The sequence below is a fragment of the Diadema antillarum genome, unplaced genomic scaffold, assembly GCF_040938485.1.
Source record: "Diadema antillarum isolate AM-2024a unplaced genomic scaffold, OU_Dant_1.0 scf00000071, whole genome shotgun sequence".
In the NCBI taxonomy this organism is placed as follows: Eukaryota; Metazoa; Echinodermata; class Echinoidea; order Diadematoida; family Diadematidae; genus Diadema; species Diadema antillarum.
The window spans coordinates 5162602-5230675 of record NW_027270960.1 but is presented as its reverse complement, the minus strand read 5'-3'; the positions used below and the strand labels follow the sequence as shown (position 1 = coordinate 5230675).

The following is a 68074-nucleotide window of genomic DNA, read 5'->3' as shown; positions in this document are numbered from 1 at the left end:
TCCAGCCTACGGTTAATGACTCTTGGTCTTCCGGGTTTTCCTGGAGAATTCAACTCAGTACGTTGTTCGATGCCACATAGCAATATTCCAATCCTGAGGCGACAACTCGATCGTCATTCCACATTATATACGAAGGTATGTGCAGCCAGGTTCTGTTCCATTTCTTTTTTTGTGTGTGTGACCCTCTATTAAAAGAGGGTAATGAAACAACTAGCACTTTCACAGTGTTTAAAGACAGCATGTTTCTGCATGAATATGTCAGTGCGTTTATTTTATCCCTGGTGCTGCAAACACCGATTTGGTTTAACTGCCATAAATTTGATTTTTTTTTTTGAAAGATAATAAAAAATATGCACGGGAATTTTAGTCCAGTACGACGACCCTTGTCCAATGACTTTAAGCCCACCAAGTTTCTCTAAGTTCATTAACCGTATTAAGTTGTATACTGTTAGCTCCTTTGGTTTCGTAATAGCTCACAATAATTTCAGTACTTCACACAAGGCTATTTACTGCTAAATTCCATTTTTTTTGTACCTCTCCAGAGCTGAGATTGTTATACCAGCTGGATTTTTTTTTTTTTAAATTTTGGTCAATACACCAATGTCACTGCTCCTGTCATCTTCTTGCTCAATCACTCTGGGTTCAATGAGACTCGTATGTATCGTGATTCTCTTCGCAATCACTTTGGGTTTTTTTTTCTCGTAAATATATAAAAAGTTATTATTTAGATAATATTTGCTGTATATAATTACCCATTTTGGTACCCCTGGCAGACTGCCAAATACTGTTGTAGGTTTTTTTTTTTACCCATTAATTCTTCCCGCATATTCCAGACATTGTATATTTTTCTAGTTCTGTATACGGTAACTCTAGTTTCAAGTAAATAATTTAGACGCTTCACTCTTTATCACATACACTCAAGATGAATGCACACGCACGCACGCTCAGCGCACATGCACACACAGACACCTGCACTTGCACTCAAACCTCTTCCCACAACCCTTCAATTTCTACTCATACCCCCACACCGACAATGATCCCTCATGGTATGATCTTCGATGATCAAAGTTTGAATGACTCCGAAAGTACTTATTACACAACTGCCGAGTTTAATGCACTCATAAAACAAAATAAATTTCAATCATTTTTGGATTTGTTTAGTCTTCTTCACATCAATGCCAGAAGTTTAAATAAGAATTTTGATTCCATAGAATCATTTCTTTCCTCTTTACAAAATTTTCAATTTAGTATAATTGGCATATCAGAAACTTGGCTTAATACAAATTCACCACCAATGTTTAATTTAGAGCATTATCGAATGTATCGTTCTGATCGTTACTTAGGCAAGGGAGGTGGGGTTGCTTTCTACATTAGAAATAACATTGATATAAAAGTCAGGCATGACTTACATATCGAGGGTACGGAAGATATTTTTGTTGAAATTGTGAACAGTAAAGCAAAAAATATAATAATAGGTAATATATATAGGTCCCCAAGAAATAACATTGATTGTTTTCTAGAAAGTTTTGATCAAATTCTGAGTATTATTTCTCAGGAAATGAAAGACACTTTTATAATGGGAGATTTTAATATTGATCTTTTAAATAATTCTGATAATCATACAATGCAGTTGCTAAGTTTATTAGCAACTTTCTCATTTCAACCACATATCAACAACCCAACAAGAATTTCTAGTACATCAAAAACTCTTATTGATAATATATTTTCAAATGTAATAAACACAGAATTCACAAATGGTATATTTTATTATGATATATCCGATCATTTACCTGTTTTTACCATCAACAATAGTTCTTTGAAAATAAAACAATATTTTGAAAATAAAAAATCTCAAATGTATTATAAGGAAACAGAAAGTAATATAAATTCTTTGATATTTGATTTAGCGCAGGAAGAATGGGACGATGTATTTGATGAAAGCAATGCTGATACTGCTTATGAAAAATTTATCAGCAGATTATTGTATTATTATCAGAGAAATATTCCTTTGGTTAAACGGAAACCTTTAAAGAAAAATAGACAACCCTGGATTACCAAAGGTATTATGCGGTCTATATCAACCCGTAATAAGTTATATAAGCAAGCAATAAAGAATCAAAGTAATAACTCATTTATGAAATACCGGAAATATAGAAATCAATTAACATCAGTAATAAGATTGTCCCGAAAATTGTATTATTCAACTAATATAGAAAAAAATAAGGATAATCTTTTTTCATTGTGGAAAACTGTCAATGCTCTTATGGGAAAGACGGTAAAAGAAACTACCAACTCTATCATCATTGACAATGAGGAAATTACTGATTTTACCACAATTGCCAATTCATTTAATGATTATTTTATAAATATTGGTCCTAGTTTAGCATCTAATATGAATTCATGTAATACACATTTTACTGATTATTTACCCAATCCTTGTGAAAATTCATTATTTCTCACGCCTACCAATGACCATGAAATAATCAATATTGTTCAGAATCTGAAAACAACTAAATCGAGTGGGCATGATGGTCTTAGTGTTCATTTATTGAAACAAATAATCTTTTACATTGCAAGCCCTCTAACTCACGTATTTAATATGTCTCTTTCAACAGGCATTTTTCCGAACTCATTCAAACTTGCAAAAGTTATTCCCATTCATAAAAAAGATGACTTTAAATTAATGAGTAATTATAGACCAATTTCATTATTACCAAGTATATCCAAAGTTCTTGAAAAAATTGTGTATAAAAGGTTATATCAGTTTTTACAAACCAATAATTTATTGATACCCAATCAATTTGGATTTAGAAGTGGATATTCTACTGACTATGCAATCGCTCACATGTGTGATAAAATGATTGAAGCTTTTGCTGATAAAAAGCATGTTATAGGTATATACATGGATTTGTCGAAAGCATTCGACACCATCGACCATGAAGTATTGATACATAAACTTAATACGTATGGTATACGAGGTCACGCTCTGCTCTGGTTTATAAATTATTTGCAAAACCGTCAACAGTATGTTAGTTTTCAGTCTTATGAATCACACAAACTTGATATTAAATGTGGGGTACCTCAAGGCTCCATTTTAGGGCCTCTGTTGTTTAACATTTATATAAATGATATTATAGGTTCTTCTCCATCTTTGAATTTTATACTTTTTGCTGATGATACATCCATTATTACATCAGATTATGATATAGGGACACTTGTTAATCGTTTGAACACTGAATTATTGAATATATTGAATTGGTTTAAATCAAACAAGTTATCTTTGAATGTTAATAAGACAAATTTCGTTTATTTTAGAAAACCCTACTCACAGGATCTTAATGTCAACATATCAATTGATGGGTTTTCTCTTTGCGAGAAACAGGTTATTAGATTTTTAGGCATTACAATCGATTCTCATTTAACATGGAACGAACATATATCCTGTTTACAAAGGACCCTATCAAGAAATATTGGTGTACTCTGGAAGTTGAAAGATCTCTTATCAGAACGATCCCTGATTATTTTATATAATTCTTTAATTTTGCCTCATATATTGTATTCAAATATTGTATGGGGAAATTGTAGTATTACTAAACTGAATTCATTGTATTTACTCCAAAAGCGTGCTATTCGTATTATTACTAATTCCACATATTTATCTCATACAGATCCTTTATTTCATCGTTTGCATACTTTGAAGCTTCAGGACATCCACATTTTACAAACAGGTATATTTATGTACAAGTATGCAACAAATCAACTTCCCTCTTTATTTCATAATATTTTTCACTTAAATTCGAATATACACACATATCCAACTCGCCGTTCGACAGATTTTCACCTTGTAAACCCCAAAACTGTTTTAGCTCAGAAATCAATTAGACATTACGGTCCCGATGTCTGGAATAACCTACCTGATCAATTAAAGCAGTGTACTTCACTGTTTTCCTTTAAAGCTCATTTAAAAAAGTATTTATTATTGAAATATGTCTCCAGTTAGTAGTTTTTGATCAATGTACTTTTTCTTCTTTTTTTCTGAAGTCTCAGTAAGCCCTGATCCATGCAAAGTGTTTTTTTTTTTTCATTCCCTCCCGTTCCTTTCCTTTCTTTGATAATGATATTACATACATTCATTAAAGCGTATACCTTACCCCCAAAATAGGCATGCTACAGCCTTTATTCTCTCTTGCACTGTCACCTGCACACACGACGCACTGTCACTCGCACACACCTACACTTTTATTGTCTACTATACCATGCAGCAGTCAATGGTGCTGCGTGCTGTTTTTTTTTTTCTTGTTCTAAAGCGCCAAGTCACTATTTTTCTTTTCTGTTTTTTTTTCTGTAGCAAAATGTGTTTTGTGTATTAAGATTAAGAGTTTTATGAGTACATATATAATTGGTGTTGTATTACATTGGTATCACATATTCAGATAGGGCCTCATCCACGTCAAGCTCTGCTTATGATGACGGTCCCCTGTATTGATTTCTCCTTTGTTATTAGATACAGTAAGCCTTAATATGTTATTTTGATTCATAATTATGCCACTTCAGACTGAATGTTGTTACGCAAATGATTTTTTTTTTGTATTGATTTGTATGTATCTGTATCATTTTGTTTTCATTTGCAATTGTATTCGGAGAAAGAAAATGCAGAAATAAACCAAACAAACAAACAAACAAACAAATAATCATACGAAGATTTCGAAGACGTAGACGTCGAAAGAGTGAAGGAGATGTAGAAGGAAAAAATGATGTGTATCATTGTGATGACCTTGATGGTGGCGATATTAAATGAGAAAAATCATACCAGTGAAGATGGTGGTGGTGGTGATGATGATGATGATGATGATAATGAAGATGATGATGGTGATGTCAGCGCCTTTAAAGAAAATTTCTGTATCTCTTGATAAAAGAAAAAAAGGCCTTTTTTTTTTTCAAGAGATACAGATTTTTTTTTCTGGGAAAAGATCATTGCAAATCCACTTCAAAGTGAAGTGCCCCTTTGAGAGTCATCTGTGATTTTCAAGCTTTGCGGAAACTTGCAAGGCCAGACATGAGTGGTGGATACAATGGATATCTCATCTTGTATAATATATCCATTTTCGTCTGTTCTATTTCCTGCATTTTGCCTGTCCAAATGTCCAAATTATGAACGCAGTCATAATTACATAACGCGATAAGCACTGCGAATATTGTCTCTGAAATAACATATTTTTATTCCAATCGACCCTTAACCATAATCCCTTGACCTTCATCAACTTCTTAAAGACAGAAAGAACGACTTAATTTTATTTCAGACCAACATCAAGAATTGAATTTGCTGTTATCAGTAAAATCTGATGACTTTGGCATTCCAAGTTTGATGATGAAATGACCATGAGAGACATTATCTGAAATCAACAATCATCATAAACCACTCACTGAACAAACCACCAAGCAAACATTTTCCTCGTATTCCTTCATGAAAACAACAACAACAACAACAACAACAACAACAACAACAACAACAACAACAACGGCAACAACAACAGCAGCAGCAGCAGCAGTAGCAGCAGCAGCAACAACAACAACGGAAAAAACGACAGAGAAACACATAACATGCGTATACAAATGCACACGCATTAAACCAAGTAACAATAATATATAATCATTCTGTATCTCACAATCACCTTATCTTTGAAAGTAAGAGTGGGCCTCCGAGCGTGATGCGAAATCGAACCTTCCTCTTTAAGTGAGCCTCAAATCAAAACAACAACAACAAACAAATAAACAAGAAAGAAAAGAGGAAGAGAGGGAGAGAGAGAGAGAGAGAGAGAGAGAGGGGGGGGGTGAGGGGTAGGGGATATGAAAAAATAAAGAAAGAAAGAAGAGATATTGGTATCAAGATCCATGCATGCGTGCCCCGAATACGATGACACTCTTATTACACCCGACAGGAAACTATCAATAAACATTGCGCCTCCGAAGATTCTATAGATAGAAATGACTTTGGGCCGATCCCGAGAAACTCGAGGCACTGTTTTTAGTTTCCTGATTGGACGCATACCCCGAGCACAAGTTGAATACACGTGACTGTCAATAAGCAAATGACAAAGTATATTGATAACTTGCAAATGAGTTTAATCCAGCTAATAGTCTTACTCTGAACAGAAGACAACGGGCTGTAGAAAGATTGATGAACAACAGGTAGATGGATGTTAGATGAGTGTAATGTGAGTGTGCGTGTGTGTGTGTGTGTGTGTGTGGGTGTGTGTGTGTGTTTTCAGCTGGAGTGTGCGATGAAACGAAATATTTCTCAGTGGGGGGGGGGGGGGGGTGTCCTTGACACCCCGCTCCGGTCCCTCAGCCCCCCCCCCCCCCGAAAAACGTTCCGCACCCCCTGTTTTTAAGTTGCACATCGTATAATGAAAACGAGTGAATAGAGCATCATAATTCATTGAAGCTGTGTGTAACTGAATGACAGTTGTCAACTTGACTACCGCCCTCTAGTGTCTACTATTCAATTCAATTCAATTCATTTACATATTTCATTCTCAGTTTTCTTCCAGCAAAACATAACACAGAGTATTAAAAATCAAGAATTACATCATAACCATATACATTAGAAAGTGCATAACATACATTAGAAAGTACTACACATCAGAAAAGCTCCAATTTCCTCAGAACAAGCCTGATTTTCTTATAACCACACCGAGTACATGTATTTTAACTCGGCAAACTAAAAACAACAAAACCAACAAACAAAACAAAAGCAAATAGACAAACGACAACAACAAGAACAACTTTTATTATCATTTTCATCTATTCATCTATTTCTATGAGGAACATTTTTTTTTCTACCTGCCATGATTAAAAACATGGACAAAATAAATCCGAGTTGTTGGCTGATCACTACCTCCTCTCTTGTAGAAATGTTCAGACGTCTATATACTTACATGAGGAAAACATCTATACATGAAGTTAAAAGTACAAATTTTCTGTGAAAGTGTGTGTATGTTAAGAATTGTTGCAGTGTCATTTTTAAACAATGAACAGCATTATTTGGGATGCCATGGTTTACTGGTTTACATCAAGATCGAGATCGAGAGAAGTTCCTTACTCTGCCACAATCTGAATGAAATGACAGAACGTTCACTGCTTCTTCCATGTTATGAAACTGACTGATTCAAACGGCTACAAATACCAACATGTCTTCATTGTTTTTTAAACAACAGAAATAAAGCAAACTGAAATAATTATCTTGCACTTCTCCTTAAAGAAAGATACAACACAACAAAGGAGCGGATCCAGGAATTCCGTAAAGGGGTGGGGGTGGGGGAGAGGGTGCAAAATGATATGTTTCTGGGGCCACTTTCAGGTTTAATCAGCTAACAAGCAAAAAAAAAAAAAAAAAGAAAAAAAAAAAGGTTCCCGTGCAATTCTTTTGGTTCTCACGCCCCTTCGGGGTTTCATCGGCTAACAACCACACACACACACACACACACACACACACACACACACACACACACACACACACACACACACATACACACACACACACACACACATACACACACAAAGAAAAAAAGATGACAAAGATGGTTTCTCTAAAGTGGGCGCATACGCCCTATTTCATTTTTCTTTTAAATAAAGGGGCATGTGCCCAGTGCACCCTCCCCGAATCCGCATAACCCCTGCAACCCACATAACTCTCCAAGTCCTACAATATACTGCAGTGTTTTTCTAGCCTGTCATATCAAAACAGACTAATGAATACAAAACAATTGCTTTAAATGTGCAGTCATTCTTTCTATTAAAAAACAACAACAACAACTACAAATGTTGCTATGGCGACTGATATGCCTCCACCATAATGCATGGTTCTCCCAGTAGGTCCATAGTACACGTCTTGACAATGTGTGATATCAGTTTCACATAACTTGCAAAAATTAAAAAGACATGTTTGTTACAAATGTGTGGAATGTTTTCTTTCCTTGAAAATACATTGTAGGTTTAATTGAATGAATATCTACATTGTTTAAGAGAGCAGGTATTTGGGGATTTGATGATTTTTACTTGACATCTGGCCCTTTTATAAGTTTATGCATTGAGTAATCTCCAAGGTATGGAGGGAAAATGTAAGTTCAGCATTAAAAAAAAAATACTTTTTTATCATCTTAACCGGGCCTTTGATCCTTGACCTCTGACCCCATGACGTTTAGATTCCCAAGATAATCACTGTCAGGCAGTACATGCCTAAATGTATACAAGTTTCATGAAGATACCTTGAGTCACTTCAGAGATACTGAGGCAGAACTGAAATTTAGCATTTTCATTTCACCTTTGACCTTTTGACATTTCGGCCAAAAACTTTCCCAGCGAATCTCTGTTGGGTAATACTCTTTTACACTAAGTTTGAAGAAAATACCTTCAGGCAGTTCGTTGGCCCAGCTTCGGCAGAACGGTGCGCACCTGCCTGTCGCTGATTCCTACGGCCATGAAGGTTCCCCTGCAAACTTGAACTTGTTGGCTCTCATCACTTGAACACGACAGACGGTACAGAATCCTCCTCCTGCCCGTTCAGGTTACCTTCCAGGAAATATGGCGAGCAATCCACTCCCTCTACAATGACAACTCACCGAGGTTGTAGAAGTCGTTTCGGATCCTGTTTAGAGCCCTTTGTTGCTGAATCTGGAGCACTCCAAGTTATTTTGTGCGCACAGGCCAGAATTACACTTCGGCATCACCAGGTATCGTTTTCCTTGGACAAGCCTTCCAGATTTCTTTGGGAAGTAGGATTCAACACTGTTTCTAAGCATTTTCACCAGCTTAGCGCTAGGGTTAGGGTTAGGGTTAGAGTTAGGGTTAGCGCTCTTTACTGGGACTTGAAAGCTAACCATCTTGAACTCGGTCCTGAGTTTCTTGAGATTCTGAAAGGCATTATTCTTTCTCGTATTGGAAGCAGGAGGGTCTTTTTCTTTTTATTAGGGCATGCGTCCTTTTACTTTAATTGGAAAGAGAGCAAAATCGAGAAGTGGCAATTATGACATGGCACTTCGGGAATTTCACAAAGGGTTTATTTATTTTTATCACTATCCTTCTTTTGAAGTTTTTTACTTTTCACCATGCTTTCAGAGTCTGACTTCCGAGGTTGATGTGGCTTTGTGTTCAAAGATTTGTTCGTAATGTCCATTCACTCAATCCTGTTGCAGCTAGAAAAGTTGCCCTGCACACCCTCATCGAAAGTCACACAAGCCTGCATCAAGACAGATTCACAAATTTATTTAAACATTATAAAATGAAGCATAGAGATTGCAACCAAGCAAGGCTCATATGGAAATACATTTAATGCCTTCACCACTCATCTATTTGGTGATACCCTAGATCGCAACGGAACACGACACACTTTTCAGAAAGTGCAAGCCTGAAAGTCATGACCAGAAAAAAAAAATAGAAACAAATAGACAAAATTCCACCTGCCCATACCTTCCCAAAGTACAGTGAAAACGACAGTAAAGATGTGCCAAAGAACTGCTGTTCTCTTACTTTTCTTGTTCTGTTTTGCTTTAAAAAACTAATTATGAATTGTGAAAATTTAGTGAATTTCATACCTTCCTTAGTTCCTCTCTAACTAATAATCAAATTGTCACTTTTTACGCAATACAATTTGACCCGTTCTTATCGAACTATACTTTTTAACTGGTAGGCTGGGAATGCCTCTTTAGATAGATCCGGCTAAGGAAGAAGGAGAAGAAGAAGAAGATAAAAAAAAAAATAAGAAGAACAATGGTGAAATTGTGACGTAACGACGCGACGTCATCTTCTCATTCGATTTTCAGATGTGTTTGTGACTGTTTCAAGAAAGTATGCACAATCTGAAAACCCAAATTTTTAATTTTCCATTCATTTCTAATTTGAGATTAAACTTCTGCCACACATATTTGAATTTATTTTGACATTAAAATTAATTCATATAAATTGTCTTTGAGTGGAACTGAGTCTTTGAGTGGAACTTAAAGAAAATCAGTGACTTCAGGTGTTCTTCTCATGAGATGAACAAAACGAATGGCATGAAAAGATGTTAAAATATATAGTGTGCCTCGGACCAGGGAGGTGGGAAGCTCCACCTCCCTGCTCAGACCTACAAATGTGATTTATACCATGTATTTCTTTCTGATGGTATGTGGTGCCTGCGACTATCTAAAATATAATTATGGATGAATAACATTGGCGATAATTTATTATGGTACAATGTATATTGATTTGATGGATGACAACAATGCTAATAATCGCGTATACTATAAGAAGAGGAATATATGCAAAGTCGGATCTCACGATTTCAGTGGATCTGTCACCATGCCACATCTATCTTATATGATTTGGACGCTATATTAAATCCCCCACCCCTATGCCCCCGATGTCACATTTGACTCTATTGCCCATCTAATTCCTCAACTTGATACCAGCAAGTTTGTTGTTGATCTCGGTGATATTGGTTCTACGTGTGACTGCTTCTCGCATAGTGACCGAACAAACTTGTGTGATCATTGGTCAAGTTTATCCAACATCTGTGCCTCGTTATTTCACTGACATCTCTATAGGGCAGACAGAAGAGCTACTACTCTCCGTCCAAACGACCATGTCAAAATAAATGAGAAACAGGTTTCGGAATAACATATTAGAACAAGCCATGCGACGAGGCCTACTCTATAAACCATTTCAATCACCCTCTTTTTATTTTGGCAGAAAAAAAAAACTTTTGAACTTCATCATGGTCTAATTCTTGTGTTAGAAAAGTCTAGAATATTGTGGGGTCAGTTATTCCTTTTCAGATTTTACAATCACAATATATCTTTTATCCTCGTTGTAATAGCTGATTGCTGGTATGCAGCAAGTGTCGGTAAACGTCCTTTAACCCGTTTTAAATGTGTTAGATCCTATTGGATCACTCCGTTGGTATCAAACTCTGTCTTCTGAAGACAAACTTTTTGTTTAGTACCACAGGTATACACATAGCTACAAATCATCAGGCGTATTATGATATGTCAGTTGAAACCAACACACCGAGATGACATTCTTTCATTTGTGTGAACCAAAACGTGACGTCAAATCGACAAGCTCAGTTCGCTGCTTCCCATGGAGAACAAGCAGTCATCCAGAACTTCTGTGATGGATGTGTGTACAAGCAGAGTGGTGATGGTGTGAGCGAAACCCGAGCAGGGCAAAGAATTATGGCGTACGGGGAGGACCGACGAGACGATAACTGCGGGACGCGATGCAAAAGTTCACGCAGGGCGCTCAGTTCGAGCCACTCAAAATTAGGTGACAAGTGCACGGAGTGAAGTCATTTTTCGTCAGTGAGATTACTGCAGCGTATCCAAGCATCAAGCCTTCGATCCCAGACCACAGACAGAGGTAAATATGATTGTACCATTCGCATGTTTCTGACAGAAATTCACATTTCGTTACACTTGACAATATAAAATATCGGGATCGGGAGGAAATATCACTGTATATCAAAGCGACTGTAACCACGCACAAAGCGTCTGCTAGTGCTATTGACTGTGGTGCTCTTGTACCCGTAGAAACGAAGAAATGTTTCACCGGCCACTATTATAAGTGTCAAGTTCTCAACACGCCCATCTTTATGTGGTATGCATGTGCCAAGCAGCCCCGTTTCATCAAAGTCTGTTTATTACGACTGACTTCCAAAAGTTGTGGTCGAGGGGTTTTACAACAATTAGTATTCGTTTAGATTTTGAGAGATGGTGAGTACATCTTAAATGGCGCCCATTCTCTGATTTGTCGGGTGAGATGAGTTAGTCATAACAATTGGCAATTGTTCATCGTATCAATCACATACCATGTTTAGGCTTGCGTAAAAAGGACTCATGAGACAGAAAATAATGTTCAAATTATTATTTTATTTACGTAGAATACAAAACAACGACAACAACTACTACTTCTACTTCCAATCACATCTGTAACTGGGCGCTAACTGGGCCTATGCTGTGGTCTGCGCATACGATCATGAAGGTGGGAGCCCTACCTTCCTGAATCTTGGTGTATTTCATGAAGAAATTCTTTAAGATTTTAACTCGTGAAAGCTTGCTACTCTCACATCAGGAAATTGAACGATCTAATTCTTATTGATTATCTCAAAGCCTGGTATTACCACAAATATAATCAGTTGAAATGGAAGTAGAAAAATGACAACATGCCATATAGAGAAAGATGATTTTGACCAGTCGTACTGAACATTATTATAAGATTATAAGGTTTTCATGCAGATGCGAGATCAACTATCTTGCCGTATCACTGAATGATGTCAAGATTTTTCTTTGTTTACAAAAAGAGAAAATGACCTACACCATTATACCAATGTCCTCAATTCGAATGATTGCCCACATCACACAACCAGGAGTCTACCAAATGCACTAGATTAAGCGTTATTCTTTCTTTTTTTTTACACGCACGAACAATACTTTGAGAGAAATGCCATTTGTATTACATCTGTATAGAGCTCATTATGCATTTGCTCGCTTCCTGACCTATGCTTTTGAGGCTGTGTGTCAGATTAAAACTCATTCATGTATTTCATAGCTCCTTTAGTTTTGTGGGTTTTGAGTCGATGGGCGACAACAATGTAGCAATGTACTGATGCATGATATTGTTGTGTAGTGGCTTCCTATACATCATTCTGTACACGGTTGTCCCAGGTCACGACCTTATTCTCACAATGCACTATATTTGAATGATCAGTTCGAGGTTGTTTGACGCAAGTCCCAAGCTTTCAGAATATCGGCGACTCAAAATACCATCACACAAAAACTTGGAATGCCATGATTTTGTCGAGTGATGACTGAGTGGTTTGTTGAGTAATGACTGAGTGGTTTATCAATTCGTTGCACGATGGGCTTGAAGGTGACTCCATTCTAATGTTTAGCGGTCCATTTCTATACCGCAACCAAATCGTTCAGAGGGTCAAGTCAAGATGTTCCGACTCACTTCCCATGCAAGCAAAACAACGAGGCATATATCGAATGGAAAGTAGAAACTACCAACACATGATGATTTGAGACATCAACATATTACCTTATGGTATTGTGTTGTGACGAACGAGCTGATGTTTTCCTCTACATAGGCCTACATGTAATTATGATCAAATAATGTATAGACGTATATACAAATGGTACATGATAAGCATGTGTGTATATACCCATTGTAACCATTTTACTACGAGAAATTGCAGATCTTCGAAAACGGCAAATCATGGTAATTTTGCGCAAAATTAAACATCTAATGTTTTCACCAAACGAGCAACTTTGAAATTTTAACTACACATGTCATGTATGGATGTTTGTGTTGTCTGTATATTTGGAACACATTAATGTAGAGTTGTGAAACGACTGAAAATAATCAAAAGTCTAATCTCCTGCCTGCACGCCTGAACGATCATTATTGTTCAAAGCCTATCTTCTGCAAACCATGCATGTTTATCTCGCTGCCGGCATTCATAATGCATGTTTTAATGGTCGGTTTCTATAAACGCAACGGGACATATATTGATCAAGAGCTTACAGTCAGGAGAGCTAAAGAAATGAAATTTAGGGAGTCGTTGCTCGAAGACTTTATCAAACATTATCCATTAAGTAAAGTGTAAACAAACAAACAAAAAAACAAACAAACAAACAAAAAACAGTTGTTATGAATCTAAACTTAATGGACGAATGATTTGTCTGTAATAAGTATCGACCTATAGCGACAAACAAAATGACTCACACTCTTAAAAAGAAAAGGGTAAATCAGCGTGACCTATAGCGACAAACAAAATGACTTACACTCTTCAAAAGAAAAGGGTAAATCAGCGTAATAAAAATGTTGTATTCACCCCCTTTCTTACTGTATCTAGCACATCTAACTGTTGGATTCAGCTGGATAAAAGGGTGAATACAACATTAAAAAAAATAAAACGCTGTCACTCCTCGCCCCTTTTAAATGTTGATTTACCCTTTTCTTTTTAAGAGTGTAGAAAGTGCCCAAACTTGTTGCTAAGTCGGACAAGTCCACATGCCGAAAACTTCTGACTGTCAGGAACAACAATCTGTCATCGTTCAAAAGTTTACTTTTCTTTCGTTTATGAATTTCCAATCCCCGTGAGTAGCTGTCGATTGACTGAGCATATCAAAGTCTTGAAAATGAGACTATGCAGGTAGTACCACCATCCAATCTCCATGGTGAACACACCCTTCTCTCAGCGTGAGGGGACTGACTGACCTACAAATTTTCATTCATAATGCTCCGGAATCATATATGACCTTGTCACTGTTTGTAAACATGAGTTCACGCTGCACTTTGCGTGACCGAGACATCGCTGGTGTGGTATGGGCGTGGTCAATTTGATGTTTCCACATACCACACTGCAGGGTATTCGCGCGCAAGACGTCATGCATTTTCAATGAATGACGAAACAGGATGTAACATATTGCAACCTACATTCACCTATTATCATTACGGTATTACTCTTTATGTGAGATATAATTTTGTTCTCCGAGATATGGAAGGATTCAAATCTATCAGCCGAGCACATTTCTGACATTCCTAACACTTCTCAGTATGTTTCGGAGGATAGATACCACCAGTAGCGTGGGGACAAGTGATAAAGAAAATTCAGTCTATTCTATTATGTAAACATGATGCCTTGTAATCAACAAATGTATAATTTAGTAAACAGTGAGACAGTCTTGTCAAAGCGAAGTGACGGAGCTCCTCAATGTATTACAAGAGATTTTTTAAGCCCTATGTTGGACATGTCATCACCGATATGAACCTTTTGATATTAATTTTTAAAGAAGTCAACACACTTTAATGTTAAATTTTGTTAAATCACATTCTGTAATTATTACAAATATCCTGTACATATGCAATGTATATAATTTTCTTTGTTTACTTGATGGAAGTGAAAATGAATTTGAATCTTGAATCTTGAATGTTTGAAATATTTTTCTTTAAACGTTCATGTTTGGGATATTGTTGCTATATAGATTATTAACAACGATTTTGTGTTATTTGTTGGAGACGTGTATAAAGGCGATTTGAAAAAAACAACAACAACTATTCACGCAGAACTTTGAACTCCACATTCTCTGTGTTCCTTTTCCAAGCAAGTCAGGCACTTTTCTGCTTGTGTTTTCTGCCATTCATCACCAGAATCCACTTGAACGTGGAATTCTCTTTTGATATGAATTGATTACACACAATATATCTTATCACGCACTCATATTCATAAACACACGCTTAAAATACAGGGGAACATTTTGGAGAGTTATCTGCTGTGGTACTCAAGCTTGGGAATGAGTTGTTTGGAATAACGTTGGCGCGATATCAGCTCCCGGAAAACCGATCGTCATGATGGTCCTATGAACCAAGGAGGTTATACCTCCTGGGTATAAACAGGGAAGTGGACCTCCCTGGTATGAACATAGTGAAAGAGATATTGCACGCACTCTTCATATAATAAAAGAGAGAAAAATACTGCTTGTAATATACCAGGGAGGTGGGAAGAGACACCTCCCTGAATATACCCTCCACGGTGACCTCCCGATGTGAGATTACTCGGCAACGAACTGACAACAGACCCCTGAGGCGTGGGTGAGAGGTTGCAGCAGGGCGGTGGAAAACACCTTCCTAGTTGCAGATTAAACAGCACAGGCTTGTGAACTGCGTCCACGGAAACCTAAAAACCTATCCTCCTTTTTCCTGTGACTATCTTATTTGTAAATATTAATCGTAAATATGAATACGATTTTTTTTAAATGATTAGTAGTAGTGTAGGTTTTTGTAGTTGAATTCAAATAATTATCAATTAACTAAATATATATTTTGGAGCAAATTGCCCATCCGGCAGAGAACTCAATAAATTTTAGAAGAAGAAGAAGAAGAACAACAACAACAACAACAATTGCGTTCGTAATAGCGTTTACTATAATTGCCAGCCGTCCAGTTGAGTCTGTATGTACTTATATACATGTAAGTTTATGTGGCCGCCAAGGCGAAAAGGGATGTTATTTTTAGACCATAGAGGTGATGGAAGAAGAGAAAACCAAGCTAATCGCTATACCTTCTCACCCACGTGAGAGAGGTTTCATAAATCTTAAAAATTGTAAATGCTCCGACTCGAGCAAAAGATTGAATGGCATCCTTACATCACCAAAATTACTAGTAATATTGGCGGCAAACACAAAGTGTAAGATGTGACGATGTCATGTCGTACGCACCCGTACACATGCACACACACACACACACACACACACACACACACACACACACACACACACACACACACACACACACACAGTCACACACACACACACACACACACACACACACACACGCATGTAAATTGGTGAAATATTGTGTTGTACTGCATGGTCAATTAATGATTATGCAAAATAATTTGCAACCTCTGTCCGCGACAGTTCATGAATATTGACAGAACCGAAGACGGAGTTTGCGTGAAGAATTGTCTCTTATTGATTCCCGTCAAAACTTGAGATTTAAGAGAAGTGCAAAGGTAAATACAATGTAGGAAATTTGTAAGGGTGCTATCCCATCACCTTTGCCAAGTCTGAATACTGTCAGTAATTTGTGGTGGCAACTTCCGTCACAGATTCACGAAAACATCAAAATTATTGCAATTTCACCTGACTTTAGGGACGAATTTGACGAAACAAGCACAATTCAGATCTGTCCCTGAATTTTGTGAGTCGGATTTTACCCCAGACATTGGATCAATCCCGCCTCCCTGATTGGATCCAATTCAAACATGGTGTCGAATTGCCCTTTAATGGTGGATACCGGACGACAGGTGTAATGGAGAGGTTCCACCCTGAGTTGTATTTTCCCAAACTTTTTGAATTCAGTCATTTTACAACAATAAGGTCAGACAGTTCACTCCTTTCCTGCTGTCCCCCCCCCCCCCCCATTGATTTTCTTCTCGCAGACATGATATCTTCCGACACTTCCTTCTATAGTGAGAGATTTTCGAATCTATCTTTTATCTCTTCTCCCATTTCCCTTCTGAATGTTATGTTTTTGTTCCTCGTTTCCTACTTTAATTGTTCCGTCTTCTTTTCTTTCTTGTCGTCTTTTCTTCTCCTTTGCCATTCTTTCCCTTTTCTTCCGATGTTCTTCCTTGCCTTCTGCTTCTTAATCTCCGTTATACTTTCATCATCATTCCATACCTGATTTGAAACTTTTTCACCCACTTCCTCTTCTTTGCTTCTGCTTTTTCGACATTTTCCCCATAAATTCTACAATTCTGTGCTTGAGACGTAAACAGATTCGTCATTTTCCTCATCTTGCAATTATGCTTAACGCGTAAACATTCATCATTGTTCGTTTTTTTTTTCTTTGGGGGTGGAGTAGGGGTCTTTTTCTTTTGAAAACACATAGCTTCCAACTCATTGCTTGTAGATGTTTTTCGTCGCTTTTTTTCAAATTGTTCTTTCTTCGTGTGCGTGACGGAATGTTTGAATTGTACATGGCTGCTGTCTATCTTCTTGGTTTGACAGGATCCGTTTCTTGCTCGTGATTTGTCAGCTCCAACTTCCTCGACGCTCGCTTGATTTAAAACTTTCACCTGCGCCCTTGACTTTCCCGGTGTAAAAGTCGAGGGATCCAAGTTGTAACGTGTGTCATTTCATTTCCTTCTTGTTTTCTTTCCACTTTTTATTTGCGTGTCATGAATGATTAATGATATCGACATATTTATATTGCATTATTTCTACTTGGTGGAGGTGAGGTGGTGAAATCACGGAGGCAGACAACTAGAAAGCACAAAAATGGTTACTATAGTAACCAAATGTGCATGTCCCTCACAAGGGAGTGGGAGATGGGAGACCTTTAGATACGCCATGATGTTTTGAAGGCAAGTGAACGCCAAATATGTACTTGGATCTAGTGAATGTATAGATGTATTGGCAGAACACATCAGTGAAGGAAATCAGGAAATCCGTTCACCTAGCATTGAAAAGAAATGTTAAATCTTTGTATATCGCATAATAAAAAACACTTGGCTTATCTCTTTCAGAAGACGAGGGGAATGATATTACCTTCCACATTCTATCAATAATAAGGGGAAAGAATCCGTGCTTTTTGAAACCCCCAAAAATTGTGTAATTTGTGTAATTTTTTTTTTATATTGCTGCCCTACAGTGATATCGAAAACTGTTGTAGTTTTCTGTATCAGTGATCCCGACACCGAAACTTAAAGCAATCAATAACTTTTGCTGATTGTCCAATGTTCGACGTCACTGACGTGCTCTATCAGTATTTCTACACGCACTTCATTGACACACAAAGAATATATTGACTTCCATTACCCTGTAGTAGGTCATTGTGTTTTTGAGAAGGGATTAAAATTCACCTTAATCTGTATGCACTAATCGTCACGGTGGAAATAATCCTAGATCTTACGTCCGATGGATAAGTAACCAAGAAATTGTAATCCCTGCTTTTATGTCAGTATGTGACAGGGGATATCTCTGTGTATACTCTTTGCAGGTCCCATGTCTCTATTATTGTCTTACACATCTGGGTATGGGTTATGGGTTAAAAAAGGACACTGATTCAATACCAACTGCAATGTGATCTTCTTCTTTCTTCTTCTTCTTCTTCTTTTTTTTTTTGGGTGGGGGGGGGGGGGGGGGGGAGGTGGGATCCGGAAAGAAGAGGGAAAGAAAACCAACTCGGGTCACATTCCTGAAGTCAACCAAAATGTCAAAGGGTACGGGCAGTGGCCTCCCGGAGGAGCGAGTGCCATTTACCTATAGCAAATACCGGTAGATGAAATCGCAAAGGGTTCTGTCTCTATTAGCCTGATTTGTACCATTGGTCTGTCACGACAGAAAATGAATGTTACTAGTGCAGTGCGGATCAGGTCAACATTACTAAAGTGAACATAGTGCAGTAACTACGAGTATCTGCAAGACATTGGTCACGCAAAAGCAACAAACAATAAATGCAACTGTAAACGTGTTTGCTCCTATCTATCTATCTATCTATCTATCAATCTATCTATCTATCTATCTATCTATCTATCAATCTATCTATCTATCTATCTATCTATCAATCAATCTATCTATCTATCTATCCATCTATCTATCTATCTATCTATCTATCAATCTATCTATCTATCTATCTATCTATCTATACTTAATCTTTGTATGTTATATCTCTCTCACACTCTCTTTCCAAATATGTAAATCTCTATAATGTTTGCATGTTGTATATAATCATATATCGTATAATATATTATGATAGCATTATGATATTACATATCATCATGTATTTGTGTGATTGTCTGTGTATGTCATGTATTGGTGTAATAAAGTAGATTTGAAGAATTTAGCGCTTCATACTGTAAGTCTCGTTAGTCAGAGCCAATGTCACTGAACCCGAGAGTACCACATGTTTAAACTTAGACGTTCCTTCAAAGGATAACCAACGGAGATATTTCGTTGCCATGGTTACTGATGCCTGAATTGAAGGAGATAGGCTAGGTCAAGTCCATCTCACAAACGATGCCGTAAGCGAGAGTACTCTTCCATTCTGCGAGCTGAAAGGGGTCGTGTTTCTCTGGGAGAAAAGAAAATAAGCAGACAAAATTCCTGGCATAAGATGTGTGAGAACTCTTGTATCAGGTTCGAGGAGATTCGATCAAGTTGTCACTCCAGCAAGGATCGTATGTCCAAATGTCTTTCAACAATGAAAATGCGGTCAACAAGTTGAACGACATGATTTCGTTTGATTTCGTCTCGTGTTGGTTCCGAGGAACATTGAACATTTCTCTTAAAAAAGCAAGCCGTAAAAAAAAAAAGGGGGGGGGGCAGACGTAAATTAGATGAGTGAGTAAACAGACTGAGTTATCATCGATCATTTCTTGTCATTCAAAACGTCATTCAACTTTTTTTGTGCATTTCGAAATCAATGTCTTCGCATGACTGTCACTTTGGAACTTGGCGTGGCCGTGTATAATATAATGAAGGCCGATGATTAGGAGTTCGTAGCTATTGGGGAAAGAAACATTATTGCTACCACTACAAGCCAGTCCGGATTCAGCTCATTGGCACATTTTTTCTCAGTCGGTTAGGGGCACTTGTTCGTGTTAATAATGCATAAGCTTTACGTAACAGTTCATGGGATTCATCAATCCTGTTCAAACAAAGAATGAACTTGCGTAGATCAGATGACCAGAATGATCCGTCAATTAACACTATGGAAAGCATTATTTTACCATTCTGCATTGAATGTATTAATCTCTATCGATATTGTCAAATACTTCTTTTGTTGTCAGGTGGATGCGCTGGCAAGCAACATTTGCAAAGAATGAAAACTCATTATATCACATAATACCATCCTTATGCCATAGAATTTAAAAACCAACACGCCTACTATTACGACTGACCTCTTTTCAGCTCATGCGCATAGTGGAACGTCGAATTGGCTTATTATTATTAACTTATAGTGTTATACCCATTTATTGCTATTCTTACCACGTCATCATTATCATCATTATTATCATCATTATCATCATTATTAATTTTAACATATTTTATTGTTATTTCTGTTATCATGGTAATCGTTATTTCGAATTACAGGCGAAATGTAGTGTCTCTGCCTAGTCAGGATTTGATATGATGTGATTCGACATAACCATGCAATTTCGCTTCAACTCTACGATAGGTACATACAAAGAGAACGAGTTGCAAAATATGGGGATGCGACAAAGTCATATCGTAGTGTCCATAAAGAAGATTCCAGCAAGAAACATATAAACTGAAGTTATGGTTACCTTATTTAAACAACGTTCTTTAAGCCGAAAATATAAAGACTGTGCATACTAACGACGCTTCGGAGTAACGAACCTCATATCATTTTCTGATTTTACCGAAGATTCGGTTTGATGAACCTTATTTCATTTTCGGATTAATGGACTTTCGGAATTACAAACCTCCGGAAAACGGACTGTAACCAAAAGCGTACCATTCCTTACTAATGCATGAATAGCTCTAATGTTTTTAACATGTCCAAACCTGCGGTTGATGAGTGTTACCATCCTGCTGCCAACCACTTACGATAGTGAGGTCACGGTGACGGCATTGATTGCGTTTGTTTATTTTCTTTCTTTTCCCGATATGGCTCCAGAATCAAGCATGCATTATACATGAAAGATATGGAAAATATGCTAGGGCAATTTTTGACAAGAATGAACATATAGGCCCGAATTCACCAAGGTGATGGTACAAGTTTTGTCCATCGTTTAAACCATGGACAAAGACCTTAGTTTTCTATGGGGCGCCAAGTGTCGCATGGCCTATTTCGTTACGAAATCAGTCATTTCGTCGACGAAATGTAATTTTGTTGACGAAATAACTGATTTCGTAACGAAATAGACCTTGCGACACTTACGAAATGACTGATTTCATAACGAAATAGGTCATGCGACACTTGGTGCTCCATACAAACCTATACGGTCTTTGCCCGTGGTTTAAACCATGGACAAAAATTGCAGCACCTTCGTGAATTCTGGCCGAAAGGATTTTTAGTTCATTAGAGCATGATCTCTTGTGCTCATGGCACGAATATTTGTTTTATGTTTTATAGTTTAATCGCTTTTACAGCAGTCCTGTATATGATCACCATACAGTATCACGCATTTGATACATCAGGGCCCTGTTGCATAAAAGTTGAGATCAAATATAAATCAGAAAATCAAACGTAAGTCTCTGAATTCTAAATTTTGATTGTCTGATACCGGACATGATATGTTTGATTGAATCGTTGTCATTTCAATTTCAAAATCAGAATACGTTTTGCTCAGCATTTTGCATAGGTACTTGTGAATGCTGATAAATCTAGTGTTATTTCTAACCACAATGAAATTCAAGACTGCAGTAACATTAGTGTTATCAATACTGATTTTGACTTGGGCAAATATCGACTGGTCTACCCGCACAAAACACTCATGATATTCATTAACAGCTGCAACGTCATCAGTTCGGCATAATTATATTGTTCTTAATCATAGCTATGGGCATTTTAATACACACTATTCAACGTTGTAATGAAATATACTTTTGAATATGTCTCTCCTTCTGCCGAACTCTTCCAGAGTAAGTATCTTGTCGTCCACTCTGCGTGAGGTTGTCGCAAGTAGGACTGGTCAGAACCAAAGAGAACGTCGATTTTGTTCGGTAGCAGTCAGAGGGCGTCGTCATCATCATCATGCGAGTCAGGCACGCAAACCAACCTTTTCAGCTTCTGCTCTATTTCACTGTCTGCGTGACCACCTGGCCTTTCATAGATGCCCTGTTTGGTAAGACAAGATGCATTTACAGCTGCATTACATTTATCTGCAAAGCCCTTTCCTACATTTTCCGTAGTGAATTCAACCGTAGACTATGTCTTTGCTTCTTCTCTCTATTTTATCTGGAGATAAGTAAACAAGAGACCTTAATATGAACCTGTCAATAATCATGCAATAGCAAAGTTTAGCCTCTTGCAATAAAACTACGTATTGCGTTGAAGTTATCTTCATTCTGTATTTTTTTCCTGGTTGTGTGTATTCCTTTGCCACTTGCGACTTGGTAATCACATTCTTCTTTAAAATATATACCTTATTATGTCAGGTTTTCTTTTTGAGTAAATATACCCACAAGGTTCCTGACCGTTTTAACCGATGAACAAGAGACAGGCCAGTCTGACTTGAAGAGAACTAAAAATTAACACAAATTATTTTTGCTAGTATTACCAATCTCCATGTGAGTGTGTGTAATTCGTCATTCGTTTATAATCCTTTTTTATTTCAGTGAAGCGAATACAACTCGAACATGAAACAAAGATAAACATCACATCTCTGAATTATCCATCACATTATCCGAACAATGAAGACTATGCCTGGCACGTGACTGCACCAGCCGGATTTCGGATATTCGCCAAACTCGGATCATTTAGTTTAGAACGTAACAAAGACTTTTTGAAATTCGGAGATGCCCACGGTAGACAACTCATCGAGCTAACGGGAAAATACTCCCCACCGACGATTTTGTCCCCTGCAAACGTGATGTGGATCAACTTCACCAGCGACTCGAGTAGCGCAGATACCGGATTCCGATTCGAGCTTTCTACATCAAACCACACAGGTAGAATAATAAATTGTTATCATGAGCGAGATTGCGCGGTCTATTTCTCTTTTTGTCATGACTGTAATCCCTTGAAAAGATCAATAAAACAATAGAATTTCTCAAAAAGTTCAAGAAATATTCTAGAGCTTCCAGAGCTAAAACACAGGTTAAATTTGATGACGCAAATTCATGTATGTTACTAATGCTGGGGTAGATGGAACAACGTCAGTAAGGAACTATAGGCCCACGTGGTGAGTTGTCTTTCCTGCTCACACCCCCAACCAGTGGAGGACGGATTGATTTTGCTACAACATGCATTTCCCATATACACCAGCCCGAGTATACTAGTCCTCAACGGATTTTAAAACCCACCAAAATACGAAACACATGACATGGGGCACATGGATTTCCACCATCCTTAATTAAATGACAGGTCCACCGTCATAGACACGTGGACTGAAAGAATGCAGCAATATTAGTAGAACACAACAGTGAGAGTTTTGGGAAAAATTGGAGAACCCGTTCAAAAGTTACACATTTTTGAAGTTTCTCCTCAGTCACTGCTGAATGAGAAGACTACTATTATACAGCTTGTGATGTCACATGTGTACAGCCATATAAAGAAAACATAAAGAAAATTCAACATTTTTTTTTCACTTTTCTCGCATAATAAAAGAACGCTTGACTTGCCTCTTTCAGAAAGCAGGGGGAATAATATTACCCTTAACATACATCAGTGACAGGTTGAGGATATTATGTGCACTTTTTTTTTCCAAAAAAAATTAAATTTTGTCAGATTCTCTTTATTTTCACTTTATCGTTGTACGCATGTGGCATCATGCACTGTAGTGGTCTTCTCATCCAGCAGTGACAGCACAGATAATCTAAAAATTCATAACTTTTGAACGGATTGTCCTATTTTCCACAAAGTAATATTCACTTAATCCACATGTATATGAAGGTGAACTTGTCCTTTATTAACGTCGCAGTTTGACTTATTTTTTTCCCTCTCGGAATAAGGCAAATATATCACTTTAGAATGCGCCAGATCGTACCAAATACATTTTGAAAATGGGAAAAAAGCCTAATTCCATGTGAATAGAAAAATCTTTATGCTGACCCATTTGAGTAATATTATGGATCTGAAGGAATGCAATCATTATGCAAAAACAAGCTCACACTGAGCTCAATTAGTATAGTACAAAAAAAAAAATGTGTGAATGAATTTAAAGTGTATCTTTGGCCAAAAAATTATTTTGGATATGTGAAAGAGACACATTTCAGTAATCCATTGCACCATCTTTGAGAGAAAATGGGTCATTAATTAGTGAAATAATGCATCTCAAAGTTTCCAAACACACTGTGTCTGGGAGATTCAGGAACCGCTGTGGTTCCGTAACCCACTGCAAACAATAGGGTTTGCTGTAGTCTTGCCTCCCAGACCCATTGTGTTTAGAAACTTTCAGATGCATTATTTCACTAATCAATGACCCATTTTTTTCTGAAGGTTGGTGCAATGGACTACTGAAATGTGTCTCTTTCACATATCAAAAATAATTTTTTTGGGCAAAGAAACACTTTAAGATAAAATCACTGACAAAAAAAAGGTGACACTCTACTACTACTACTACTACTACAATAAACTCTACTTCTGCTACTACCACTATTTAATTACTGGCGCTACCATTATCTCCAGGAGTTCGTCTGGTTGGCGGCACCACACCATTCAGTGGCACGGTAGAGGTGTTATCACCTGTCTACGGTTGGGGCACCGTCTCTGACGGCGAATGGAATTATAAGGACGCCGCCACCGTCTGCAAAGAAATAGGTTTTCCCGGCGCAATAGCGGAGGTCAGGAACGCGCACTTCGGAGCCGGGAGCGGAAGGATTTTGATGACCGATGTCGATTGCAGTAATGGTATGAATGGAGAAGGCATTTAGTAAACTTGTGCGTTAGTCCTGCCTGTAGCCTTTTTTTGTCTTTATTAAACAAATATTGTTCAGCAAAGTATAACAAAACACAGAGGGTATACATAGAATGAATCCTTTACAGTGATAGCTTTCAGTTACATAATTATGTAAGACAAACACAACTGTATGTCAAGATGAAAGATTTAACCAAGTACAGTATAACAAAACACAACACACAACAGACAAAGAGGGTACTTAGAATGAATCTTGCTATGAAAACTTTCAGATACACTTGTGGACATACTAAATCGAGAAGTGAAAATTCTGTCTTACCGCATGTTTAAGTTGATCAGAAAACAATCTGCCATTTCTTAGGGTCAGTGTGAAGCTTACCCTTCCCTTCAGCAATTTCCTGCCTGTAGTCTTGATTATATTTCTGCTAGCTTCTCGTCACGAAAGCACCAACGGAAGTCAAAGAAATTTAGATTGAAGCAACGTAAGTATAAGTCAAAAAATAGTAGGCCTATGCAACGCGGAAGAATCTAGCACAATGTGGGAAGTCTTTAGTGATTATTACAAAGTGTTTTGCAGAAATTGACATGCGTTTGTTTCTTGGCTCTTTAATACAACTAAATTGAATAATCATTTCTTTGATGCAGATCTCTTTTGTATTCAGGACTGTGCATCCGAACCTATGTGCCCCGGATGCTCACATGCACAAGATGCTGGTGTCGTATGTCACGGTGAGTTCTCACTGTGACGTCATAGTTGGAGTCAACTGGAAAGTACTTCCGACCAACAGTAAAAAGTTGAAGCTTCTTTTCTTTCTGTTTTTTATTTTATTTTTTGGTGGAAGGTAACAAAAAGGCATCACAACACCGACATCGTATGCACGAAAAGTACTGGCAAAGAATACTTGAATAGGCCTATACGCGTAGCCCAGCCCATAGGCTGTTTCTTAAAATTTCTGTGTCAGGGATTTCATAGAAAGTGTATATCGCTACGGGCTTTACGGAATCTGTGCCAATCGATCCATGACGTGTTTGTAATTGCACACATCCCACAAGCATCATGCTTACACACTAGTGTCGGAGTTATAATTGCTAAATCAAAATTTCATGTAATCTAATGCATTTGAGGTTGCGACCAATGTTACACATTCACGATCAAAAACAAGGGAATCGCCGAAATGCCATTCTGTTTATTTTTTTTTTCCGATTTGACTGAAATTAGTAGTGTTTTTTCCTTTAATTTTACGTTGGTTCAACTTTGTGTGACTTTTTGCTTTCGCTACTTCAGGACCAAACTACCTTGGGTGTCTTTACCTGCCTGAGATCACCGGGTCATTTACATCTAGTTCGACTGTTGAGAACTGTTTGACAAAATGTGAGCATGCAAGTATGCAGTATGCTATCCTCAACGGCAACCGATGTTACTGCCGAAGGACGATTACGTTTCCGGAAATTGTCGAAGACGATGAGAGTTGTAGTCGGGTCTGCTCCGGTGAGCTTTCGGACTCTTGCAACAGTGTGTCAGAATCGTCCTTTTTTACCGTCTATGATAGTAAGTGTGAAAATTGTACTGCGTGTGTATGTGTGTTCTCGGAATGAACCATACATGCATTCGACACTAGAAATAATTGACAATGTCTGCTTGTATTAAAAGCTGTATGTTTCAGATGTTAGTTATTGATCATGACTGACTTTAACTTGAAGGTGTACCTACTACTTGCAATAAATAATTGATTATGTTGTACCTGAACACTGTACTTATGAAAGATGCGCACGTATCATACACGCCATTTCAAGAGTTTGCAACGTCTGGTTGTGTATTTCGATACAGTTATCCATAATTGTTGCACGTTGTCATCATCTTGTGCCTATTTTCACTCAATAACCAAAGTCTGTACCGGTAAATGCTGAAAGAAAGCCGTTCAAACTGGATGGATATACAGAATAATGTCCATGGATACCCTTTAAATGACCACAACGATGAGTGAAGATTTTAACAATAACCATGAATGTTATCCTAACTATTATGCTCTAAGAATACATATCCTGAAGCTAAGCATTTTGAACAGTCATGGAATACGACCCATCACATCAAAAAGCTAATAAAGTACGATTCGTGTCCAAAGACACACCAAACGTTACTTATTTTTGACTGTTCAATATAGTTCCTGTTGGTTTTCACGCCATATGTTTATGTACCTCATGTGTGGCGACTGGAGGTAACACCAATACGAGACAGATTGAAATGGTCCTACACAAACTGCTACAACCCTCCCCACCTCCACCCACCAAATAACCCTAAACTACATTTACTTCTTGCTAGGATTCGAATTTTAGCTGAGTCAACACAAAATGGCCCAATGTGTAATCAGCTCATGCGATCATGGCATATTATATCAGATGTATCATACAAACATGTATATCTATAAAGAGTTATTACCATGGATGTGATGCTGACACACGTGTGTGTGTGTGTGTGTGTGTGTGTGTGTGTTTGTTATGACATCTTTGTAATGTTCATGAATTCACTTGGAAAAAAAAATGCTGATCGGCAGTATTTTCTACCCCTGATTGGTATTAATCTGCTTGTATGCTCCTGACCAGCTTAACCAGACACTGTAATTGTCCAAATTGCGCCAAGTGGGAATCATTAGACGATCTTTTTAATGATTATTGAATTTCATAAATATGTTCCCAATGCTGTAGTGATACACACTCGAAGATGTAGAATATACAACTTAGGCCTAACATGCTGTTAAAGGCAAAAGATCACTACCCTTTCATTGTCATCGTGGTCTAAATAAAAATGAAGAAGGTAATAATTCTTTGAAGTCCAATAGACATCCCATAATACTTTTCTTTTTTTCCCCAGCTTCTTTATGGCTTCATCATAAACAAATCTGTTTTTTGTACTTTCTACATGATCATTTTTTCAAAACCTTTCCAGCGGAGTTTGCCGCGTGTCATGACCCCGGCACCCCTCACAATGCTTCAAGGACAGGACACGGTTTCATGTTGGGGTCAGAGGTGACATTCAACTGCTCACATGGATTTGACTTGATTGGTCACTGGAAAATACATTGCGTCGTAGGTGATAATATTCAAGAACCGGTGTGGGATCACGGAACTCCATTTTGCTTGGGTAAACCTTTCAATTGCTTTTATGTCTTATTTTACATTCACTGCGGTGTTAATGTTAATAACGTAGCAACGTCATTGTATCATAATTTCTCTCTCACAATAGAATGTTAAATCACACCATGGCCCGAATTCACGAAGGTGGTACAAATGAAACCATGGTTTAAACCATGGACAAAAACTAAGGAGCGCCAAGTGTCGCACGGAATATTGGTCATTTCGTCGACAAAATGACCGTTTCGTTAACGAAATTATCATTTCATGGACGAAATGTTCATTTAGTTACAAAATGTTGTCATTTCGTTACAAAATAATCATTTCATCGACGAAATGACTGATTTCGTAACGAAATATTCCATGCGACACTGGGCGCTCCATGGTTTTTGTCCATGGTTTAAACCATGGTTTCATTTGTACCAACTTCGTGAATTCGGGCCCATGTGTTTATATCAAGCTAATCGTTTATATAACTTTATGGACCATTCATCACTGAAATTTAATCGTTACTTACAGAACACATGCGAGCAAGAAATCACGGACCAAGTGAGATGTATTTTACGTGAACCTTTTGTTACGAAAATGAAAATACCTAAATGAATTAATAAGAGAAGTATGACATAAAATAATATGACATGATATTACCTTAAGCACACGAAGATTTCTATCCGTTTCATCCCGGCCATTTCATATAAACTTCCTACCCCCTTATCCATATTTTACACCTCATATAGGTGTGTACGGTGCAATATCGAAGACAAATACTACAACTTGAAATATTTGCTACACGAGCGATTCTGGGTAATAATGAGTTCAAAAAATGATAATAAAATTTAATAACCTTCTATAAGTAAAATTCTGTCAGCTGCGTGAAAAAAAGAAAAGAAAAGTGGTGGGAACAGTTCTTACCATTATAAAACCAAAGAAGAAGAGTACTTTAATGTGATGAAAACACACGATGAACATAAAATGTGGCGAGAAAAGGGAATACAAATATGCAACAGTCATAACATTTAATCTTACCAAAACTAAGAGTTATAATATCAGAACAATCACATTCTTTAAATGATCTTAAGTAGATGATATGCCAATATGTTTATAAATGGCAACATGATATGAACTTGAATAAACGTAGTTTATTTCTTTTTCATTCCTTTGACAGAAATTGTTGATAATACAACACATCCAGCTAATGCCACTGTGGTACCATACATACAACCGACTATAAACAGTAAGTTCACCTGTTGCGTGTTGTCACCGCACAACAAGTGCAATTTGGCATAAGAACACATGGACTATATTAATTCTGTCTAATTCGGTGATTTCAGCACTACCGTTTCAAATGACATAAATATTATATAATAACAGTGATGCCAAAGAGGAATGTATGAATGAAATAGATTTCACCTTGTGTATCTATGAAATCATTCATGTATGATTGGTGCATTCTTGTAAATCACGTTTATTGTCGATATCATCAAACTGCGCTTCAGAAAGATCTCCATGGTTTCTGGAAATTATTTAAGAACATTACAAGACGTCTGACGCAATATATGGATTAGTTAGGATGAATTCTACATACAGCTGTTTTCCTGTTTGGTTATTTGATTCTTTTCAAGTGCTTAGTAGATTGTTTTGCAGTTACGTTTGGTTTATGGTTTGCGTATACTACTACGTTGAGTCACTATTCTCTCGTTCATTAACCAATGGCTTATTCATGTAAATGTTTATCTTAGCTGATCCATGTAATGTATGAATTCGACTAGAATATTAATTTATTTAGAAATATTCTTCTTTCCGTTTTCTTTGTTAATTACAACACTGGATGATTCTTTATTTCTTTTTTGGGGGGCGAAAGATTGATGCCACCATGAAAGCTGCTGAAACATTTTGTGTCTTTCCTTTTTTCGCTAGTAACGTAGTGTTTGTGTAGAGGGACAATGTCTAAATAAATCATACTAGACAGCTACTGACCCAAAAAAAAAAAAAAGCAAAATCCCACTTTTTATTCGGGCCTACAGCTGAAAGTAAGCAGGTCTTTGACACTACTGCGGAAACGCTCATAAATACTCTTGGAGAATTTGTCATATTCAACTGTTTATTAAAATGATTTTCCTGCCCCGCCCCCCCCCCCCAAAAAAAAAAAAGAGAAGAAGAATGAATAAAGTATCATCTTTTCTTTGATTCATTTGTACACTGCTATTCCCATCCTCCATCAATCTTCAACACTCCCCAAGACAATATGATTATCATCATCGCTGCCGTGGTCGCCAGTTTCTTCGGCCTCCTCTTCATCATCCTTCTCGTCTGCTGCATCTGTCGGTGTTGGAGTCGGGGACGGTGTCGAAGGAAAAGGAAGAAGATGGAAATGTGGTACTGAGGCGGGAGCGCATCTCGAATAAGACTATTCAAGTACTTTGATGTCTCGTACTCGCCTTCTCAAACCATTGCTTTAATAACAGCTGCCGACATAGCCTCAATGTTCCCCCGAAAGAACAACATCACATTTGGCACAAGTAGAAAACTCTAGCCAGGATACAAGTAACTTCAAACAGACCAGTTATCAGTTTGTGTTGACACATTCTCATGATTGCCATCTGCATGATTGATCCCTATGTTTTTTTTTTCCGTGCTTGAAGTGATGATTATCATGCAACTTCAATACTTGCACACACTCGACTAGCATCATTATAAGATGGAACTGATATCCTTTTAAATCATGGTGTACTAACGTCCTCCAAAGAGATTTCCTTTGCCGGTGTCGGTTTGTTTATTTGTGTGCAACATAACTTAAGAAGTTGTTTATGGCTGTACTTATTTGGAAGAAATAATTCTCAGAAAATGTTGAGATGACACAAGGAATAGATGTTTAAATGTTGACAGTGATTCAAGTCACAGTCAAGATCCAGGATTGGTCTTTATTCTTGTTTGTTTGTTTGTTTGTTTTTGGGGGTGGGGGATGGAAATTAAGGACTCTTTATCAATGTCTTTGGGTCAATCTGATCGTTAGATGGCGCGCTTGCTTTTACGACCCAGGAGCCATTGAGCTGTTGGCCAGTTAGTGTACACAATAGTGCGGCGGATGCAGTGACGGCTTGGTCGGCTGCACAGTCTCTCGATGCCTACAATATCCAGAGGGGGATTCTTAATGATCAAGGGATCTGACAATGCAGATTATATGGATGAAGGCCCTAGATTATATGGACGTAAAATTATGTGGTGGAAATCACAAGATGGGTGGAAATGAGCTACTTGGCGGACGTCTGCGACGTACCAGCGCTTTTCTAGTAACAAATCCATATGGGTGTATTTTCACGTCTGTTTTTGCTATTGCTTATCCATTGTTTACCCTTCATCTTTGACGGTCTGAAAAAAAAATGAATGTATGCTTTTACTAGATAAGGGAATGTACCTCTCTAACCATTTTAGACTATCGTAGTCTCTTCTATGTTCTTCTAGCATGTCCATAGAGTAAGCGAATATTATGTATCCTAATAGGCCTACATATTTTTGAAAACATGTCATGATAAAGAGTTTTTAAATGATATCATGATAGCGAATGTTTAGGAGAAATCTAGTCTCACCGTGAGTGGATAATTGCCTATTAAAGAATGTAGAAACAAGAAAATTTCGGTATTGATTTATGTTCATGCATCTATATTAAGCTAGGGAATTTGGTGACACGCTGTGTATATGTGTGAAGGAGAAATTCCTGCCAACGTTAATGAAGAGGCCAAGTGTGTATGTGGAAAGTATATGTTGTGTATGAGATTTTCTGTTCATAACCCGTACCTTGTCACTTCTTATCATGTACAGTACTTACCTGATCTGGCTTCCCAGTGCCAGCAATCATTGTTTTTGTTTTTGTTTTAAGGAAGAGATGTAGACAAATTGAATTTCATCGCTTTTCATATCATCAAACTATTAAACGAGTAAAGCCCCCGTTCCACTATCACGATCTGGACCCCGATCTGTCCCGATCTAGCAGATCGGGAGAGAGCGGCAAAAGCGTACGGGGATCGGAAGCATCGTAGCAGCAGCGTGTAGAGGTCGGGGTTGGAGCGGGCAGTTTTTCAGATCGGGAAGAAATTTTGAACCGGTTCAAAATTTCTTCCCGATCTCCCCGATCAAAATTGACATATTTTTAATCGTACGGCAAGCGGGGAGAGCGTAGTGACAGCGTAAACGCAGCGGGGAGAGCGTAATGACGGCGTAAACGCAGCGGGATGAGCGTAACAAGGTCTTTCTTAGCGTAGTAACATCGGCACAAGAACGGGAAGTAATTTTAGCTGTAATTTTCGAAGAAGAAGAAGAGATGAAGAAAAAGAAGAGAAGAAAGCAGCGAAGCAGCTACCCAAAAGGCGAAGAAAGAGAGACTACACGTGATGCTGAAAGAGGAGGAAGAGGACATAGCAGAATTTTGAAGAATATGAAATCATCTACAACTGGAGGAAGACGGACTATAAAAGCAAGGACATCAAGAAAAATCCTTTGAAAAATCAGCACGTCTTTTTTTATACAATGCATTGCTGCAAAAGAACCGTGAGTTGAGGAGGCTCTTCAAGTTCAAGTTCAAGTTGATTTATTTCACTTCCAACAAACGAATAATAAAAAATACAAAGAAACGCTCATATACACAGACGTCATGAAATCAGTACCACAATGCGATGAACAGAATAACATTGTAAAAGAGATACAGGCAAATCATCAACAGAGATACAAATAACAGTTACGTCACTGTGGTAAATGCATACAAAATATTGCTGGAAATGGAGGGGACTGCTAAAAAGCAGAGCTTGTAGTATTAGAATGCAGTCCCCTCATAGAGAAAAATATATAATTGCAAAAAATAACAACAACAAATTTCCCTAAGCGGTAGCAAAAAAAAAAAGACAGACAGAGTAATACACACATACATGCACATATACGTACGCACATTAACAAACACATGGCGGCTCTCTTGTAAGGAAAAAATTGATGAGAGGATAGAAAGATATAGTAGTGAAGAAGGTCGTAAGTCCGAGGTGGACAAAGGGGGGGGGGGGGGGGGAGGAGGGGAGAGGAGAGGGAAATGGTGGGTCATAACCAGGGCACTGGAGGCACAGAAGCACGGGCTCGCTGATGAAGAAAGAGTAGTGAGAATAACGAAGCAACAACAACTTTGAAAATCAAAAGTAAAAAAAGAAGAATGAATCTTCGAGGTCCACAGTATATTTCTTCGGTTCTGCATGCTAATAAGTTGACTGACTGCTGACCCACCGTCGAATCGGGGTACATCGGGGCACATCGGGCACTTTTCAGCTCTCTGAACGGGGTAACAGCGTGATAAGATCGTATAGATCGTTCAGAGCGTAGATACAGCGTGCATTGATCGGATAACATCGGCAACATCGCACTAACAGCGTAGCTACATCGTTCTAAAGCGTACCGGCAGCGGCAGAGATCGCAATGTCTAATTCCCGATCATCGTAGTAAGAGCGTAGCAAGCACTTGGTAGTCGTAACTGCAGCGTACTTAGAGCGTTCTAACATCGTACTGTGTCCAGATCGGCTCAGGTTTTACCCGATCCTTCCCGACCTGAGAAAATTGTCAAATCGTAGCGAGAACGGCATAGTGGAACGGGGGCTTAAGATAATGGCACATAAACTTACGTATAATGTACATGTATATCATATTCATGACACACACATACATACACACACACACACACACACACACACACACACACATATATATATATATATATATATATATATATATATATATATTCTACTTTTACATATCTGATCAGCATTTGTAAGGCCCTGGTGAGTTTTTATCAATTATTTTAATATTTGAGGAGACACAAATAGAAGCTTATATTGATACACAGTTAAAGGATCGTCTGATGTATCTTTTTTTTATTTTCTAAATGCCACGCAGTTTTTAATGTCTATGTGAATTCAATATCCAGGAAAGGTGGAGATGACTTTTTCAAATCACATCGACCTATCGAGTGAATTAATTTATCAAACAATATAATTTGTAAGGGTCAGAAAGACTTTAACTACATACGCTGTACTAGTTAAGACAATCGATCTCATGTTCCTCACCTAAGCATCGTTTCCTTGTGATAAATTGTAGCATAGACCCATGTCGGTAGTTGTTGTTATCATTCCAAGCTTTTCTTTTCAAGTGTCATTCTACAGTGGTCTCGTATTCTATGTATGTTGCGGCATGTGTCGACGTTCTGAGAGCCAATCCCCTTTGTGATTTATAGTCACATGTTCATAGAAATACATATTTGCATTTATATGATAAGATAACTAAATAAAGTGTAAAAAGACTCATGTTATATATCAAGTTCCAAACCAAATCAGTTAAAACCATTTTCATTAAAAGACAGAATAAGAAGTGAATCAATATTGTGTTATTGTAGTGTGTTTTAGAGTAATTCACATTTATTCGGTAATGTATACAGGTATTGCGTATTGGATACTAGGTAATCTAACATTACAAGTGTTCAGTATACACGCTTTATCTATGCTGGAAAGAACTTGTGTCCCACCACAGTGTGAAACCCAACATGAAACACAGTGTGAGATCTCTTCACATTGTTAAATTCAGGCGTTTTATATTTCATAGTGAACACATTGTACAATGTAATCGATTCACAATGTGAAACAAATATCACTAAATGAACTCTCTGTGAAAAGCCACATCCACCATGTGAAATCAACTTCACATCATTAAATTCAAGCGTTTTCACACAGTTGACTATGTGAACACATTGCGAAAACACAATGGGATACTGTAGTCTTTCCAGCGGGGATTTCACACAAACTGCGGAAACGCATAAGCCTCGTTTCATTTTAACATATTAAGTGAGCATTTGAAGTGTCTCAGCATAGCTCCCTAATTCGTTTTTGTTCTTTGTTTCTTTGGTTTTTTTTCTTTACAGTAATAAATTTCCACGCTTCCAACGCTTACATTCAAAGGAGCGTGGTACAAATTTATTTCAACTTCCGCTGTAAACTACAATTTGATACGACGAATGAGCACTTGTGAAACTTTATTACAGATCCAACGTGGGATTTCAATAATCATCAATTGTTATGTACTGCTACTACACTTACAAGCATAAGATAATGTGAGAGAAACAATCATAAAATCATATGTCGACACATGAGAGATGCAGATTCAAGAGTGGCTTATTACCAACTACGCACGCGCAGCTTGCACGGTAGTCTCATTCCAAGACTTTTACAAGAGTTTCAGTGTAAATACATAACATCAATATTAAGTGATTTTTTAGTTGCTCTTATTTTCTTAGAGCTAAATAATGAACGAAAGGACTTCATTATTCAAAGGAAAATATCGAAACTATGTTAATTATGATGATGATGATAATAATAACAATAATAATTATAGTGACAATATGTGTATATATATATATATACATCACATGCTAGTACCGTGGGCAAGGTTATGTGTGCATGTGAGTGTAATAATACAATGTGTTAAATGTTTGTGAATTCATGTTTGTTGAAATGTGTATGTTAATAATAGAACACAGGTATAAGATTAAAGGAAAACCTTGTTTGAGTATCCTCTTGTTTTGTCTCTGCGCAAAAAAAGCAAACCTGGTAATGTCCCTGCTAATCTCATATGTTCACATTTCTTTTATGAACGGCATTGTGCTATGTTGTGCATATTTCCTTCGAAGTTAATTGGAATAGTGCTTTTCAGAATACAACCAAAACCTAAAAAATGGTATTCCTCCTTCGTTTGTTGGGATCACACGAGAATTACTGCAGAATTAGTGGGTCACTGCAAATTGCCCTTAACGTCCTTACGGTATATTTACTTATGATAAGCATACCTCTTCAGTAATGATGGTAAATACCATTTGGATTTCATTTCCTTGTAGATTTTGCACCCACACTTCAGTAGACTGCGACATAGTGAAAGTGATGTCAGCATGCTCTTCAAAAGCACTCGATTAAAAGAGTACGATCCAGGTTTTGAGAGATATGTTTGCCAGTTTTCAAAACCTCGATTCAAGAAGAAAGTGCTGATTGTTTCGGTTGCTGTTAATACAATATGCGTCTATACTTCTTACGGTCTTTACTATCAATCAAATGGGCAAACAAATCCAACGCTCACCGGAACCGAAGAGTGACATACAATAACTCTTTTTGCATAACAAAAGCTCTGAACCATGGTCTAAATTAAAGAGACAGTAATATACATTTAGCTCTGACTCCTTTGTTTTATTAAACCTCTTGAAGTAAGGAAACACCTCTGTTGAATATCTATTTCATATTCAAGTACATTATGTATTGGGAGTTATAGTCACCGTAATGAGTGGTTGTTCTCTTTCCCTTTTACTTTGTTGTGAATACGTGTGTTCGACGCAACTACATACGGAGTACAGTACAAACATGCTATTTCAGTCAATTGTCATAAGTATATATACTGTCAACATACAGGCATCTGTAGATGCTAAAGAACAAGAAAAGCGGTAGCAGTTTATTGTTGTTGCTTTTTAGTTAAAAAAATCAGTTACAGATATAGAATGTGAGTGGATGTACCTATATAGTCCTTAATTCTTTTAGTGTCACTTATCGTCACCCTCAACTTGAACATTAATTAACGCATTTGAATGTAAGAGGCATTTGCTTACCAAATATATCTGCATGTTGTCTATGTTCAGATATGACATGACTTTGAACAAAATCTAACTTTATAAGACATGGTTAAATATACCTCCAAGAAAATTACGAGAACACGTGTCAAATATACATAATAATTATAACTGCACATCGTTATGCACTCTTCAGCTATTTTCTCTTGCATTGGATATTGCAGATTTAACATCAGTGTATTACACATACATTGTAATTTTTATACACATACGGGTATATGGTTTTCAGCGCTCCTGTGATATGTTCGTGCTACACAGTGAATACATAACATGAATATATGATACATAAATATACAGACATACAGGCTCAAGCAGGGAATCTCACAAGTCACATGCATGTGAAGAAAATTGGTGGTGATAAGAAGGAGAAGATCAGGGGTCACAAAGGGTCGACAACAAAAAAGATTCATCCACTTATTAACCTATCTTCATACTTATTTCAGTATGCATGTATGTGTATCCAACTGTGTGTATCCCGTTTCCTTTCAATACCCTTCATTTCAAGGCGATAAACACAATCCATAATGCTGAAAACTGGTGTAGGTTTCGCCGCAGCTGTTGTATTTTGAATATGTCATTTTCTGTTGTGTTTCGAGAAGCCAAGGGTGAAAGATAGAAGAAAAATAAGCTGAATAAAGTTTTTGGCTTCCATGCATCATGGATCATGGATCATGTCTTATCGACTTCAATGTAAATCTGTGATCCTTTACTGTCACGTTTATCATCTCGTTGCTGAAATCCAGACGCTTGTTGGCTATTATTGCAACTTTGGAACTTCACTTCGGAATTTACAGCATGCTGGCCTATATAACCATCATCATAGCTATATAACCATCATCATCTGTGTCTCCGGTCAGGGATAGGTAATGTCCGGTATGATCAAAGTGCATACTTGACCTGGGCCAGTTTTCAACCCCGTCAAATGCATCACTTCTAAACACGGACAAATCACCCTTGTTAATCTTTGAGTCGTACACTGCAAGTTTTTTACCGGGTGGGCCTTGGTCAGCTGCATCAGTTTCCTCATGGATAGAATGGATGTTGTCATCCCCTACATCGTCATCGGAACTGGATTCCTTGTTCTCTACCTCTGGCTTGGTCTTGGAGTAAAATCTGGGCCTGAAGGGTATAGAAGATACAAAGGGCATGAATAATGTTTCAGCAAACCAGTGCAGAAAAAAAGCAGGAGATTGTATTGATATCATTAGTGATACATTGGCATTTTGTTCATGGATAGGCCTAGATTGCTTTGGTACGTCTGTTCTGTTACATTCCATTAATACGTCCATGTCCTGGTGACTCTCACTTCAATCTATTTGAATTTCTTTACCAACCACGTAAAGTGATGTTACTCTTACATGCACCCCCCCAAAAAAAGAAGAAAACAAATCAAAAGCAAAACAAAAACCACACACAAGTAGTCCTAGGTTCGAATTCTAATACTTAACACTGATTAATTCGGTGCTTTATTGCGTCGATGTATGGTACTTTGGCAATCAGTTGCAAAAATCAAAACAAAACAAAAACAAAACAAAGACCCACATATTTCCCATCAAATGCACATGTCCTATTCGAAGACAACGCTTTCCTTAAGTATGTGGAAATTTAAGTTTATCCACATTTAGATTTCAATTTCAATTTGTTTCATACTTCTGGTATATCAGGTTGTAACGTACATTGAAAATGGGGAAAGTTAAAACAATTTATTCCCGGGACAAGACTATTCCGGCTTTTGAATCGACAATTTATGGTATTTAGTTTTGAGCAACCTTTTGTGAAACAAATGTCTCTTACTTGATTAAAGACCACGGAAAAACGCAAAATAAGACTATCTTGCCTTTGTGTTATCTTGGAGCGGGAATAAATCAATATTAAATCAAATGTAGTAGCACAAGTTCTTGTACCTTGTCAATAATATACAACATGTAAAGATACACTTCTATATAATTGGAAAGCAAGTACCTGTTCTTCATGCGATGAAGTAAGAATGAAATTAGAACTGTCAGCACAACCACCATCGCCCCTAGCAAAGCGCTGATCCATTTCAAGGGACTTTGGCATGAGCAGAATATTTCTGGAGAGTCAAAATATAAATATCCGTCACTCTTTTCTATTTTTTTTTATTTTCTCTTAATTTTATTCAGATTTTTTTTTTGTTGCATTGACCATACATTACAAATGAAACACAGTCATTTTCAAAACAATTATATGGCGTATTATCAGCATTTTCCAAACATAACAAGAATTTACGTTAACAATTAATATAAACAGATAACAAATAAAAAAGCTATTTGGATTTGGAGATCTTCACAATGATTGCACAAACAATGATCTGACTGAATCAATGAAGAAATATGTTGAATCATGCAGTAACCAGTCCTTTCAACTGAAATTATAAACAGGAAATACGACATTTTCCTGTACTTGCAATCAGGTGACACAATCAAGAAAAAAGAGGCCTTACCAATTTCAAACTGTCAATTACTATGACGTGATATCCACTTGATTCTTTTAATCATCGGCCTTTATACCATGATATAAAGTAATACTTTTCTATACGACATACTTTCTCTTTTACATTCGAGTCTCAGGCAGGACGGGACTGAAGCATTCCAAACGGGGAAGTATGTTGACCAACCAGGTAGTCCCACACACTGTAGTGTCGCACTGCCATAGATGACGTAACCTTCGTCACAGGTAAGAGTTAATCTGGACCCAAAGCTCGTGATATTGGAGTCCCAATAACCATTAGATACATGGCCGGGATGCTCACAAGATGTAAGTGAATCTGTAAAACCATTCGATAGAAATGGAACAAAAGCAAGTACATGTGTGCATAGTGTTAAATAAAATCAAAACCATAAATGTGTTATAATAGAAACGCAAAATCCAACAAAGCGTTTAATATTTGAACCACCTCTCTCCTGTCTGTATTTCAATTCTTTGACTGTTCCACAATTCGATTTTGTTTCCATAAAGCTTGTTACAGTGAATCTATAGGTTGCCGTATTCCTTAAAATGTTTTCTTCCTGAACTCTTGACTGCAAATGAACTATAACACTGTCGGAGCTATAATTTTCCTAGGATTTTGTTGTTTTGTTTATCTCTTCGTCTTTCTCATTGCATCTGATGTGTCCTCACGAAAACAAAGTAAACAATATCATATCTAAATCATATAAGCATCTTATGTTTGCCTACGTCAGTGAAAATTCATAGAACTGAAAAGTTAAACTGCTAATGCTTGTCTCACCTTGGCATTTCAGTCTGACAACCGTATTCACAGAACACTTCGTCGTTGCCTTTGAACAATCCATTAAACGCCGAGACGAAGAACCTGTGAAGTGATATTGTGAGAACCAATTATGCCAATAAAAAGAGAATCACATTTATTCTTAAAGAAATGTGTAAGGAAATCAAATGGAGAGGGAAACGTTTGTAACGATATAGTACTGAACTTTTAAAAAATAGTAATATAACTTGTTAACAGTTACACACACAGACACACATGCGTGTGTGCACACACACACACACATATATATATATATCTATATATATAATTATATATACATAATAATATATATATAATATACATATAATTACATAATTATCATATATATATTAGTATATATAATAATGATAATAACAACAACAATAATAATAATAACACACACATATATATATACATATATATACATATATATAATTATATATATATAACTATATATACATAATCCCTTTTCTATTCTGACAATAAATAATCACATGAGACATACCGAGGTGAATATTTTTTTTTTCACAGTTTTGGGTGTTTGATCTCGACTAGTGAACTTCATTTCCTGGTTGATTTTATGTTTCAATTACCATGATTACAATATCTTATATCAGAAAACATGCATCCCACTGTGCTAATCTTGTAAAGGACAATGGGAATATGATGTCACCTTCTGGGCATGTCAGCCGTTGATAACTGTTCCTCTTTGCTGTAGTGGGCAAAGTCTGAGCCGAATACTCTTCTGCCGCTGGGAAGCCAAGTTCACCGCAGATTACTTCAGCAGCTTTGGGGGTAAAGTTATCAAAGCACACATATCCGTCTGGATCAAGAACCACTGAGCCTTCTTTGGGAGAGGGCCCGTCAACCAGCCGCACTGGTGGTATTCCTTGAAAATGAAATGAACAAAGTTTCACGAATAATTCATGATGGCACAGTGTACATGTTGCTACTAAATACATTAATCATTATATTGCCGCTAATCCGAGGTGAAACACAATTATTATTTGAATGAATTTTCTGTTCACGCATACTTTAATATAAATAAATAAAGAAATAGTTACATTAATAAATAAATGAATAAGAAAAAATGACAAATAAGAACAAAAATGCATATAAATTTTAACTGTCATTGACAATTATGTTATGTGATTACATAAATGTTAGCATTTTGTGTCATAGTTATACTCATGATTTATTATCGTTAGTAGCACTTACCCTCGTAACATTCCACCCTCATGATAAATTTCTATTGGGTAGATATATATACCATATTCGTAGCTGTATCTGATGGGTCAGTGATATAACAGGGGTACTCTGGTTGTAATCCCAAATCACTGTCAGGGACGATTTGTTAGCTATGTCATCCAACATATGAAATCCCATTACTTTGTTGTTGATAGATTTGATTTCAATCGTAATTCGCCTTCCACGTGTTGCCTGTATATCCCAAGTATCACGGTTGATAACACAGCTTTGATCACACCATATCTCGCGCTCTAGAGCCTTCCCCGGACAGTCGAGAGTAAAATCTACGGTGAATAAAATGGATCAAATCAATTGTTTAGACTTCTGAATAGTTGGGGAGAGTAGAATTAAAACAATCCTGTAGCTACAGTCGTCTGAATCAAACTGTTTATTTCAACATCATCATTTCCAAGGAAAAAAAAGGCAAGAGAATCTTATGTACGTAATTTCTTAAAGAGTACTTATTATCTTTTCAATAACAAGTACGCCAGGAATATTACGTGTCTTTTCTAAGTGGTGTCACGTAAAAGAAATCATCAAATTTGATGATGAGTCTTTTTGATTGAAAAGATTACAATGCATATTTCATGTTCCTTAAAAGGATGGTACAGTATTGGTGGAGATGAGAATTGGGCTTTAAACTTTTTGTGAGATACCAAGAAAACACTTATGAAATAGTACAGAGGATACCATTTCAGAGGAATTTAAAGTTTATTTAATGAAAATCGGGTTAAGAATGACTGAAACATCCAAAAACAAAATAAAACAAGGCGATCGTAATAAAAAGTGGGTCCCACATTTTATTAGAATCGCTCTGTTTTGGATATTTCAGGCATTTCAAAACCAATTTTCATCAAATAAACGTTTAATTCCTTATGGTATTACATGCTCTTTCATATTTCAGAAGAGTTTTCTCATTATCTCACACACACACACACACACAAAAATGTTAGAAACCTGAAATTAGGTTTTAACAAAAACTATACCATCCTTTAATATTTACGAAAGGAGAAATACCATGTCATTCATTAGCAAATCCTGCCGAAGCCATAAGTCTATCAAACTATTTCGTCAATTTTGATATTAGGCATGTAACAAACTTAAACCATCCTTAGTGCATACTCTAGGAAACAGCAAAGATACTCACATGTTGAATTGACTTTTGAGGTTTGCGAAGAGGCGCACAGATGAAAAATGACGAAACCAATAACCAGCCACAGTAGGCAAGCCATTCTCTCGTCAGATTGATCGCTGAATAATCAATGCTGCACACTCGACAATTTTAACGTGAAATCTGAAGACTCCAGCAAGGATTCCGAATCAATAAAGAGTGTCCCTACTCAAGGACAGATCAAGTGTGTAAGACGTTGTAATTGAGACCAAAGGATGTATCTTCATATTCTCATGGAATTTTCAACTGCTGTTGGTAACGTTTTTAATATCATGAAGAAATAGTGACGAAGTTGTGGTAAGAGTGAGCAACTCTGCAAGTTTCTGTGAGGTGTGTGCATGTCAGACAGGAAATGCAGCAGAATTGCATTGTAATATCCTAGGTCATTGAGGAAGCAAGAACCTAATGTAACTACTTGTGAACGCTAGTCAATCATTGTTTTGATTTACATGACTTACTAAGATGTCAAGATATCTCAAAAGCTTTCATCATTATGTTTAATTACTTTGGTATAGCTGCTACCTGTGTCAGCAAAGTAGCTCATTGGCCCTGTTGACATACCCGATTATACGGTACTCAAGTGATAAATGTCGGGACATCTCAATCCATGTACATTTAATCATCCTAATTAATTCGCTTCTAAACATGAAATCTAAACTGCCGTGATGCGGGGAGGTATAGGGATGACATTAATGGGTCATGGAAGTGAAGGTTCTTATGGGCTGATTTTTGACATCCCTCAATCTTTTGGGGAAAGTGACATTTTTTTTAACATTGTATGTCCATAATCATAATAATGAAGACTTAAACGATTGATAAAAAGGTGATTAATATTCATCATACCGAGTTACCAGATATCAATGTCATCATCATTTCTCGAAGCTTGGAAATAATGCCCAAATAATCAGTTGTTCGTAAATCTATAAAAATATAAAGTAGGATCATTGAAAGATCCCACTGGCTATAATAAGTTTATAAGCTGTACATATTTGTTTCTTGTGTGTGGTCCAGTGACAAAATAAATTATTTCGATATTCATTGAAATGCTTTTGTGACATGATTATTTCCGCAATTCAGTATTAACCCATATTCAAAGTCTAGAAGTTTTAGTACTTTTAAAATACCTATGTACTTCCATCATTTTTGGCTCCTCTATAACTATGATTTCTGAGGTTTCCTGTGCGATTACAATAACAGTTATACGGCACTAAATGTAAGTTCCTTTTTATGTGAAACAAAAGGCAATGGGAATGATCCAATCAAATGCAATTCTGTACTTTTTCACAGACGCACACATGCACACACAGGTGCGCATGAGCACACACACAAATGAATTTAATCAAAACAAGAAAAGAACTAAAAAGTGTTCTCAAAAGGCAGACTACATTCCAAAATGTTTTTCTTTTAGCTGATACAAATTGCTTAATTTTTTTGTTTGTTTCTGAAAAGTATTAGAATGGATTCTCATTTATCAACAGCTTGCTCGATTAAGGCCGAAATTTCAAACAAATGCAATAAAATATGTACACTTAGGGCCTTATATCTTTCTGTGTAAAAAAAAATACTCCAAAAATCCCTAAAATGGGTAAATAGTCATATAGCAAGTACCTTGTTATTATCATCATCCATCAGTATGCACTTTTTTAGCCTTTTATATAATGTTTCAAGATACTGAAAAAAAACATCAAAAAGAAAAGTAGAAACCCTTCACTTTGTTTGATAGTCTGTATACTCAAAGTACATGTATCTCTTTTAAAGATGTGAGACCTTGAGAATTATTCGGCATTATGAGTACGCTGTCCTTTACGGCAACAAATGCTGCCGAAGAATGGCGATCATGTATCCGGAAAATGCCGAAGACGATAATTAGATGTAGTCGGATCTGGTCCGGCAGCCTTTCGGATTCTGGCAACCCTTTTCACAGCAAGCAAGCAAGTTTCCTACGTGTGTGTGTGTGTGTGTGTGTGTGTCCACCTTTTTATCATTTTCTGTAAATTGGAAACAACTGACAACTTCCCCATTATGTTTATATTTCCTTTAAGCATTGACGGGACAAGTGATCATAAGTGAATTTAACCTATAGGCATTATTGCTACAAATAATAATAAAATTGCAAATGATGGGAAAAGTCTGAATCTGTAGTTGTGTGATATCATTCACTGTGTAAGGTTTGCTAGTCATCCTATGTGTCATCTTGTTGTCCAATAACAATCGTCTCCTGATTATCACTGTCGCAACGCAGCAATTATTCTATAATTATGATCTGATGAAATATGTCCTACCACAACAAAAGACCAATCAAAGCATCGGACATTGAACTTTGTGGATGTAGAATTGTCACTATAAACAAGCCGTAAACTATCCAATTGCAAATACATTGTCCGAATAATTTCTAAAGGCATGGAGGCGGGGGAGGGGGATCGGAAAAACATTTCTCTCTTTAAAGAATGTCTTTGTAAATAAATTAAGATGCACACCAGATATAAAGCTTTCCACTATTATAAAAAATGTCACTTCAATTCGTTTCCTAAAATCAACAAAAATAATGAATTGCAAATCAGTTAATAGTTTGGAGACTCCAATAAGGGGTAGTCATGATGGTAGTTAAATTCATGTTCAAATGTTTCTTTTTCTGGAATAGCATAAAGTGACGAATCATGTAGACCGGGGGCCCAAAAGATTTATTCAGCTGAAAAGGGTCACACTTTTTAATGGTCTCATCATATTAGGATGTGGCCAAGGGTCAATAAAATGAATTGCTGGCAAGTCACATCCTGTACCGTAAGGCTAGGGGCCACAAAAAGGGCCCCCGAAAAATGCATTTATTCAGCCGAAGGGGGTCACGGACAAAAGTTGGTGGATAATGTTCCTGTGGGTGTACCTATCACGAAAACAGCAATGCCAGCTATTTTATCATATATACGGGGCCCTAGACAGTAGCCCCAAAGGGCCCCACCCATAATAAGGTGTTATTCAGCTGAAAAGGGTCACGGCTAATTTCTTTTGCAATGGACGTAGTACCCATCAGAGATATCCAAAACACCAATGCCAGCTATTTTATCCTGTACGGGGCCCCAGACAGTAGCCCCAAAGTGCCCCCCCCCCCCCCATACACACAAACGTTGATTTTATTCAGCTGAAAAGGGTCACGGCTAATTTCTTTTGCAATGGAAGTAGTACCCATCAGAGATATCCATAACACCAAAGCCAGTTATTTTTTCCTGTACGGGGCTTCAGACAGTAGCCCCAAAGTGCCCCCCCCCCCCCCCCATCCACACACACACACACACACACACATTGATTTTATTCAGCTGCAAAAGGTCACGGTTATTTTCTTTTGCACGGGAAGTAGTACCCATCAGAGATATCTAAAAAACCAAAGCCAGTTATTCTATCCTGTACGGGGCCCCAGACAGTAGCTCCACAGTGTCCCACCCATATGCTGTGAATAAGCTGAAAATGGTCATGACGATTTCTTTTGCAATGGGAATATTACTGCCTACTGAAGAGAGATATCCCAAACACCAAAGCAAGTCATCTTATCCTGTATAGGGCCTACGGGGTACTTTATATTAATAGGCTACATAGCAAAACACCAAAGCAATTTACAAAGGAAGCATACTTCTGTATCGTGCACAAAAAAAAAAAAAAAAAAAAAAAAAAAAAAATTACCAACTCACGAAAACCAGTCATTTCCTTCTGTACTGGGCCAATACAGTAGCCATAAAGTGCCCCTTCCCCACATATTATAATATCATTTAGCTGAAAAGAGTCATCGGGTTTTTTTTCCTTTTTTTTCACAATCGAAGTAGGCCTTAGTATACATCATAGATAGTTAAAAAAAACCCCAAAGCCACTTAGGTTTTCCCAGCCAATTTCGCACTTTTGTCGGTTCATTTGATAGAACGTTCATTCAGTTTTTAGAACGACCCTTGTTATTGCACAGTCTTTCAAGATTGTAACTTGTGCGTTCAATTTAGCATTTCGATCAATGAAATTTGCACATGTGGCTTTCGAATTCGGAAAATGGGTATTCAAATTGGCTGGTACCCTACGTTCATTCAAATTCGCCTTAACGTGTCTAAAGGGTATTTCCGTCATTCAATTTCGCGAAAGGCAGTCAAATTCCAAACGTGTTCATTCAAATTTACATCATGCTGTTTGTTTTGTTTTAAAGGTGAGAACATTTTAACATGTCTTTCTATGTGACTTTTTGTTTCATCCATATACTGTTAAGCAGTAAAAGTATCATATTTTTTTACTTTGTATAAGTCGATTTGGTTATTCTGTACTGCCCCTTCTCTTTCATACATGTCATTATAGGCCTACGTCTACCTGTACTGCAGATGAACTTCATCTTTTTATAGTCGTGACAGCACAATAAATACAGGCGTATATCTCCAGAAGACATTGAAAGAATTATATATTTAAAAAAAATGCGCATCATAACCTTGACTTATTAGAACCGGCCGACCACTCGGAATGAAGCGCTCGTAACGGCCAGATAACTTATGGCTATACGTGCGTCTTCGGACTCGATAAGCACATTAAAGAAAGCGGTTGTCAAAGTCTCTTAAACGAATACGAAAACATGATATGTTATGATGCTTACAAAACAATAACTACGATGAAAGAAAATAATGACAGACGTAAACCATGAATATATCTGCTAAACTGACAGCAGAAGATGCTAAATTGGATGCTCAGAAATCAATTTGAGTGAACGAGCGCAGCATATACGTAATCACGTGACAACATCATTTTAAATTTATGAATGAACGGATAGTGAAATGGTGCTTGTCTTATGAATTTCAGTTGAAAAGTGCTATTTAGAATGCGGTAATGTGAATGTTCCAAAATTAATCTGAATGAAGAGATCATGAAACTAAAAGACCATGTCATCTAGGCTAAATTTTGCTAGATTGAATGCAGCAATAAGGAATTGAATTGAAAGAGGTGCGAAATTGGCCCGGAAAACCTATATTATATGCTGTGCAGGGCCCTTGACAGGTATAGCCCCAAGGTATTCCCACCCCATATAAATTAAGAGTTTTTCGGTGAAAAGAGTCATGTATGCCTAATTTCCTTGGCAGTGGAAGTAACAGCTGAGATACCGCAAACACCAAACCCATGCAGTTATTTTTATTCTTTTGAGGGGTCCCCAGTCAGTATCAGGAAAGTGCTCCCTCTCGTATTCTTTTATTTTAAGTCAATATAATCATGGCTATAATTTCTTTTGCAATGGAAGTAGTAAACAACGAGGTACCAAAACACAGAAACCAGTTATATCTGTACGGGGCCCTACACAGTATTCCTAAAGTGCCCCACATGTGATTTTTATTTGGCTATTAAGCTCTCGTTCCACTATTATGATCTGCACCCCGATCTAAGCAATCTGTCAGATCAGGAGGGATTTTTTTTTCCCTTCCACAGGGTTCCTTTATTGAATAATATCATACACACAAATATATACAAAAAGAGATATGTATGTACATGCAGATTTAACACATGATATTCTTGGCCATTCTAAATACAATAAGAACAGCAAACAGTTACAAAAATCAATTATAAATTGCAAATTCTTTTCAAAGTGTCAGAAAATTACCTGACAAATCATTGACAAAAAATTGTTTGCCAGTTTTTGAACAAATCATGTCAGCGATAAAAAGTTATTATGATATGGAAAAGTATATATGTAAAACAAATCTGAAAGAAAAGAAATTTATGAAAAAGTGGTTACATTTTACTAAATGTTTCTGATTGTGTTTTCTTATGAGATCAGGAGAGATTGGCAAAAGTGTAAGGGGATCGGGAGCATAGTAGCAACAGCGTTTGGGTGATGGGGTTGGATCGGGCAATTTTACAGATCGGGAAGAAATTTTGAGAGTGTTCAAAATTTCTTCCCCATCTCCCCATCAAGATTGACCTATTTTGAATCGCAGTTCAAATGGGGAGAGCGTAGTGACACCGCGGGAAAAGCGTAACAATTCCAGGTTTTTCTGAGCGTAGTAACAGCGGCACAAAAACGGGAAGTAAACTGGACACCGAGGTGGTCCCGCTGCTGTGCCGCTTTCTTGATCAAAGCACGACCTTCCCGCTATAACGACGCTCTCACTAAGTTCTCTACTCTCGGATAAAACCAAGGCCTGTTCCTATAGACGAGGCTCTTGGTACTCTTCACTCCCGCTTTGATTACGCTGTTGGTCACTTTAGCTACGCTGTTCCTACGCTTTTCCAGACTCAATAACGCACGTTTTCCGCTCTCGGCGCTCTAAAATCGAATGTAGCCGATACGCTGGAAAAATGTCTGCCAGAAAAAGATTAAAAAAATATCAGGAAGTAAAACTGATGATGAGGAGGAGGACGTTGTCGTTGTCGCGAAAATGAAGACGAAGGAGCGCATATTTAAGAAGAAGAAAAAGAGATGAAGACGAAGAAAAGAAGAAAGCAGCAAAGCAGCCACCTACACGGCGAAGAAAGAGGGACTGCACGTGATAGATGGTGACATGAGGAAGAAGAAGAGGACATGGAAGAATTTTGAAGAATATGAAATCCTCTACAACAGGAAGAAGATGGACTATAAAAGCAAGGACATCAAGAAAAAACCTTTTTGGAAAGATTACTATGTCTTTGATTAATAATGAATTGCAGCAGAAGAACCGCGAGTTGATGAGCCTCTCCGATGTCTACAGTATATCTCTTTGGTTCTGCATGCTAATAAGTTGACTGAATGAGTCGGGAGCCGAATCGGGGTACATCGGGGCACATCGAGTACTTTTTAGCTTTCTGGAAGAGGGAACAGCGTGATAAGATTGCATAGATCGTTCAGAACATAAATACAGCGTGCTTAGATAAGATAATATCGGCAACATCGCACTGGCAGCATATAGTTGCATCGTTCTAAAGCGAAACTGCAGCGGCAGCTTTTGCAATGTCCCATTCCCGATCATCGTAGTAAGAGCGTAGCAAGCATGACGTCGTGCTAGTTGTAAATACATCGTTCTTCATGGGCGTCACCAGGGGGGGGGGGGGGGGGGGGGGTGCGTTGGGTGCGAACGCACCCCCCTTCAGACCCTTAACAAAAAACAAACAAACAAACAAAAAAAAAACTTCAGTCTGCGAGCGACCTCAACGCCGGACCCTAAATAATAATTATTTTTTTTATCTATTTATTATTTTTGTTTATTTTGCACCGGGCGCCCCCCTCCCCCTCTTAATTTCCAAGGCGAAAAAGTATAGCTATCAAACGGCAGTTTTGGGACTGTAAAATGTCAAGCTCGCTGGCTCCGCTTGCTGGCATTTAGTCGTAATGCCATTCTCCTGAAGTTGCTGCTAGTACTAGTAATTGCCGGCAGCTCCACCCGGTGCGCCCCCCCCCCCTTACTCCAAAAAATAAAAAATAAAGATATAGCTACAAACGGCAGTTTTTGGACTGTAAAATGTCACAATTTTCAAGCTCGCTCGCTCCGCTCGCTCGCATTTAAATTCTCCTGATATTGCTGCCAGTAATTGCCAGCAGTTGCGCCCGGTGCCCCCCCTTAATTTCGAAAGCAAAAAAGATATAGCTTCAAACGGCAGTTTTGGGACTGTAAAATGTCAAACTTTTCAAGCTCTATGCAATTCCCCTGATGTATGCCAGTAATATTGTCTGCAGTTGCGCCCGGTGCGCCCCCCCTTAATTTCCAAAGCCAAAAAATATAGCTACAAACGGCAGTTTTTCTACTGCAAAATGTCAATATTTTCAAGCTCGCTCTCTTCGCTAGCTCGCATTTAATCGTTATGCAATTCACTTGATGTTGCTGCCAGTAATTGCCAGCAGTTACGCCCGGTGTTATGCGCTCCACCCCCCTTAATTTCCAAAGCGAAAAAATATGGCTAAGAACGGCAGTTTTTGGACTGTAAAATGTAAAATTTTCAAACTGGCTCGCATTTAATCGTTACACAATTCACCTGATGTTGCTGCCAGTAATTGCCAGCAGTTCCCGGTGCGCCCCCCTCCCTTGATTTCCAAAGCGAAAAAATACGGCTAAGAACGGCAGATTTTGGACTGTTAAATGTAAAATTTTGAAGCTCGCTCGCTCCGCTCGCTCGCATGTAATCGTTATGCTCTCCTGATATTGCTGCCAGTAATTGCTAGGAGTTGCGCCCGATGCGCCCCCCTTAAAGTCCAAAGCGAAAAAATATAGCAACAAACGGCAGGTTTTTTTTTACTGTAAAATGTCAAAATATTCAAGCTCGCTCGCTCCGCTCGCTCGCATTTAATTGTTATGCCTTTCTCCTGATGTTGCTGCCAGTAATTGCTGGCAGTTGCGCCCGGTGCGCCCCCCGCCTTTATTTCCAGAGCGAAAAAATATAGCTCCAAATGGTAGTTTTTTTTTTTACTGTAAAATGTCAACATTTTCAAGCTCGCTGTCTTCGCTTACTCGCATTTAATCGTTATGCCATTCACCTGATGTTGCTGCCAGTAACTGCCAGCAGTTGCGCCCGGTGCGCCCCCCTTAATTTCCAAAGCCAAAAAAATATGGCTACAAATGGCAATTTTGGGACTGTAAAATGTCAAAATTTTAAAGTTCGCTCGCTCCGCTCGCTCGCATGTAATCGTTAAGCCATTCTCCCTATATTGCTGCCAGTAATTAATTTGTCGTTTCCCACCGTCATTCCATAATCCATTTATAGGGGGACAACCCCCTCCCACAACCTCCCCCTTGCTCGTTCCGCTTGTTCGGGCTTGGTCGCGTTCATGACATCAGTGTAAGAATTATTACTAGAAGTTTATTTGAATTATACCATTTATAGGCAAATCGTTCAATAACAATTTACTTCAAAATGTACTGATACCGTAAACAAGTGGGACTGTTTCAAGTCGAAAACACGCAAAATACCTGCATCAAATTGCACCATTTACAACGTCAAAATGCAAAAAGTGCTCACCGTGGGAGGGGGACACTCCCGCCCACATCCTCCCCCTCGCTCACTCCTCTTGCTCTTGCTTTGCCGCGTTCATGATATTCAGTGTAAATATTTAAACAGCAAGTTTATTTGGATGATACTATTTTATAGGCAAATTGTTCGATATTAATTTACATCAAAATATACTGCTTTACTTTAAACAAGTGGGACTGTTTCAAGTCGATAAAACAAGCAAAACATGCATTAAATCCCCCTCGCTCTCTCCGCTTGCTCGGGCTCGGTTTCGTTCATGACATCAGTGTATTAAAGAATCAATACAAGAAGTTTATCAAAATGATATAGTTTATAGGCACATCGCTCCCTCGCATACTAACACACCACCCCCCCCCCCCCCCCCCCCCCACCAAGATGAAATCCTAGCTACGCCGGTGCCCTTTCCCCGCTTGGTTTCCCTCAAAAACAGTAAAAGTCTAGGGATTGAGAGCTTCCTATATTCCAAATGTCTGTCAAAAAAAAAATAAAAAATCTCGTTACATTAGGGTCAAAACGCACCCCCCTTGAAAAAAAAAAAAAAAAAAACTGGTGACGCCCCTGTTCTTGGAGTGTTCAAACATCGTGCCGTGTCCAGATCGACTCATGTTTCACCCGACCCTTCCCGATCTGAGAAAATTGTCAAATCGTGGCGAGAACAGCATAGAAGAACAGGGGCTTAGAGACAATCATCATTGCTGATCTTATTTTTGCAGTGATACCCGAAAAAATAAGCCCTTTATGGTGCGTTCCCACTGCCGATCAGATCAACTCGATCAATCCCGATCAAGCTTTTTTGGCCTGGTCGGGCTCGCTCGGCGTTGGTATTCGGGATCGATCTACCTTGATCGGCATCGCTCCTGCTTCCTTCCCGATAATTTTGGACATGTCCAAAATATTCGAGTAGGAAGCCCGAACACCAACAGCTCGGGTAGTGATCGAGAAGAGATCGAGCTTTTCGGGAATCGGTCGTATAGAAATCTAGTGTGGTCGGGAGGGATTTTCCCCCGAGCTCAGTTCCAGATCATCTCGAGTTATACTCGAATGCTACACGATTGATTTCAGATCATCTCGATCCAGGATTCATCAGTTTCATGAATAACTCGACCGCTATACGACCGATACAGGACTGCCATCGATTGATACTCGACTAAACTCGATTACGCTTCGACCGGCACTCGATCAAATACCGAGCACTTTTGACCATGTTTGACAGTGGTTGCAGCATGTGCAGACGTACTTTCTTAGCACTCATTTTTTGTTCAGGTATTAAGAAAAATTACATGCAGTCCTTGACCACGTTAAAACGTTAAATGTCGTCAGTATGTTCAGCCACTCCTGGCCCACTGAAGAAAAGAAAAGGGCCACGAAGAAAGAAAAGACAACAAACAGCAGACATGGCAGAATTAGACTCTCCAGACCAAAATACCTGAAGAAAGAAAGGAAACACGAGTGAAACTGAAAAAAAAAAATCGGTATTCTGGCAATATGACTGTAACGTGAAAGGAGATTTTCTAGATTATCTACTTTACTTATAGACTGAGAAATGTTTCTTGGATTCTTTTGCTAGCTTGTGTGTTTCAAAGTTGAAGTTGGTTACGTTGATATAAAATCTATTTCTTACGCTGACGTGTTAAAACAGTAGTTGTAACGTAGATTCATAAATCTTATACTTTACTTCTATTTACGTAGATGTTACACTTTTGCTTCGCTTGATAAGGTTTTGGTTATTGAGAGTTGTATGTACATTGCTTAAAGTCCACCTTGATATCGATTGGCTGGGATGCGTTGACAAAAAAAAAACAACAACCAAGATTTTCATCATGTTTTGCTATTATGAAATGTTATATTGTTTTATTTTCATAATCGTACTCTGTTCCACATATCAGCACACTTCATGAATTTAGAAATTAATATGATGCATGTATTTTCTTTTACACACTCTTGGGCCTATACTTTATCAATGAATACATATATATTTTTCATTCACTTTTTCATTCTTTAACAATGAGAACAATAATGACAAAGATAAAACGACTCATTAGGGTTGTAGAACAGTCAATGTCTTTTAACTCTATATAATTATGCATTTATGGGCATATAGGCCTATGTTTCATTTTAGACCAATTTAATTTCAGCCCACCTATGTAATGCACTTACGAAGCTTGGAGGTTTAACATTTCTTTTTTTTCTAATGAGACATCAAACTTAGATTTGCTATTCTTCTTATATATCATATTAGTGGAAAAATGAGCAAAGAAAATGGGGTTCCATCAGGATTCGAACCCGAGACGTCCGGATTGCTAGCCTGGTGCTCTACCGAATGAGCTATAGAAAGCCCTAGTTCAGTGCTCGTCCCAGAAACCCATAATTCTCAATGCTCGGATTTTCAGAAGCTATACCAGTGTGTTTGTGTGTGACATACACGCGCACACTTAAACCTGGCATAAACTCGAAGGATATAATTCAACTTGGGGATAAATGCGAGGGATCACCGGAGTGATGCAGTTTTCTGATATCTAACAAATAAAGGCAGAATAAACTGACCAGAAAAAATATAAATTATTAGTGGAAAAATGAACAAAGAAAATGGAATTCCAACGGGATTCAAACCCGAGACCTCCGGATTGCTAGCCCGGTGCCCTACCGAATGAGCTATAGAAAGCCCTAGTTAAGTGTTCGTCCGTGAAACCCCTAATTCTCAATGCTCTGATGGTCAGAAGCTATAAGCAGTGTGTTTGTGTGTGACACATACGCACACACTTAACCCTGGCATAAACCCGAAGGATAATTCAACTTGGGGATAAATGCGAGGGAACACAGAAGTGATGCAGCTTTTTGAGTATGTAACAAACTGACCAGAAAGAATATACATTTTTAGTGAAAAAAATGAGCAAAGAAAATGGGATTCCATCGGGATTCGAACCTGAGACGCGAGAGGTGTTCTTATCTAACCACTGCAAATATTGAATGCATATAAACGAACCTATTATATTATACATATGGCGTCCCGGCAGACAGAGTGCTACAAAACTGTCTCTTATTTAAATAGATATGAGCGACTGAATGAAATCGTTGCATTATTTGATAGAAAGAACACTTCAAATTGTATTTGACACATTGATAATCAACCTTCGTGCAGGCGCTTTGATCTCCCTGAAAATTTGTGATTTACAAAATCTGTAACTTTGGGCACTGATATCCTACTTGACTGAGCGATAGTGAAGCCATTAAAAAAAAAAAACTGATAACGAATGCATCCAAAATAGCTACTGAGAACGGATAAGATGAATGAATACAACTGAATGCATTTTTGTACCTTTTTGAGTGGCTCACAAACTGCACTGCACTCACCTGATCACCTTCCTCCAAGAGAGTTATGTCGTTGGATAGTCATTTTATGAGGCCTCCATCCATTTCAAGCTTAATCGCTTATGATGGTGGTCTCCTGCATTCAATGATCTCTATTGTTTACTGAAAAATACTGTATATCTTATTTTATGTTTCTGTGTATCTACATTGCTCAATGCAATCACCTATGTGTATCTATTTATGTACTGTTATCGATTTATTTCACTGCACTTGTTATTCTTTGTCTTTGTACTTTTTGAAATTTGCATTCAAATTGCATCTGATTGAATGCAGAAATAAAAGCAAACAAACAAACAAACAGTACTGATCAGTCTTTGTCATCGTTTTATAGACCAGCGCAGCAATTTTTGTCGGAAGCTTTATCTTGCAAAGTTGTCAAAGTTGTCCTTCAGTCAAGAATGGCTAGGGAGGCAAAAGTATCAAAAATGTAGATCGCAAGACTTCAGGAAAAATTGTTGTAGAATCGAAACGCCTGCACGAGAATTGATGATTGTGGTTTCAAAATAGGAGGTGTTCTTCTATCAACTACTAAAGATAATAATTTCTTTCGTTCATTTATGCTTTTGCAATTGAGAATTAGTTTTATAGCACTCTTTTGGGCCATGCCGTAAACAAGTATAAATACTGAGTTGTCTCATATTAACCAAACGAATAACGAACTCTTCTATCACTCGATCACTGTACGAACCTGCCGACCCGTTCGATGCAAGATCTTACACAGATCGAGTCATGTCGACCTGGTCTAAGAAGTCTAGTAGAAATCGAGTATTGACCGTGAAGTTATCGTGTATTGATTGTGTGTAGATCGGGATGTTCGAGCAGAGATCTGTGTGGTTGTCGAGGGGAGATTCTAGAGATGTCGAGAATGGTCAGGTGTGGATCGTAAAAGATCGAATAGCGGTCGGGAAGGGATCGTGTTGAAGGACGATCGATCATTTGGTCGGGATTGCTCTGGTAAAAATAGGTGATCGGGATTGATCTCGCTTGATCGAGTTGATCTGATCGGCAGTGGGAACGGGGTATTATGGTGCGTTCCCACTGCCGATCAGATCAACTCGATCAATCCCGATCAAGCTTTTTTAGCCTGGTCAGGTTCGCTCGGCATTGGTATTCGGGGTCGATCTACCTTGATCGGCATCGCTCCTGCTTCCTTCACGATAATTTTGGACATGTCCAAAATATTCGAGTAGGAAGCCCGAACACCAACAGCTCGGGTAGTGATCGAGAAGAGATCGAGCTGATCGGGAATCGATCGTATAGAAATCGAGTGTGGTCGGGACGGATTTTTCCCCGAGCTCAGTTCCCGATCATCTCGAGTTATACTCGAATGCTACACGATTGATTTCAGATCATCTCGATCCAAGATTCATCAGTTTCATGAATAACTCGACCGCTACACGACCGATACAGGACTGCTATCGATTGATACTCGACTAAACTCGATCATGCTTCGACCGGCACTCGATCAAATACCGAGCACTTTTTGACAGTGGTTGCAGAAGGTGCAGACGTACTTTCTTAGCACTCATTTATTGTTCAGGTATTAAGGAAAAAATATATGCAGTCCTTGGTCACGTTAAAAAGTTAAATGTCGTCAGTATGTTCAGCCACTCCTGGCCCACTGAAGAAAAGAAAAGGGTCACGAAGAGAGAAAAGAAAACAAACCCTAAACAGAAGACATGGCAGAATTAGACTCTCCAGACAAAAATACCAGAAGAGAGAAAGGAAAGACAACTGAAACTGAGACAAATTCGGTATTCTGGCAATATGACTGTAACGTAAAAGGAAATGTTCTAGATTATTTGCTTAACTTATAAACTGAGAAATGTTGCTTGAATTCTTTTGCTAGCTTGTCTGTTTCAAAGTTGAAGTTAGTTACGTTGATATAAAATCTATTTCTTACGCTGACGTGTTCAAACAGTAGTTGTAACGGAGATTCATAAATGCTCAGTGACATACTTTACTTTTGTTTACGTAGATGCTACACTTTTGCTTCGCTTAATAAGTTTTTTCTTTTTATTGAGAGTTGTATGTACATTGCCTGAAGTCCACCTTGATATCGATTGGCTGGGATGAGTTGATAAAAAAATAAGCAACCAAGATTTTCATCATTTTTGCTAGTGTAAAATGTTATATTGTTTTATTTTCATAATAATGTACTCTGTTCCACATATCAGCACACTTCATGAATTTAGAAAGTAATATGATACATGTATTTTCTTTTACACACTCTTGGGCCTATACTTTATCAATGAATACATACATATTTTTCATTCACTTTTTCATCCTTTAATAATGAGAACAATAATGACAAAGACAACACGACTCATTAGGGTTGTAGAACAGTCAATTTTTTTTTTCAACTCCATGGTGCATTTATGGGCATATAGGCCTATGTTTCATTTTAGACCAAATTAATTTCAGCCCACCTATATATAATGCACTTACGAAGCGTGGCGGTGTAACTTTTTTTATGAGACATCAAACTTAGATTTGCTATTCTTCACATCCACTGCAAATATCGAATGCATACTTATGAACGAACCTATTGTACTATTAAACATGGTGTCCCGGCAGACAGAGTGCTACAAAACTGTCTCTTATTTAAAAAGATATGAGCGACTGAATGAAATCGTTACATTATTCAATTGAAAGACACCCCAAATTTTATTTGACACATTGATAATCAATCTTCGTGCTGGCGCTTTGATCTCCATAAAAATTTGTGATTTACAAAATCTGTAACTTTGGGCACTGACATCCTACTTGACTGAGCGATAGTGAAGCCGTAAAAACTGATAACGAATGCGTCAAAAATAGCTACTGAAAACGGATAAAATGAATGAATACAACTAAATGCATTTTTGTACCTTTTTGAGTGGCTCACAAACAGTAGTGATCAGTCTTTGTCATCGTTTTTTTCAGGAAAAATGACTATAGAATCGAAACGCCTGCACAAGAATGGATGATTGTGGTTTCAAAATAGGAAGTGTTCTCCTATCAACTATAGGTTTTCCCGGCCAATTTCGCACTTTTGTCAGTCCAATTCCTAATTGCTGCATTCAATCCATAGCAAAATATACCATAGATGACATGTTCGGTAGTTCAATTTTATGATCTCTTCATTCAAATTCATCTTGGAGCATTCAAATTACCTTTAGCCTCATTCTAATTAACCCTTTTTCAATTGAAACTCGTAAAACAAGCACCATTTGGTTATTCGTTCATTCAGTTTAGAAAGATATAGTCACGTGATCACGGACATGATGCTCTCGTTCATTCCAATTCATTTTTTTTTTGGCAATCAATTTAACATCTTTTGCAGTCAATTTAGCACGCATGTTTATGGTTTGCTTCTTTCTTTATTTTCTTAACATAGTTATTGTTTTCCACAAGCGTCATTACATTTCATATTTTCGTACTCATTTCAGAGATTTTGGCAACATTTTTTTCTTTAATGTGCTTAGTGACTCTTCAAGTCCGAAGATAGTGCAACATGTGCATGCTGGCCACAACTTATCTCGCTGTTGAGCGCTTTATTCCGTGTGTCAACCAGTTGTAGGAAGTCAAGGTTATGATCATCAAATATTCCTGTAATTCTTTTTCTGTCAACTTGAGAAATACGTCTTTATCTAACTTGTGCAGTCATGACTGTAAGAAGATGAAGTTAAACTAGAGTATTGGTACAGGTAGGCCTAAAATGCCATGTATGTTCTGATTTCGTAATATGTACTATGATATTTGTGAATGAAAGCCGAATAAAATGATAATAATAATAATAACAATAATGTATGAAAGAAAAGGAGCGTTACAGAACAACAAACTCGAGTTATATAATATGGTCAAAAATAAGATACTTTTACTGCTTAACAGTGCGTGGATGAAACAATAAGTCACATAGAAATACGCGTTTAAATGTTATCACCTTTTCAAAAAAGATATAACATGACGTTAATTTCAATGAACATGTTAGGAATATGACTGCCCATAAGCGAAATTGAATGACTAAAATACCCCTTTCGCCAGTGCTAGCAAATTTGAATGACTGAAGAGCACGTGCCAATTTGAATGCCCGTTTTACGAATTCGAAAGGCACATGTGCAAATCTCATTGATCGGAATGCTAAATTGGACGAACAACTTGCAATTTTGAATGACAGAATGTGCAGTGATGAGGATTTTCGCTAAATTGAATGAACCTTTTATCAAATGGACTGACAAAAGTGCAAAATTGGCCGGTAAAACCTATACTAAAGCTATCATTTCTTTCGTTCATTCATGCTTATGCAATTAATAGTCAGTTTTATAGCACTCTTTTGGGCCATATAACCAAACGAATACTGTAACCAATCATTCTTTCACTCGATCACTGTACGAACCTGCTGACCCGTTCAATGCAAGATCTTACACAGATCGAGTCCTGTCGAGCTGGTCTAAGAAGTCTAGTAGAAATCGAGTATTGACCGTGTAGCGATCGTGTATTGATTGTGTGCAGATCGGGATGTTCGAATAGAGATCTGTGTGGTTGTCGAGGAGAGATTCTGGAGATGTCGAGAATGGTCGGATGTGGATCGTAAAAGATCGAATAGCGGTCGGGAAGGGATCGTGTTGAAGGACGATCGAGCATTTGGTCGGGATTGCTCTGGTAAAAATAGGTGATCGGGATTGATCTCGCTTGATCGAGTTGATCTGATCGGCAGTGGGAACGGGGTATTACATTGTCCTGTGCAGGGCCCTAGACAGTAGCCCTGAATGACCCCTAAATCCCAGAGCTGATATGTTTACCTCAAGAATGACATGAAAGGAATGATTTTGTATCAACAATTATTTACTGTGAGAAACAAATGTGATGTGTTGATGACAGTAAGATTTTCATTATACAGTAGTAGCCTCAAGGAACTCAGAATATCTATAAAAATGCCTTTTGATACGTATGTGTGCATTTGGTGGATGAGATGATGACACTCCACTCCCTATCATACTTTCTGCCTGTTAAGTGTAAGCTTATGAATTTCTGTCATTATCCATGGAATCTCATTTTTGTTATCATTATCATTTATTATACAGTGTATTACATTTAAACATAATTGTGGTGATTCTAGGTGCACACCGCTGGTTGCCAGGGGAGAAAAAGGCAAATCACCTATAGACTCGAGACCTTCCTCCCTGACCAGTGCATTCACCCAGAATCAGCTATATCAACGTAACACAGTTACAAACAATATAGTACAATTATTATTCCACAAAAAGTAAGCATTAAATCCAAATATCCAAATATAAATATATACACAAGAAACTGAGCCATCACTTACCCTTAATGTGACCGATACCCCTATCCAATTGTAATCCTGATGATGTTAGCTCCTTCAACAAAACGGGTGATTCAATACTTTCTGTAAAGGTAAACATTATTAATAAAGATTATGATACTGTACATTATTTCTAATTGTAGGTATGAGACTCACAAACTTTGTCTGAAATAGTTGCTTAATAAGACTGTAAAGCCTGTAAAGGGGTATTCACACATCACCGGTTTAGATGGCGGTTCATGGCGGTTCTCAAACCGCCGTGAACCGTGTCCCAATGATGGTGGAAAGCAATTAAACGCGATGTGACTACGTTCTCAACACGTTTTGAACACGTCTCTAACACGGATCTCCCCGCCAGGTGGAGGAGTCCATACCAAGCCCCTGTAGTCGGATGCAATCAGAGCACTTGCACTCGTCTTCAATGGATTACATCTAGGAGTGTATGGCTTTGTTAGATAATCACAATTTAAAAGAAATTACGAAACGTTGTAACCCCCTGTGTATTTACAGATTGACAATGTGATGCAATAAGCAATTGTCTTCAAGTTGCAATATGATTATTCCTCTCTGTTTTAATTTTTAAAATATCTGTATTAACTGTCATTAAAAAGACATGGCAAAGCAGAATTAAACATAGTTTACAAAGTTTCCTGTTCGCTTGCAGTTTTATATCAAGTGATGTACAAGCTTGTTTCTTTCATCACCCCTTTTTTTCTCTTTCTGTATAAAGTTTTCACATATCTCCAACAACAGTCAATAATAAGACATATATATCAAAGAAAAATACTGTACATCTACATACGCGTTTCCTAGAAGAAATAGAAGATTACACTATATCTACATAGTTTCCAGTTTATTTACAGGTTCATGTAATATGATAATGGTGTGTTTTTTTTTTCAACTTTCAACATCGTTTTTCCCTCTACTCTCCTAAGCTTCAACATAAATCTGTATCAACATGCAGTCTTACAAAAAGGCATACATAATTACCAAAGCAGAACCCAACATACAGTATATTGACATATATCTTATGTGTATAGCTTACAGCTTGTCATCTTTTAAGCAGGATAAAATAACTGGCTTTGGTATTTTGGATATCTCTGATGGGTACTACTTCCATTGCAAAAGATATTAGCCGTGACGCTTTTCAGCTGAATAAAATCAACGTGTGTGTGTATGGGGGGGGGGGGGGGGGGCACTTCGGGGCTACTGTCTGGGGGCCCGTACAGGATAAAATAGCTGGCATTGGTGTTTTTGGATATTTCTGATGGGTACTACTTCCATTGCAAAAGAAATTAGCCGCGACCCTTTTCAGCTGAATAACACCATATGGGTGGGGCCTATTGGGGCTACTGTCTGGGGCCCCGTACAGGATAAAATAACTGGCTTTGGTGTTATGGATATCTCTGATGGGTACTACTTCCATTGCAAAAGATATTAGCCGTGACCCTTTCCAGCTGAATAAAATCAACGTGTGTGTGTATGGGGGGGGGGGGGGGGGGCACTTTGGGGCTACTGTCTGGGGGCCCGTACAGGATAAAATAGCTGGCATTGGTGTTTTGGATATTTCTGATGGGTACTACTTCCATTGCAAAAGAAATTAGCCGCGACCCTTTTCAGCTGAATAACACCATATGGGTGGGGCCTATTGGGGCTACTGTCTGGGGCCCCGTACAGGATAAAATAGCTGGCATTGCTGTTTTCATGATAGGTACACCCAAAGGAACAATATCCACCAACTTTTGTCAGTGACCCCCTTCGGCTGAATAAATTCATTTTTCGGGGCCTCTTTTTGTGGCCCCTAGGCTTACGGTACAGGATGTGACTTGCCAGCAATTTATTTTATTGACCCTTGGCCACATCCTAATATGATGAGACCATCAAAAAGTGTGACCCTTTTCAGCTGAATAAATCTTCTGGGCCCCCCGTCTAATGAGACACCAAACACGCCCTGTGTTGAATGAAATGAACACGACGGGCGTTCATATTTGGACAGACGTTGATACGTCGTGTCTGACATTTATGTAGAGTAATGATTAAGCTTGTGGCAGAATGAGATTATTGCTCTCGTTTGATAAGTTTTGATTAATATTAAGTTCATTCTATGGAAAGACGTACCGAAACTCGTAAACATATTATATCTTTACTTAAAAGTGACAGCGTGCCACGTTCTCACAGTCTATTACCATTAGACAATCTTCCCACACTGCACGTACACACTGTAGTCCGACTAATTAAAACTAATTGTAAGTGGTAATCAAAATCTGTTCATGTAGATGATACTAAAATGACTAACGGCAAGTATATGCTTCCAGTGACACAAGGTGACAGACGATCTAAACGACCAAGATGGTTTTGAAAGCAGAAGCCTCAAACCATCCTTTTGTCACTTTGGACCCTCACTCTCTCTTATCGATGGAAATATTTCAACGCAGGTACACATGGATTTGTGCCTATTGTCTTTTCTTATAGGTATTTTCTCTGTCGTTTTTTCATCATAATGCACGAAACAATGACAGTTGTGGTAAATGTGGTTTATGAATAGAGATGTGAAATACATAACATTATAAGGAATAAAAATGGCATAAGTATCCAGAATTTTTGTGAGTCTTATGTTGCGTGCGTTTGTGTGTATGCGTAATCCTCATACGTCTTTGTTGCTATTGTTTCAACAGTTTTTCAGTGTAGTTCCGTGACACTTATAATATTATACTGTCCAAGCTCTGAGAGAAAGCTTTACATCAGTAGCCCTATTTCCTTTAAATGGTACCGCAAGGAAAGGTCTTTCGTTTTGCAATGTCATGACAGATACATCACTCACAAACACCAATCACACCTGTTTATCTCAACAGTTATTTACTAATTCCATAAAAGGTAAACATAACTCTGTGCAATCGGTGTGAAGCTGAGCGATATATCGCTGGTTCCTTCAACACCCAGTCGCAAATTGGCCTCGCCCGTGTGCGCGTATGATAAGGATGAAATCATAGACTTTGACTTCGGCACCAATACCGATGCTTTGCCATTACCCGATAATTTAAGAAATCAGTAGCGCTGAAGAAACGCCTGTAGGCAAATGGCATGAACAGTCCGTTCACTTATGATTTCCTTATAGACCATAAGATCTTTGTTTTGTTTTCTGTTCACAGAGATAGACATAGACATATACTTTTCGATAGTTCATTGGCATATATGTTTTAAAGCAAAGTTGAATAAACAAAGAACTCTCTTTAATATCCCTGCGGTCATATTGCGACGTTTAAGGAGGCATTTATAATGAAATCACAATCTATTAAAGTTCTTCAGCTGCAAGGGCGAGTGCTTTTGAATTATAGAAATCGAAAGTAGGGCGCCTATGGGCACTGAAATAGCAAAACTATCAGCGTATTCATATAATCAGCGTGGCAGCCCGCGCATGTCTTGAGGAGGATATGCATAAGATACTGTCATGCTGATTTCAATGCATAATTTATACCGAATGCAATTATACTACTGTCCTTGATGCATAATATAATGAGTGTTGTTCTAGTTATTATAAGGTTTCCTGGCTGAGTTCACGGTGTAATGAAGTAAAATCCATTGGAATGCATTTCTAAACTTGCACTGTGATAATGTGCAGTACCGCAATGTATATTTCAGTTTTTTTTCTTATAATGTCACGCCATATCTATAGATGGGAATATTTCATTCGATTTTGAAATTGTAAATATACTTTTCGGCTCCTTTTGGGTTTTACTTGTTCAAGGTTTTGGGATGTTCTAGGGCCTAGTACTATTGTTTTCAATTCAGAAATATTGTGGTTTTTTTATTTCGAAATTATGTGTATGAATGAATGTAACATGAGGACAGCATATTCTGTAGTCATATCAACATCACAAGCCTTTTTCAACAGCGCATACACAAATGATTGTTGGATCAGGATAGGGTGTATGGCAATCACAAATCCCTCATTGGCTGTCCTCATATTGAATTCTATCTTGTGTCTGTGCTCTAAAATGAAAACTTGTCATGTCAACATCACTGGTCTTTCATAATCAAACAAACAAACAAACACACACACACACACAAACCCACACCAACGCACACACACACACTCTCCACAAACACAGACACACACAGACACACACACACAATCATCGTCTCCAGATGGGGTTTGGCAAACACAAACAGTGATGCAGATCAACTTCAAATCGTCGCACTAACGAATTGCAGTTTATTTCATTATGGTGCCCACTTATGTGCAAGTAACCTTGATAAAGATACAATGTACTTTGAAAATTAACATTTAGAATGTTTCTAAAATTACAAACGATTTTGCATAAAATGGAGCTGGTAAATATAGGTAAATATAGTTAAATATAATATTATAAGGAGATTGTGTGAAAACTATGAAAATTGACATTCATACAGAATTGCAAGATTTATTTTTCTCCAGTTACATCGCGTCAGACTGTCAAGCATTCCAGCAGCATCAACCTGTGTATTAAAAAAATAATAATGTAAGTTTTGCACGTGGCAAAACTTTGACACAAGTATAATGAACAAGATTATTCCTTTATACGCATTTCTACATATTTTAATATCATCAACAATGAAATGGATGGATGTGCGATAGAGTGACCTCATCATGAATCATCAATTTTGGAAAAATATTGAAAAGTGATCCTTGAAATTCTAATCAACAATAAAAGTAGGATGTTTGGCCATTAATTCCCTGCCAGTTTTGGGTATAAGATGTTGATGTCCAAAGATCGCCATAAGAACAGAATGGATTATGCGTGATTATCAGGATTTTTCCACCCAAACACAAGAGTCAGGTAAATAAGCGTGATTACGATATCACTATAATTATTAATCATGGCATGATATTCACTTCAGTTTTGTCAAGTTTCAAATATAAATACATGCACACACACACACACACACACACACAAATCTATGTTTAATGGAAGGAAAGGAATTAATTCAGTTTGGAATGGCGATGAGTTTTCTTGACATTACTTTCGTCTCCTCACCTAAGCCCTTAACATTGTTTCAGTATGATGAATATATGTCCAGTTAATTTTTAGGATACCAGGCTTATCTCCTGCAAGTGTTTGTCTACAATCTACTCTATGTCCCCATTATGGGTCTTTCTGAGATAGTCACACATTGTTAATAGAAATAAATTACCTTCGTAATGTATACATAGTATACGTTAAGACGAACTGTACAAAATATTACAAAGCTCGTACTATATTTTCTGCCCAAAACCTAATTTACACCAATTATATCGTTAGAAAGATATGAGGTAAATATTGTCTCATTCCAGTACTTTACATGAATGCAGATAGGGTCATCGTGCATATTGAGTAAAAATTACAATTTTAGTGCTTGATGTAGACCCTTGCATTGACATGAAGTGGAAGTACAGACAATACTGAAATGTGGCGTTCAGAGAACATTTTTTTTTTAGGTGTGTCAGCACGACATATGCACTTATAACAGTAATAGATTTTCTGTCTTTCAGAGTAAATAATTAATTCGAGTGTGGTACAAATTATTTTCAATTTCTACGGCGTGTAGCATTTCAACAGGAAAGCATCTATTGCTATAATTTTGTGTGTGGGTTATTTACCAAAGCTCGTAGAGAATACAAAGTTGTATGGCAAAATGATCGAACGCAGTTCATTTGACATTGTGCTTGATAAGTTACAATTTTATGGAGTTTGCGTAGTTGTCCTGTCGTGGTTTAGGGATTATCTATCTCATAGAAAACATTATGTTGTACATAATGATCTGTCATCCCTGTCATCTAAATTTTAGAGGTTAAATGTGGCTTGCCGCAGGGCTCAATATTAGGTCTCCTTTTCTTTGTATTACATATCAATGGCATTGTCCACACGCCGCTTTTTATCATTACTTTATGCCGATCATGCCAGTATTTTTTCACTCACATTATAATATCGACACGTTAGTGTGCAGAGTTACCAAATGCATCAAACCTGTTTAAGAATAATAGGTTCTAAATTGTAATGGTCTTATGTGATCCTGTATCACAAAACCAAGAAAAAAAATCGCCACATAATATGTTTTTTTAAGATTCTGAAAGAACAGACTCCAAGCTTTACAATGTACCATAACTCAATACAAATAGACTTTCCTATCTTATCTAAACAATGGAAAACAATTTTAAGCTCTGGAAATGTGTTTACTGGAAAAGATGCTTTCAAGTAAATTAAGAGTCTATTAAAGTGGTTAATCATCACCAAGCTGTGCTCTGTTCAATGAATGGGGAAAAAGCAACAAAAACAGGTTTTAAACTCCACAAAAACCATAATGAGCGGATTATCAAATTAAGATGAAATATTGCACTCTCTGTAAGTACCTTCTATCAATGACTAATGTTAACTTACAAAGAAGTAACCTCATCCTTTAAAAAGTTGGCAGTGTTGAAAGTGAAGAGTATGCAAATGGTTTTAAAAGAAATGAAATTTGGGCCGCTAAAACATGCATAATCGCATTTCTATGTCATGACGTGTTGCAAAAAATTGAAAAAAAAAATATAATTTCCCCGTCATTTTATGATCACAATCTGAAGTATGGAGTAGAAGACGAATCGCTCTTTCGAAAGACATTACAAAAAACTAATGGTTGCTCATTTTCACCTATTTTGAGTCCTCCCACAAATCATTCTACCATAACATCATGTGTTATATTCTAGTGTGGTCTGCAGTTGCGAAGACTGAACTCAGCTGTATTAATTAACTGCAAAAGAAAGCTGTTCGCACCTGTACTGGCTCACAATATCCACCCCGAACAAATTCACTATTTAGTAAATGAAAAAAAAAAGAGAGAATATAATTTGATATACACAAATTTCAGTGTTCACTTGTTATGTTTTAATCATGTGCGTTGTAAAGCGTATATGATGTTTTCTGATTACTAGAAAAATCAATTTATGTACGAAACTAGAGAGGGGCCGTCAAAGGCGGCAGACCCACGCCTAAGTACAAAGTCGGGGTAAACATAATGTGCATTCGGTCATCTACCAGAATTCGGCCACTTAATTGCCAGTGTGCTTTATCACCAGCCAGTGAGTTCTACCAAAGATCGTACACTGAAGTGTACGATCTTTGGTTCTACAGTCACATCACACGCAAATCACATAATTACACATACGGTATTAACACTCATTCACGTACAGGAAAGTCCTTAAGTCTCCTCCAAAAATCCATCGAAAATCCCAAATTCCACCGTCAAAAGTGCAGAATCGGAACTTTTCCAAGCGCGCGCGAATTAAGTCCAGTTTTAAGAGTATTGTCTACGCGACGGGTCGCGGAAAAAGCGCTAAAAATCGAGAAATACGCCGTTTTCTTGCGGGATATTTTGATTATAGCAAGCCGAGAGTGTGATGATATCAAAGGTCGTATGAGTGTACGATCTTTGATGGTATCCACAAAAGCAAAAAAGAAAAACAAAATTTACGTACCCCCTAGGCAATTACCCCTATGATTAGTGTCTACGGGAATTATTCAATGCAAGGGTTGAATGCAAATGTCTACTGCACCAGTATTCGGCCACCAACGAGCGCCGCAACGTCCCCGGTGCAATTTTGCACCAACAGTGTAGAGCGCGATGCATTTTCAGCGGCCTTGCACACGCATTGACATTGAGCACGCATATCGTGCAGTGTGACTGCGACCGAGCAAAATGCTCCTCCAACGAAAAAAACAATCAATGTTAATTTGAAAAATCATCAAAATACGGGCCAGTTTGTGATGACGGAGAACGAACTTTCATAAATCTAGAAGGACATAGTCCCTCAAATAGGCCTAAACGTAAATTTCGGAATTCTTACGAACATTTGAGCAGCG

At 37.7% G+C, this 68074-nt stretch overlaps 1 protein-coding gene across 1 annotated transcript; it reads left to right on the top strand.

Moving 5' to 3' along the window:
- The first annotated feature begins 22269 nt into the window (after nt 1–22269).
- LOC139716996 (uncharacterized) lies at nt 22270–30605 on the top strand. Its single transcript, XM_071628513.1, has 7 exons — nt 22270–22360; nt 22854–23186; nt 24865–25086; nt 25739–25822; nt 26379–26642; nt 28038–28232; nt 30463–30605. The coding sequence occupies exons 1-7, from the start codon at nt 22270–22272 to the stop codon at nt 30603–30605; spliced, it is 1332 nt and encodes a 443-aa protein (XP_071484614.1).
- Nucleotides 30606–68074: the final 37469 nt, after the last annotated feature.

Bases quoted from the DNA above. Each gene is read 5' to 3' on its own strand.
- LOC139716996 (XM_071628513.1), top strand. From the start codon at position 22,270: ATGCGAGTCAGGCACGCAAACCAACCTTTTCAGCTTCTGCTCTATTTC. The intron at 22,361-22,853 runs GTAAGACAAGAT...TTTTTATTTCAG, and splicing joins TTTCATAGATGCCCTGTTTG to TGAAGCGAATACAACTCGAA. The intron at 25,823-26,378 runs GTGAGTTCTCAC...TCGCTACTTCAG, and splicing joins TGCTGGTGTCGTATGTCACG to GACCAAACTACCTTGGGTGT.